At 41.4% G+C, this 62,043-nt stretch overlaps 2 protein-coding genes across 3 annotated transcripts; both read left to right on the top strand.

Moving 5' to 3' along the window:
* Positions 1 to 1,578: 1,578 nt before the first annotated feature.
* Positions 1,579 to 16,971, top strand: LOC308076771 (putative ferric-chelate reductase 1). The gene is made up of 14 exons (XM_080417245.1): positions 1,579 to 1,718; positions 3,156 to 3,253; positions 3,589 to 3,850; positions 5,097 to 5,297; positions 5,712 to 5,813; positions 6,478 to 6,622; positions 6,878 to 6,991; positions 8,047 to 8,162; positions 8,416 to 8,502; positions 8,791 to 8,882; positions 15,064 to 15,122; positions 15,832 to 15,969; positions 16,240 to 16,265; positions 16,541 to 16,971. Exons 1-14 carry the CDS (start codon positions 1,611 to 1,613, stop codon positions 16,628 to 16,630), a joined length of 1,638 nt encoding a protein of 545 aa, XP_080273371.1. The 5' UTR covers positions 1,579 to 1,610; the 3' UTR covers positions 16,631 to 16,971.
* A 1,238-nt stretch (positions 16,972 to 18,209) lies between these two features.
* LOC308077681 (uncharacterized protein) lies at positions 18,210 to 47,529 on the top strand. 2 transcript variants are annotated; one of them, XM_080418538.1, is made up of 10 exons: positions 18,210 to 18,403; positions 19,694 to 19,845; positions 29,817 to 29,946; positions 30,817 to 31,143; positions 32,012 to 32,314; positions 40,241 to 40,419; positions 40,882 to 40,992; positions 42,733 to 42,816; positions 43,097 to 43,190; positions 45,594 to 47,529. In XM_080418538.1, exons 1-9 carry the CDS (start codon positions 18,355 to 18,357, stop codon positions 43,172 to 43,174), a joined length of 1,413 nt encoding a protein of 470 aa, XP_080274664.1. In that variant the 5' UTR covers positions 18,210 to 18,354; the 3' UTR covers positions 43,175 to 43,190; positions 45,594 to 47,529. The 2 variants fall into 2 exon arrangements, with proteins under 2 accessions (XP_080274664.1, XP_080274665.1); XM_080418539.1 differs by lacking the exon at positions 42,733 to 42,816.
* Positions 47,530 to 62,043: the final 14,514 nt, after the last annotated feature.

Genomic DNA, 62,043 nt, shown 5'->3' with positions numbered 1-62,043 from the left:
CACTGGTGGGGAAATGATGAAGAGGAGAAGATGGTTCATGTATGTTGTTTTGTAATAATAATCTAACTCTACAAAGAAATGTGTTACTAGTATTCAAATAATAGTAAGGCCTGAGTCCGATTCTTAAAATGTTTTTCTAAATCCTAACAGTGTTTTTGAAAAAAATAAAAAATAAAAGAAATTCACGATTTTTTCAAAAATAGCAGATCTACAAGCTCGTAGCGCGGCACTCGGTGCCCGCGCTATGAGCTTGTAGATCTGCTATTTTTGAATAGCCAAAGAGATCTAAAGTGACCACAGATGCGTTCCAGGTCTTAATGGGTTAAAAAGTCCAATATTTATTTCTGAGATGTAGTGGAGTAGTACTACTCAAGTAAAGGAAAGTACAGCACTTGAGTAAATGTATAGTTACTTTCCATCAATGTCAACTTACATACAGTATTGGTTCTTCAGACGTATCTTAGGGGTGGTTTCGCAAACCTTTTCATGGGACCCCCAAATCAACATTTAATTATGCCCAACCCAACACTGCACAGAGTAACGGTACACGTGGTCTTGCCTTATTTTGCATAGAATAGACTTTATTTGCCATTTGTACAAATGCATAGGAAATCTTGGAGCTCAGCTCCCAGGGTCAGCAGCATCATTATTTCACTTTAATGTTATGTTGATGTTACTACTGTTGCTGTTGTATAAACTACAAGTTAACTGTAGGTATTGCTACGATATATATAGCCTACACATGGCATCTTCGTATTACTATTGATGTATACAGTAGGTCTACTCCAGGTACCTGCACACATGGCTGTGGCATATTTTTGCTTTATTTAGGGCTATATATTCATTTCCCCCCCTTTATTGTGTTATGCTGATGTTGTTACTGCTGAAGGCGTATTTTTAACTTAGCTTTTATTATTGCTATGATGTTGAAGTTGCACAGTATTTTCTGTGGACATCACACACTTACGTGTCACTGCTTGTACCTGTATGAGCAGTGTCAAGTAAAACCTTGATTCTTGATCATGTTGTTAGATTACATTTTAACCACTTAAATCCTCTAGCTTGTAGATTTGCAATTTTGGGGCTAATGTCAAAATGTTTGCCTCTTTCTTATATTATTTGACAATTTGGCCAATGTTTGACCAGTTTTTATAGCATAGTTTGTTGATTACTTTTGATGCAGTAATGCTCTTTGTTCATGTCTGACGCGACTCCCCCCACCTCTGATCAAAGTTATAGGCACCTGTGCCAAAAACGATGTTCTCCTTATGATTTAGAGGCAAATAGAGACATTTAGATTGTCATTTAGAACCATTTATTTAGTGTTTACAGTATAATAGCATATATGTACAGTACCCCATACTATTAAAATAATCAATTGCTGATTGATTGCTTGATTGATTGATTGATTGATTGATTGATTGATTGATTCATTCATTCATTCATTCATTGTTCATTTTATCTTTTGAGCTTTTCTCTCCTTTCGGTTGGATAACGGAACATTCATTGTCACGTTGCTTCTGTACAAAATAATTTCCTTTGAACCTTAGTTTTACTGTATTGTTGTTCCTCCAGTTGAACTGCAGGCTCAGGATCCATCGTCTCCATTCATGGGCTTCATGTTACAAGCCAGAGAGGAGGGAGGAGACGACATTCCTCTGGGATCCTTCACTGTTGAAGATCACCTGGCTCAGACTCTCACCTGTAACGGAGCACCTGTGAGTGACCAACACATTGTTTACAACCACTTTACTTACAACCACTTTCAACCGGGGCCTCCCTACTTTGGCCTCATTGTTCTTTTAGCTGCGGTGACAGTGACACACCCAGTGGTTCTCAACGTGGGGTTCGGGGACCCCCAGGGGTCTTTGAGGGGTTTCCAGGGGGTCCCCCAGCAAAAAAAGGTTTGACACAATTTGGACACAGTTCTTTCCTTGTACAAAACATTTTTCAGATAGGGGTCTGCGGCCAAATAGATATACATTTAGGGTTCCTTTAAAGGTAGGGTAAGTGATATTTTTGGGTTAAAACAAAAAGTATTTTGTTAAAAGGTTAAAGCACTATATTCTGATAGTAATCATTGCTATAGAGTGTTTGTTCAGTAACAGGAGTCTCCCCGTCTCTCCAGCTCTTTAATAAACAGAAAATACATTTTCCGGTAGGTGTCAAAATCTCAGCCAATCAGGAGAAAGTACCCATTTTGAAGCTTAATTTGTATAGTGTTCTAGTTCCAATTTTGCATGCTCATTTCTTAATGTCATCACTTCCAATTTCACTTGTTTAATCTATATCCTGATTGAGTTCTCTATCCTGATTGGATAAAATTGGAAATGAAAATGCATTTTCTGTTTTATAAAGAGCTGGAGAGACAAGGAGACTCCTTTTACTGAACAAACACTCTATAGCAATGAGTACTATCAGAATATAGAGATATTTAACACTTATTTTAACAAAAGAAAATCACTTACCCTACCTTTAAAATATATATATATTACATTTTTATTCCACAGTTTTGCAGTGACACAACACATAAATACATATGAATATATATTGCATCGCATAAATACATCTACTGGTATGTAGATGTAAATTTACTTCCTTGATAGGAAAATGTTTTAGAACCAGTGCCCTAATACACGTGAACAGGAGAAGAGAATCAACATCAAATGATTGGAGGTGTGTGTTTTGTGGATGGAATGTATTTATATCGACTTACACTGCACAGTGAAACAGGTCTCAAAGTCACTCTTTTAGCACACAAAGTGGATTCTGAACATATGCAAACCCTGAAAAGGAAAGAAGCAAGCACTCATGAGATGAGTTTTCGAAGTACAAATGTACAGGGTGCACGGTTCAGGTGGATAAAGTTCACAGAAAAGAATACCAGCACTCACTTAAGTCATTTGCAAAACCTGACACGAATACTTTTAAATAAAAATGACAACTTCTTGTGTTATTGTCTTATCATCAGAATCCTTTTTGTTAGTGTTTGTTTGCTAAAAAGAGTGACATTGGGTGTTGTTTCAGATACTTTCCTCCCCCTTTTTTTTAGAAAGTAGGTTAATAAATCACAAAAAAATCTTCTGGAATGTATGAATGCTTGCAGACATTTTGGTCACATTTGAATTGTGGAAGTGTCTTGTGTTTTCTTGTAGATGTCTGCAGTATCACACACATCAAAGGTTCAGAAGACGTTGGTACGAGTCACATGGAGAGCAGCAGCCACCGTACGACCCAAACCCATTCAGTTCCGGTAATTACTGTAAAATGTCTTGCTTTTCTGTTTCTAGGATTAATTTGTTATGTATGCCCTTTGTATATATTATTACATATCCTCGCTGTCGAGTTGGAAACCTTGTATGTCCAAAGTAGTTTTTTCATTGATTCAGTATTTATGAAACCCACAGACACACTTAACCACTTTCAACCTATAGCGTCCCTATTTTGGGCATGTTATTATCTGCGAAGAAATACATTAAAATGTGAAAAGGGTTTCAAATCAACAACGACAATTATATGTTAGTATTTTTAATACTAGTGCTACGGTCGTGATATTTCCATACATTCTGTGCCTCTTTTCCTGTATAGTGCGACGTTTGTGCAGAGCTACCGTACGTACTGGGTAGGAGTCAGAAGTCCTTCACTGTCGTACAGTAAAGTCAGTGTGTCAAGTACACCGCCATACAGTAACGTCAGTGTAACTACACCGTCTTACAACAACGACCGTGTAACTACACCGTCTTACAATAATGACAGTGCACTTAATGACGCCTCAACCACAGCTGCGTCCAGTGTTAACGTCAACACCAGCTCCTCCTCTTCAACCAATAAGACAGGACCATTACCCACAGTAAGTCATTTGAAGCAGTGTTTTCCAAACGTAAATACATAGATTAAAAAAGGCTGTGACCCCACCTGGGGTCACAGGCCTTTTTTATTTATTTATTTGTTAGTTTGTTAGCTTGCATGTTTATTTTTTTGTTTGTGTGTTTATTTTTTAGATAGTGAAAATAACCAATCTACAAGCGCACAATGTGATTGATTAATTCATATGTGTTCTTGTACTTTTGGGTCCTGGGGCGACACTAGATTTCTCTTTTGGGTCTGGAACTGAAAAGCTTTTTGAACCCCTGATTTAAAGACAATCAGTGACTGTGAACCTTTATAGAGATACTTTACATCAGTAGGAATAGGGAGTGCATAGAAAATGACTCACATTCAGTGAGCTAAGTCATTGGTTCTCAAAGTGGGATCCGGGGATCCGGGGACCCCCAGGAGTCCCTCTCACTCACTCAACAGTAAACAAACCAACATGCTGTACAGTATAGGTGTATATACAGGGTATCTGCACATTGATTACTTTTGACCATTGCTGCGTCAAAAGTAATCAACAAACTGTTCTATGAAACAATTGTCAAACATTGGCCAAATTGTCAAATATCACCTAGGAGAGAGGCAAAAATCGTTAAAATACTTTAACAATATTTTATCTGTGGAACCAAGTCAAACCAAATGTAATGTCCTGCAATTCCAATTGCGTGTCAGGGTGGGGGGTCCCCGCGTAAAAACCTAAAAAACAAAACACGCACACATAGTGGGCGTAGCCCTGTCACCGCTTGCCTTCGCCGCTGGCCGGCCATCCAAGCCCATAATGTGAGACTACCTTCAAAGGGATAGTTCACCCCAAAAAAAACGTTCTATTGATTAGTCACCCCATGGAGACTTTCATTTCATGGTTATTTTTGTCGCATTCCTAAGCCAATAATTTGATGACCAGCGGTTCCGGCAGGAGACACAAAGGAAACTCTTTGTGTCTCCTACCGGAACCGCTGCCGGTCATCAAATTATTGGCTTAGGAATGCGACAAAAACTAAAAAGTATCCATGAATTCAAGTCTCCATGGGATGACCAATCGATAGGAAATTAAAGTCTTTTTGGGGTGAACTATCCCTTTAAAGTCACAGACCAACATCTTCAGTATCTCTGTTCTTCTTGTGTCCTCCATCAGAACCTCATCTCCAGTATCTCTGTTCTTCTTGTGTCCTCCATCAGAACCTCATCTCCAGTATCTCTGTTCTTCTCTTATCCCCCATCAGGACCTCATCTCCAGTGCAGGCTGTGGAGTCAGTAAGGTGTGTTTCAGCCAGCCTGTGAACTGTGACCCGGCGGTGAGCAGCAGCAGCTGTTACTTCATGTCGGCTCTGGTGAGGTCTACCAGCCAGCCTGCCGTCCAGTTTGAGATGACCGGCCCCTCAGTGGGATACGTGGCCTTCGGGTTCTCTGACGACCAGATGATGGTAAACACAATGTCACTGTTCCAATAACAAGTATGATATATGTAGATAGATAGATTATAATTTTGATTATTATATTACAAACCACTTCAGCCATATCATATATTTCGGCCATTGGAAAATAGCAGATCTAGATCAGCTATTTTCAAAAGATTGTTAATGCATTTTGAACTTGTGAAATGGGACATTCTGCACAGTACTTTTACTTTTGGTACTCTAAGTATATTTTGATGCCGATACTTCCGTCCAAGTGCATTTTGAATACAGGACTTCTACTTCAACAGAGTATATCTACATTGCAGTATTGATACTTTTACTTAAGTAAAACATGTGAGTACTTCTTCCGTCACTGTTGAAGTTAAGTATATATTCATTCACACAAATTCAGTGGTCTATCCTTTCTCCTCTTTTCTCCAGGGTAATGATGACATCTACGTCTGTGTAGTGAACAGCAGTGGAATGGTCGAGGTGCAGCATGCCTTTTCTACAGGAAGACAGAGACCGCGCACTCTTCCTCTGGTACAGAGAAACCTTCACACACTCATGTTAAAGTGTTGAGAACAAATCTGAACAGCCAGGCTGTTCAGATTTTATCTGTATCTCTGCAGGAGTACAGTAGCTGTCTAAAAGAGTGTGTGTGTGTGTGTGTGTGTGTGTGTGTGTGTGTGTGTGTGTGTGTGTGTGTGTGTGTGTGTGTGTGTGTGTGTGTGTGTGTGTGTGTGTGTGTGTGTGTGTGTGTGTGTGTGTGTGTGTGTGTGTGTGTGTGTGTGTGTGTGTGTGTTCACACTTAGGAGACATTTAGCAAAGAGCACTGCAGTGATTCTCAATCAAACAGTTTAACCTCTTTAGTCCTATTTTATACCTCAGCTAAATCTAAAATAACTGATCTACAAGCTCACAAAGATAGGAGCTTCTAGATCTCCTTCTTTTTTAAACTTTTGAAAATTGGGGAAACAATAATTGTGAAGATTTGTGAAGAATTTTTCACATGATGCGATGAGTTAGAGCTTCTATTTGTAACAAATTGTCTCTTCTGGGGATCCGTGGCACAAAATATTTTCTGATGGGGGTCTGTGGTCAAATCCATGTCAACTTGGGGGTCCTTGACATGAAAATGTTTGAGAACCCCTGGCAAAGCTCATTTTGTTTCCAACAACAAAGTATTATTTTCTACCTCCACCAGGGGAACGTTTCAGATGTGAAAGGCTGGATGAAGGACGGGGTGATCAGCTGTTCCTTCACCTCCATGAACCCCATCTCCACTCAGAGGACCACCGGCTTCAATAAACCCTACTATGTGATGATGGTCCATGGACCCAGCCATGACGGTAGGCTAACTGCAGTTATGGAGTCTTTACCATAGAAATGCATGGCATGGAGGCTTTACCATAGAAATGCATGGCATGGAGTCTTTACCATAGAAATGCATGGCAGCTCAAAAACACACTTAATCTTAAGCCCCTTAATCTTTCTATTCATGTTAACCCGTACCAGTTCAACGTCAATTTCACTGTCAATTTGTGAAAAAACACATTTAAGTTGTATCTCCAAATATCTCCAATCCATTGTTCTTCACTGGACAGGTCAGATCCATATCCACACCAGCACCATCATCAGTGACACCAAGGTGGACATTTCACAGCCTCAGCTTGTTGAAAAAACTGTATGGACATATCCCCCCATCCTCAAAGCACATGGTGAGTATACACACTGAGTGACTGAGTGAGTGCCATTCCCTCGCTTGGGTTGTTCTGCTGACGCGTACACACTTCAAGGTGGTCTCCCTCCCTGTCTCTCCAGCTCTTTAGTAAACAGAGAATACAATTTCAGGTCAGGATACCAATTGGAAGTGATGAAACAGAAAACAGAAAAACTAAAAGAGCAGACACATTTTCACCTGGAACACTAGGAATTTGGTCAGCTGTTGCCTTGCTCAGCTGTAAAATTAATTATGTTTTTTTTCACCTGAAGACAGTGCCTCAGTATTTTTTCCCTATAGTCTGCCTCACCACAAGCAGAACTTTGGGTTCCTTTGCTTCTATGCCTATACCTGTTCCACTGAAGAGCACCTGTTTTGAGCCACTGTGATTGAACCCAGGCAGCGCTTCCTTTTCTAAACTATAAATTTGATGCTGGACGCCTGGACCGATCCATTTCATTACATCTGTACTCTCTCTTTTTTAGTGTGTTCTAGTGCAAACCACATTCTGCTCTATACACATCCTGAAGGGTTATGTAATGAGTAATGAGTAATGAATTCCCATCGGAGCAATTATGGTGTGCATATGTTATCATATACTGTGTGATGCATGTTGTTGTGATGCATTTCATGACCCTCAGTCCAGATGTACTGACATCTCCATACTGTATGCATTACATTGTTACAATCTGGGAACCCATTCGGTAAAATAAGAAAAATAATTTGAGATTATGATAATTATGATCTTGTAACATATAGATTGTATAGATATTGATATTATAAATATATTCCTGTAACATATATAAATCATAAATATATTCATGTACCTTTAACATATAGATAATATAAAACACTATCCTATACCACTACCATATAGATATGCATGTACAGTAGCTATGATATTGAACCAAGTAAAGCTAAATTGATTATTGATTACTAAAATTATGTTGATAATTGAATAAAAGTGTATCTGGTGTAATCCAGTGTAATCCAGTGTATTCTGGTGTATTCCAGTGTAATCTGGTGTAATCCAGTTTGTGCTGGTTGTTTCAGGAGCGTTGATGCTGATAGCGTGGATGACCACAGGGACACTGGGGATGCTGGTAGCCAGGTATATGAAGGGCGTGGCCAAGGGTCAGGGCTGCCTGGACAAAGATGTCTGGTTCCTGGTGAGACCTCAGAGTTTTACTGTCACTTCATGCAAAACCCGAGGAATGTAGCATTTCAAATGGTTGTATTATGGAAACCCTCTCCTGTATGTAGCTTGTAGATCAGCTATTTACAGTACTGTTGTGAGACACTTTTTTCTTTATTTGACATTTTGTAACTCATTACGATTATACTGTGTGTGCGCGCGTGTGTGTGTGTGTGTGTGTGTGTGTGTGTGTGTGTGTGTGTGTGTGTGTGCGTGTGTGTGTCCAGGTTCATGTGGGTTTGATGATATTGACCGTGGTAGCCACCTGCATCGCTTTCATCCTCGTGTTCTCTCACCGTCGGGGCTGGAGTGGGGTAAGTGCTTGATGTGAAATATTCACTGATATTCACAGATATATTTTCAGATTGTTTATTCGTCACATTCGTGAGTGTGTAAGGACCTGTACTGTTATTGTTCTTGTAGCGAGACATTGTGAATAAAAAGTTCTGTATATGTCTCTGAGATGTAGTGGAATAGAAGTGTTAAGTGTTGAAAAATGGAAACACTCAAGTAAAGTAAAAATACCTCAACATCGTACTGAATTAAAGTACTTGAGTACTACTACTATGTACTACTTAGTTACTTTCCGCCACTGTTTGCAGGGAGCTCATTCAGTCTTGGGGTGTCTAGTGATGATTCTAAGTTTGATCCAGCCTGCCGTGGCTGTGTTCCGCTGCGCTCCACAACATCACCTGTAAGTATACTCTCTCACTAAAAGGTGCTCTAAGTCAGTGGTTCTCAACCTGTGGGTCGGGACCCCCAGGAGGGTCGCCACCTGATTTTGTGGGGGTCCCCAGATGACAGTGAAAAAAAAATACTAGAAAGAGCACAAGTCTCCGCCAGCAGACCCGTGCTATTTTAATAGCACGGGTCGTCTTGGTAGAACGGGTCGTCTTGGTAGAATGCGCGTGGTTTTTGGTGTTCTGCAGGGGCGACTGAATATGTAGTGTCTGCATCTAAAAAATGTTCTTCTTGAAGCAATGTGTCATATGGGAGTCGTCGTAATTGACTGGTTTGTTCAAATGCTTGTCTGTCTTCTTCATCTTCATTGTCTTGAACAGTTTCAACAGTTGATTGGTGTGTTTGATCTATGTCAGTTTTCTCTAGTGCTACATAATGTATTTGATCAAGGTGGCCAATTGTTACAGTATTAAGACTTCGGCCTTGTTGTGGGATCAATTCAACTCTATAGTCCTCTTCTGTCACTGCGCAAAAAACAAGGTTTCCGGCTATGAAAACAGATGAAAATTAGATGTAAATTCAGTGAAAATTCCTGTATTTACATGAGCTAAACCACTCGGAAAACTCAAAGTTTTCTGAGTCAGTAAAGACTGGTATCGTACCAAATTAAGTATGCGTGACCCCCTGCTGGGGCTGCTGCCAGAAAATCACACCTTCAGCCCTAACCTGGATTTCCACAATTTGGGAGGGGGGAGATCTCCCCCCTCCTCCCTATCTAGAGTAATGCTACTGAGCATGTGCAATAAGCCACCTATGATTGGCTGTGACCTATACTAGGTGGGCAATCATCCCTCCCTTATTTTGGGGGTCACATTGTGAGGGGGGGGGGGGGGGGATGGGGGCTCACAAGGTGACCCCCCTCCTAGGGATCTAGGGGGGTGGTGCCCCCCCTTATTTTATTTATATATATATATATATATATATATATATATATATATATATATATATATATATATATATATTTTTTTTTTTTATTTATTTAGTTATATACACACACACACACACACACACACACACACATATATACATACATGATTCTGAAAACAAATAGGCAACAATCTCAGTCAGGTAAATTGTGTTTATTGATAAATAAAAAAACAGTATACAGTATACTTTGGCTATTCAAAAATAGCAGATCTACAAGCTCATAGTGTGGTACTGAGTGCAGCGCTGTGAGAATGCCCGACTTGCGGTTGGAGTTAGTACAGAGGCCTTGATAGGGTACAACCAAAAAGGTGTATTTATTTTGATTGTTCACCGACAATACAAACAATACATGAACACATGAAGCTCGCCACACAGGTGACATGGTGGTGTCCAGCTCTCATCCTACCACCCTCTGCCCTTCTAACTTGGTCCAGCCCAATTACTCTGGCCACAGGCACAACTTACAGGGACATGTTAAGCTTTCAATAATCACCCAGCATTCCCTATATTGCACTACTCAAACATATTGCTCTCTTATCACACTCATACCCATTACACATTGCACTTGCCCTTCATGATTATAATTCAATAAATACTTAAAATCATTGTGCAAAATTCAACTGTGCAAAACCTCAGTAACAGAGGACCTCAGAACAGAGAGCTGTTACATTTCCTCTCTCCAAGCTCTTCAATCCTCATGGTGCTGGCCAGGCTATGGGAGAATCTCAGTCACAACAGTCCTCTCCTCTCCAAGTTCTTCAATCTTCTGGACTTGAACAGGACACTCTCACACTTTCCCCCTCTCAGGCTATGGGAGGAGGAATGCATATAAATACACATATATTACCCCTCTCCTCAAGACCATGGGGACACTCGCACCTCCCCCCCCCTCTCTCCAAGCTCCTCAATCAACATGGGCTTGGTAGAGGCTCTGGGAAACATCTTCACACACTTGGTTGTAGTTCTCGTTCACTTTAGTTCATAGAGTCAATGTCCATTAAAATAATATTAGGCACGTGCTGCTGGTGAGCGGGGGAACCAGGCAAACTGCCCACTCATCTGTCCTGCTGACATCCAGTAGGCCTATGTGCAATTTGCTCAGATGTGCTCACCCATTGTTCAATGTCATAATTGTGTGGCGATAAAAGCAGCCTGGGCTCTGTGGAGTGGTGGCTCCCCACCCTGGTCTCCTCAGCTCCTTCTCGACACTGCTCTCGACACACGGACTCTCTCCCCATGTGCTGGTCTTTGGCTGCCCGACGAGAGGATTCTTTCTCCATGGGCTGGTCTCTGGCTGCCCATGTCTGGAGTGGACCACAGACCTCCACATCTCGGCACGCTCCTCCAGCCTTCCCTCTGGCTTCGCTGCTGCCATGGCCCCTGGTCAGCTGATGAGCCCACTCTGTCCTCTGGCACCTCCGGCTTGTCTCCCTCCTCTGAACTTCTTAGCATGGCCTTTCTCCATCAGTCTCCAGACATGCAGTCCTGGTGGTCATCAACTGTAAAACATAGAATAGCAATTAAATTATGTATTAAATTACCATTATTACAGGAACACAGAATGTAAAACAAAAAACATCTTACAAACAGTTCCATATAACTTACCCTCAATCTTCTCTGTCGGCTCTTCATTGAGGCATTCATCTTTTTCTTCTGGTCATTATTCTCTGGCTGGTCCAGGCGATGGCTTCTTTTCAGAGACTCAAGTGGGTCCTGCAAGCAGCTAAAATACAAGGAAAATACAATTAGGATCTATTTAGTTGTTTATCTACACAAACAACACAATTCCACATCTACACTGCTCTAAAAGAGAACTTACATGTGACTGCAATTTTAACTGGCCCCTGTAAAAGTCTACGCTGGTGGAAGATGTACTTATATATTTTACTTAAGTAAAAGTAGCATATATTTTCTTACCCGTTATAACGACACGGTCTACGTCAGGGAAAGCAATGCCGACCTGATCCAACATGGGTCATCGCTGCAAGATTATGTGGAGAATTGATACTGAAAATAGAAAAGCAGCATGTTAGTTGATTCCAGTTGACACCAGTTGCAGAGTGCAGACTGCAGCCACCCCCATTTGGAACTCACACCTCCACCCCCGTCCTGTTCAAAGCCTATATCAAACCCCACCTTCCCCCTCCCCCTAATTCAAATCTCCCTTAGTCTTAGCTTAATGTTTTCTTTTTAGCCTTTTTAAGAATTTCTCTCCTGATAAAGTTGTTTGTTTTGTTTTGTTTTGTTGTAAAGCGACTTTGGGTACTAAGAAAAGCGCTATATAAATGTTATGCATTGTTATTATTTAGCTGGGGTAAATTACACAGTGATACAAACAAACAATTCATTACCTTTCTTGTGAATCAAGTCTCAGGGCATTGTTTTCAGAGTTGTGTAAACGGCTCACAGTCTCCTGCAAACAGAATGATTCACAAAGTTAGTTGGGACTATAAAAGCATAAAGGCCTTCTCTCCTTGGGTGGACACACACAGCATGCATGAATCAGTGGAATTCTCAGTCCTTAGTTCTGAAGTAGCCTAAAAACTAAGTAAAACCCAAAGGAAATTTATGTATTAACTCAAAGATAACTAAGGGGAAACTGTAAACTTAATACATGTAACAGAGGGTTTTTTCTTTCAAAAAACAAATAATCTGACAACTCTGCAGACATGTAATTGATAAATGCAAATTCAGTTAGTTTGCAAAAACAAACAAATTTCACAATTACGACATAAAGTGTTCCAGGTTTCCTGCTACAGTAATCCATGGCATATAATATTATGCTCTTGTGATACTAGTGCAATACAATATAATGTATCCTACTAACAATTTATAAATACGTCATGTAGGCTTGAAGCTTACCTTAATTCAAGTATGTTGAGTCAGTCAGCTAGTCAAGTCAACTGATTTTCATCTGGCTGCAGTGGATGGCAGTTAAGATTTCAAAAATGTGATAACCTGATTGGCCAAACTGAGAAGGAAAGTCATTGGTTGTGAATGGCTGTGCTGTAGAGAGACACTGCAGCATTCACATGATAATTAGCAACTTTGGTCAAAGCTGTCTGGAATGGGAAATGTTGTTATACTTTATAACATCTCAGAGGCAACTATTGCACTTTTTACTACAATGTAATTAATTAAAAACTTTAGTTAAGATACTTAGATTTAGATTAAGAGTATACATAAAAAAACATAGATTAACAAATTAAGCCCTACATTATACAAAGCATTGCAATGTGATTTTTTTCAAAAGACCATAGTTAAGATTTAGACAAGTTAAATTACTTTTTAGATTTAGATTATTTAAAAAACATAGATTAACAAAGATATTGAAACAAATATATATTGTTTTGTTCCATTTTTGCAACGTAAACCTGCCAAACCTGTGTTTTATTGCTGATTAAGCTCATTTGGGGAGAGAGAGAGAGAGAGAGAGAGACTCTTTATATGGCAACATTCCAACAGCAATACACATCTTCATGTTCATTAAAGACAAAACTAAGTGAACCCAAAAAAAAGAGGACCCAGCACAGCGAAGGAACCCAAAGTCAACACTCTGCACCAATGTTTTAAACCTGAAAATCTCTTGCTTGATAAAACACCCTCTTCCTGTTAACCTGTCCTCATCACCCCTCATCCCGACATCTACATTACTATTGTATTCTTGGGAACAGATATGGGAAATGTTCTTATTCACTTCTTAGATTATACAAAAAAAAAGATTAACAAATTAAGCCCTTAACAAAAATATTGAAAATTATATTTTAGTTTTGTTCCATTTTTGCTTTGGCAATGGGGAGAGGGAGAGGGAGAGGGGGAGAGAGACCCCCTCTTTAAACAAAGAGTGAATTTGGATGTCAAAGGAAATGGCCAGTCTCCTGCTGGGTCTTTGTCTGGCAGAGGAACGGTAAATCACTGATTTCCAAATGTATATAGACAAATTTCACAGTAAACATTTTCAACTGTAAATTTCCAATGACATACAAAAACACCAGCAAACTGCGGGTTTACTGAGCAACTGCAATTGCCAGAATTTGCCCATTAATGCCTCTTTTCATGCAGTGTGTGTTACTGTTGTAGATGAGTATGCTTTCTTAGCTTTGGCCTTCTGCGCCTTTGCTTGACCAATGTTAGGTGTTCTCAGAGGGACACACACACGCACGGACGGGTGAAAAAACATAAACACACCTATTTATAGGATTTTATTTCGTCATGCGTCCCTCTAGCCAATCAAAGGCATTGGTGTCAACATATTGACACGTGTCACGTGGAGCTTGACCAATGTTAGCTTGGCTAGGAGGGAGGTGAACACACAGCGGGACGAAGCGAAAACATACTCTCCGCCTCCGGCGGAGACAAAAAGGCAAACATGGTGAAAATAGCAGATCGACAAGCTCGCGAGGCTTTGTGAGCTTGTAGATCAGCTATTTTCACAATATTTATCTGTGGAACTATTACAGACTAAAATGTAGTCTAATGTAATGCCTCAACTCCTACAATTCCATGTGCTTGTCAGGGTGGGGGGTCCCCAGTTCAAATATGATAATTTTTGGGGGTCCCCAGTTCAAATATGATTATTTTTGGGGGGTCGCGGCCTGAAAAGGTTGAGAACCACTGCTCTAAGTGAGATTTATTTGTTAAAAATAAATTTTCAATAACTCTATATTCTGATGGCAATCATTGCCATAATAAAGCGTTTGTTCAGTAACTGTCTCTGTCTCTTCAGAACAGAACATACAATTTTCAGGTTGGGATACCAATTTCATCCAGGAGAGAGAACTCATACAGGAGAAACAAGTGAAATTGTTTTTAAAAAACAGAAACAAAACAAAAAAACTGACAATTGAAACTAGAACACTCTTTTTAAGCTGAATTTAAGCTGATAAATTATATTTGTGGGGTTCTCTCTCCTGATTGGATGAAATCGGCAACCTGAACTGAAAATGTATTTTCCGTTTACCAAAGAGCTGGAGAGACAGGGAGACCCCTGTTACTGAACAAACACTCTATAACAATGACTACTATCACACTATAGAGCTTTACCTTGTTAACCAAACAAAACAAAAAGTGTACAAATGATTTTGTTCCATTTGTACACTGCCAGAGTTGACACTCTAATAATTTGCCATGTTATTTGTATGATTGTGTGTGCGTTGTTATATGCTTAATATTTCTTAATATTCATTAAACCTTGCTTTCGTCACCAGGCGGTTTCTGTTTAACTGGTCTCATTCTCTGAATGCAGTAGCAATCAAAGGCTTGGCTGGTAAGGAACTGTTGCTATAAATCATTTATGTGATATCTCTGTATTCCATTTATGTATCTTATCAAGAAGATTAAACTCTTATTAAAACTCTTATCAAGAGAGAGTTAAAACAAGTGAGCAGGGTATGGGGTCAGTCTTATGTTCCCATCAACCCAGTTTAGTCTTGTTTTATTAAGGCCATGACACACTGAAAGTGTCATTGACGTGTTAAAGGCCCACTTCACCCAGTTTCAATCTATCTTCATATAATTGGTCCTCACTAATGCTCATGATAAAATGGGACCATTTTTGTCTACTCGGCCTCGGACTCGGTGTCTCAGAGGAGGGCTGTGGACAGTTCAGAAACCCGCCTACCAGTGACATCATCAATGGGGAATCCAAGCTAATAGAAACTGCAGGCTTTCTATTCCTGGAAAGTTAGCATACTGGAAGCCATAGTTCTCGCATTTAAAAAAAACTGCCTAATGATGATGTCACTGGTAGGCGGGTTTCTGAAGCATCTTGGTCTGTGTCTCTTATGAGACACATTCTAATGTATTATGACTATTAGTGAGGACCCAACTTAAACGATGGATTTATCTATCCATCTATCTATCCATCCATCCATCCATAATCTCTCTCTCTCTCTCTGTCTCTCTCTCTCTGTCTCTCTCTCTCTCTCTCTCTCTCTCTCTCTCTCTCTCTCTCTCTCTCATATTTCATCACACAGTGGCAGCCATATTCACAGGCCTCAAGTGGATGGACGGCACAGAGGACAAATGGTTGATGAAGGTGATGGGCGGGTTCGTGGCCTGGGAGGCTTTATTCTACATCCTGTTTGACCTTCACAACAGGTGGCTGCACAAAGGTAAACAAACTACGGGAACCATGACAACACACACTGTAACGGCAGTAACAACAGGTGCAGACCCATAGAGAGAGAGAGTATTGACATGCTACATCTCGCCGCAAAGCGGGCCGCTATGGACTGTAGTTCCAAACATTGGAACTATCTCATTGAGATAGAACGAGCATTTCCGCATTCCATTCTTACAATGGGAGTCAACGCTAGTGTCGTCACTCTCATACTAGATCACGCTACAGTTCAGCACGTTAAACTCTTCTGTTTCCCTTCTAGATTCAGAAGAAAGTGACTCTGCAAAGGTAAGACCAAAACACAACAGCAGATGATATTAGAATTAGAGCCTCACTGTACAGTAGATCGGTTTGATTTATTTTATGTAATCAATGAGCCTTTCGATAAGCTCCGCCCACCCACCTCGCATGGCGACGTGTTGTGAGCTTTTAGATCGTCTATTTTCACTTTTTTTCAAGTTTTTGAAATTTAGGGGAAATGTTTGGCTAAAATGTATGAAATCAAAACGTTCTATTAACGGTTGCACCCCTAATACTCTTGTAAACTTTTGTGCTCTTTGCAGGACAGCTTTTATTTGATGCTATTGGGAGTGTTTTCTCTCGGGAACCTCACCTTCCTCGTTGCACTGCTGGTCGGAATCGGGATGTCCTGAAAACGACAACCAAGAGGAAAAGAAAAAAGAAAACTACGAAAGCCTTTACAAAACATACCCAAGTGCCAGAACGGTGTTATTTGCACCTTGTTTTATATGTATTTTATATGATTAGCTGCTCGTACCTCAGTTGTATGGACAACTAAATGTTTTAACTCATATTTGATACTGATATAGTATAAAAACTGATCTAGTGTAAAAACACAACATTTTCAATTGGCTTGCCATGGTGTACATACTGTATTTTATCTGTTCTTTATATCGCTGAGTAGCCTACTTGTAGATTATGCTTGTACTGTATATTGATGAACTTTTACATATTTCAAATTTTTAAAATAAATATATTTAATATAATTATTACGTGCGTGTGTGCGTGCGTGTGTGTGCGCACACGCGCGTGTGTGTGTGTCTTATTACTTATAATGGAAGTTAAAACAGGTCCCAGGTCTATCCTGACATTTTGATGCAGGCTTTCCATGTGTTTGACACACATGTTGAGGTTACATTACATTGAAAACACACGTCCCTGCTTCTGCGGAAGCAAGAGACTGATTATAAGACTGATTATAAGTTTGTCAGGAGGAGAGAGGTGAAACAACTAGAACTGACAGAGTATAGGCAATAAGGGAATTTGTTGCATGATTGACTTAATAGTTTAGTTTATTTCAGTCAATTTTGTGGTAACATAGTTAAAATTTAATAGGTAATACAAAAAAATTGTATCTAGGCTGAACTTGAAGCCATAGCTATTATGCCTACCCTTTTACAAAACAAAGGGAAAAAAATGAAAGTCAAAATGGAGAGAAAAAAACAAACACTTTTCTATGCATGTACGTGTTTGCTGTACTGTACAAGTACAATCAATGGTCAATAATTTCCAGAAGCCTTGTATCCCCATATTTCACCTGTGTTCCACGTGTGTGCGAGTGTCGTTTTTAATGAGTGATTAAAACCCTTTGTCAAACGGAAAACTGCTGAGTGGACGCCATCTAGTGTCCATCAGCAGACACTACATGCGATGTCCGACCAGAGGATTTTATTACACCGTGTTACACATGTGTTGATCAGTGGCGGAAAAATTCTTCATCTTTTTACTTATAAGTAAAAGTATCAATACTGCAAAGTAGAAATAATCTGTTACAAGTAAAAGTTTGCTCATCAAAACGTAATTGAGTAACAGTACAAAAGTATTGGCATCAAATGATATGTTTTTTTGGTGCCCAGTTGTCCTGGTGCCCACCTCTCATCCCAAAGATATGGTGCCCAGGTGCCCAGATGCCCTAAGTGTAGTGCCCACATGTCTTGACTTGTATTCTTTACAAGGAACTTCACGGAAAAGTAAGCCCAAAGTCGCTTATAATAAGTGGACATGGCAACACTGCCTGGTTTCTATTGTGAATCAACCAGTGTGATCCGGTCCACAAAGCCCGCCTACGGTATCCGGTCATTTTCATGACCACAAGAAAGCAAGAAGTGTTTCCGTATCCTGTCTCTAGACCCACACCGGATCAGCTGATCCCAGTCTACCACGGCTTGGCTCTGCTCTGGCTCAGACCGAAAGGAAGTGGGCGGGGCTCTATGGGTGGAGGTTTGTTTGTTGTTTTTCTGCCTGAAAATGTTTTGGTTGGGTTTTTGTTTTTTAAAATGAAATTAACTTAGTTTTAAAAACATCAGTCAGTGGAGCTCGTCTCCAGTCTCTGTTACAGCAACAGTTATACAGTACAATGTTCAGTTTGTTCTATGTATTGCTCGTGGTTCCGAGTTATTTTGCTGGTAAGTTTAAGTGACTCATGCATGTCTTTTCATCTACATAAAGATCCAAAATCCATTTATTTCGCTTGCTAATTGTAACGAGTAATTCTGAACTTTCTTAACTAATTATTCTGCAGTCCAAATACATATAATAGAAACATGGATACAGGAGGAGGACGCAACACAGGTCAAACGAGGACAGTTGTTAGCCATGGATCACACGACGGTCGTCTGTCATGACGGTCATGTATGAACTTCAACCTGGTGTTTGTACTTTCTCCGTTTACGGCCCGTACATCTACATAAACGTGCAAATTTCAAATATGAAGTGCTTGCCTCATGGCCACGGATGTTACAATTTTGTACGGGTCCTCAGAAGTTCCCGTATGTTCCGTATTGTTCAATAAAAAGCATTTTAATCCGATCGGTGGCCATTTTCTCATAGAGTTATAATGTATATCAGAGTGCAATACACCTTCCAACCGATAGGGTCGCGTAGTTGAAAGCGTATAAATACGGAGATAATAGCCACCGACCGGATTTAAATGTTTTTTATTGAACAACACGGAAGATATGGATACTTCTGAGGGCCCGTACATAATTGTAACATCCGTGGCCATGGGATAAGCACTTTATATTTGAAATTTGAACGTTTATGTAGATGTACGGACCAAAAAGGGAGAAAGTGCAAACACCAGGTTGAAGTTCATCCATGACTGTCATGATATGACAGTCATGTTCCAGGACTAGTTGAGGAAAAGTACAAAAGTATTCGGATTAAAATGTACTTAAAGTACTGAAAGTAAAAGTACAGATTTTGCAGAATGTCAAATTTCACAAGTTTCCAAATGTATAGGATATAGATGTTTTTTTTTTTCAAATAGCCTAAGAATGCATAGGGCTGAAGTGGTTCATGCATATTTTATAATAATCATCAAAATGTAACTAAGTAACTATTAACTAAAGTTGTCAAATAATTGTAGTGGGGTAAAAAGTAAACACTATTTACCTTTGAGATGTAGTGGAGAAGTAAAAGTATTGACAATTGTAAATACTGAAGAAAGTAAAAACAAAATTATTTAAGTTTAGCACTGGCAGCCCACCCTCGGTGATGAGTGAATGGTGGTGGTGGTGGTGGGGGGGATTTGTGGTAGGTAGGTTATTTTTTTGTTTTTTGTTTATTTCTCCTGAAGAGTACTGTCATCCCCACCCCTGTTATATTCTGGTAGTTTAATCAATCTGTCCTTTTACCTGTTATGTTCCGGTAGTTGAATCGATTATCTGACCTTTGACATGTCTCTTCTTTCTAAGTCTCATATGGAATAAGAAGACTTCCATGCTATGGCGATACTTCTACCACAGAGTGGTCGGACATGGGACATGGCAAACCCCACAATCTGAACATGTTCTTCACTCCAAGTCGACCTGGCAGCCAAAGGATACAAGTGTCTAAAAACGGAGTGGTGAGCAACACTTCTGATTTGTCAGATTCATATCCGATCGGCAACGATTGGCTTTCAAACATTGCGAGAGAATTGTGGGGCCAGCCCTCCTAGTTGTTGTTGCATTTGGTGCACAACCTACGTTTATGAAGACAGATCCTAAGATAATAATAATAATTATTAGACCTTTTCATTTATTTCGGTGCAGGTAAAACAGATAGACTGACGTTTCGGTCTTTCGACCTTCCTCAGAGTCATAGGTGGCAGCAACAAGGTAGACAGTTATATACAGAGGTGAGCATGGGCTGTGCTCTCAATAAACCAATGGTGGATGGCCCTCTGTTTAGTGGTAATTACCTAGTACTGCATGTCACAGTCTCAAGGTTGCGCCTATCAGTAGTGATTAGGCTTAGTTCTGGGCATGTGGACCATTTAGCATATTACAAGATATAGAAAATAGTCTACACATATAATGCCTTGTTAAGGTTGGTTTAGAAACAGTGTACAAGTAGAAAGAGGGGCCAAGCAAAATTAGGCCAATGCAAAAACATTTTGAATACATTTTGACTAAATAATAATTCACAAAAAAGATAATTGACAAAAAAGAGAAAAGGGGAACACTCTCAAGAGTACAGAGCACACAAAAGCAATGTCAGGAAACCAGCAGTTTGTTATTATGTCTCCACCCCGTGATGGGACTGAATTTTTTTCTATTCCCCAGAATTTCAGGGATGCTGGAGAGCCATGATTTGCTGATTTATAATGCCTGGCCATGGCATATTCTGGGTTGTTAGTGCGAATAGCAGTTTTGTGCTCGCTAGAGATGCGCGGATCGCGGTTTTAGCCGCGGTTGCCGCAGTTAACCGCAGTTTGGGTGGATTTGGGTCAATCAAATATAATTATTAATTAATATCGGATAAACCGCGGGTGAAATATTGCGGTAAATAAATTAATGACATCTAATACATCTATCCATAAAATAGCTAAATCTCTGCGTGCTTGTGTCTGTGTGAGTGTGTAGAGCAGCCTCTGTGCGATGCGATCACAAAATGCATTGATTTAGCCTATGGAATGTCGGTGCGTCTTTTTTCTTTTTTTTTAACCGGTGCTGCTGTGCTGCGCTGAAGAGCAGTGCGCTCTGTATGTTGGATGCCGCACAGAGTCTGTATGTTCAGCGCAGCAGAGCATTGCGCTCTGTATGTTCAGCGCAGCACCGGTTTAAAAAAAAGAAAAAAGACGCACCGACATTCCATAGGCTAAATCAATGCATTTTGTGATCTCATCGCACAACTAATACTAAAACTAACGGGGAATACCAGAAAATAATAATATTTTGACATACGGGAAAAACGGTTGATGCGGATATTAAAATTGGATAATATAATTATTGCGGTTGGATAACGGATGGATAATTAATTTGTACATGCGGATTCGGATGACCATGAGAGGCCATCCGCGCATCTCTAGTGCTCGCCTATACAGAGTTTAAGTGGTCTCTTGGTTTGACCAATATATGCCAGTCCACAGGGACACTTGAGCATATATGCCACATGGGTTGAGTTACAATTTATAAATGAGGATATTTTGTATTTTTTACCTGTACGTGGATGGGTAAAGAATTTAGCATTAGATGAATTAGAGCATTGGGCGCAGTTGCCACATTTATAGAAACCCTGTGGGGGATTAGGGAGCCAAGTGGGGGGGGAGGGTGTATTCATGTCCGAGTGGACAAGACGGTCTCTGAGGGAGCGTCTGAAAGAAAAGAGAGGAGGATCATTACACATGTTAACAAGTTTGGGATCACTTTTTAAAACGTGCCAATGTTTTAGGAAAGCATTCTTAATTAGCCCTGCCGCTGGAGAATATTGTGTTGAGAAACAGAGCCGAGTGGGTGTCTGTTTAGGTTTTTTTATTAGTAGGGACGTTCTGTCTGTATGTAGGGCTCTGTTATATGCTGCGTCTAGGTCCACTGGATTATAACCTCTTTCTGTGAAGCGGTTAGTGAGCTCTGTAGCTTTTGATTCAAAGTCTGTGGTGGAGCTGCAGTTGCGCCTAAGGCGCAGATATTGGCCAATAGGAATATTCCGAATGAGTTGTTTAGAATGGTTGCTATTCGCTCTTAGTAAAGTATTCCTACTGAGTGGTTTACGGTAGATAGTGGTGTCAAACAAACCATCAGTACTTTTAAAGATGGTGAGGTCTAGAAAATGTATTTCATTATTGTTAAACTCCAAGGTAAAAGTGAAGTACCTAGTGGTGGAGTTTACATACAGGAGGAACGCTTGCAGCTCATCTACGGTGCCCTTCCAGATCAAGAGCACATCATCAATGTACCGGCGCCAAAGAGCTATTTTAGGGAGAAATGTGTTATTTACAGGATTGTGTATAAATCGTTCTTCCCAGAAACCCATAACCAGACAGGCATATGACGGGGCAAAAGCACTGTACCCATAGCAGTCCCCTGGCATTGCAAATAAAAATTACCAGCAGAGTACTTGAAGAAGTTGTTAGACAAAATAATCTCAGCGACTTCAGTCAAGAAAGCTGAGGGGGGCATGATGTGTGCCGGGCGTGTATCTAAATAGTGGGAGATGGCTTCTAAACCCACATCATGCGGTATGCATGTATACAGACTCGTTACATCGAGTGAAGCTAAGATGGTATCAGCATGTTCACATTTCAAATTATGAACCAGATTCAGAACGTCAGTGGTGTCCCCAAGATATGAAGGCAAATTTAACACATGTTTTCTCAAAAAATGATCAACATATTGAGACAAGGGCTCAGTGAGACTGCCTATGGAGGACACAATGGGGCGGAGGGGGGGGGGGGGTTCTCTAGGGTTTTGTGAATTTTAGGAACACCATAAATTACTGGGCACACAGGGTGATCTTTGATCAAAAATGTCTTTTCCTTGTCTGTGATAAAGCCTCTCTTAAGAGACGCATCAATAAAACCATCAATCTTAGTTTTGACTTTTGCAGTGGGGTTTGAGGGTAGAGGGGTGTATTGGTTGGTGTCAGCGAGCTGACCTAAAATACCCAAGTTGTATTTATCCAAACTCATGACTACTACTGCGCCACCTTTATCGGCTGGGCGTATAATGATGTCATTTCTTACTTCAAGGTCATGTATGGCTTCCGTTTCAGTTTTGGTCATGTTGGGTTTACCTTTAATTTTTAGGCACATTTTAGCCAGGTCATGTTCTACCAATTGACCAAAAGTTAAAATGGAAGGACTAAGATTATATGTGGGAAGGAAAGATGACTTCTTTTTAAAAGGGGTGGGTTCTCTGACAATCTCAGGTACAGATTCATTTACATTGGGATTACAGCTACTGACACTATTGCTATAAAAAGCATTAGGTCTGGAGAAGAAATGTTTCAAGTGTAATATACGGAGAAACTTAAAGGTATCTACCTTGAGAGTAAAATGGTCAACAGTGTTTGTAGGAGCAAAGGTGAGTCCTTTACTAAGAACAGTCTTTTCTTGATCTGTGAGGCTGTGGTCGGATAGATTGATCACAGTCTCCTGTTGCGTGGAGAGCGTGCGCGTGCCCCTGTCTAGGCAGAATCTGAATGGGAACTCAGTCAAACAGAATAGACAAAATAAGGCACAGACAAATTCACAGTTTTAGAAGAATTGGTGATATATTTCTGATATCAAAAAGGAGCCTCAAACTTACAATTCAGCAGGACAAGAAATGTATGGAACAGCCAGCAGTATGAACTCAAGGAACACACTGAAAGGTTACAGGTTTTATACAAGTGACTTCAAACAGTTCTCACAGCACCTCCTGGCCCACATGGACACCAATCACTCGGCTCATCCTCAGATTTGTTAATTTGTCACCTTAGCATGTGAAGTGAAACAAAAGAATGCAAATGTCTCTGTTAGGAGACAGGGTGTCTAGCAGGCAACCATTCCTAAAGCAGGGTGGAGCCCCAAGCAGAAGAACATCTTCATTTCAAATGTTAATGTTCAAATATCCTTGACATTTCCCCCATTTTAACATTTAAAATACCTTTACACAACATAACTCATAGCAACATATCGCAGGAATAGGCGAAAAACCCATATTCAACGTCACAGGAAAATTCCTATCCAGCCCAGCTCAATTAGCCACGACCACCCTTCCGGCCAACGACATGTAGAAGTTCATCAAAACAAAAATGCATAGGGAAAAAGTCCATTCATGAACAGAAAAATTAACAAAATACAGTTACAGATCACAAAAGAAAATAAAAACACATAAGCTCCAAAAATGGGTCCCCTAGTCCATTGTTCCAGCCAACTCTTGCAGTAGGGAAAAAGCAATTGTAGAGCAAAACTTCGCAATCATCGAAAAGGTCAGGTCCAGCCAGTGAATGTCCCGTTGGCCATCCAATAAACGCTGTAGAACACACCAGCACTGGTTCACGGTCGTCCACGTCCGCGGCGCTCTGTGCCTTCCTCTGTGAAGAGTGGATCCACATTCTTGGGGGAGAACGCAGGTAGCTGTTTGGAGTCCAACACGAACATCCAGACCACAGGCAGAAATGGACACTTCACACCTAACCCATCTGCTCCACCTGCAAGGAAAGAGAAAACAATGTTTTTAAAAAACCCACATATGGTTGAACACAATATAGAAAATTATTTCACTTCCTAGAAAAAAACACTTAACGTGCAAAAGCAAACCACCGATACTATACCACACAAGTTGCCAAACCAGTATTCAGTACGTCCAATCTCCTTCTCTCAGAGCAAGCACTCCAACGGACCTTAAAAGAAAACTTAAAATAGCATTGTTAACATCACTCAACTAACCCTATCACCTTAAATTCTTACTACTTGTAAAACAAGCCAAAAATGTTCTGCAGGTATAATAAACTGCACTGGGACCATATGTAGTGATGCAGCCCTGGCCATGCTTTATATTACTAAGAGAGAAGAAACCATTAGATAAAAACAAACATTTAATAGAAATCTAAGTTTAAACAGAAACTGCACAATTCACTCAACTGTTACAAAATTAAAACATACTTACCCCCACAGCTTGGACGCCCAGAAAGTTTCACTCTTCCTCGTACCAAAGAAATTACAACACAATACTTTCCGACGCGCATGCCAATAGTTTAGGAATTAGTATATTAGTAATTAGTTGTTAGTCACAGAAGGACACAAGATAAACACTCATAACATAGCAATATGAATTCACATCAAAATAACAGTCAGCCTCCCACGCATTAAATTCTGCAACCCTAAAGGAAACTGGGGACATTATAAAACAATCAACACATCATATATACATAACCTTTTCCTTATGTTCAAAACCTGGAGAAGAACACTTTAAGCAAGATATTAAGACAAGGAAAAACATCTCAATTTAGTACGGTCAATCTTTGCTCGTGAGGCGTCCCTCAGAGAGCAAAAACTCTTAAAATGGCTTACAAGGCGTCAACGTCGCATTCTCTCGCAAAATGACCAGGCTGATGACAGTTCCAACATAACCACTCATCTAATGTGGTCACATCAGCCGGACCACCATTATCTGGAGCATAGAATTCCAATTGAGCCATTAGCAGTCTATCACCCGTGGCTTTTGACTTTTTCAGTTGAAGAATTTCTTCTTCTCGTATTATCGTGTCCGCGTGCAGACAGTATTTCTTCACATCATTCAATCTGGCACTTTGCCATGCAATGCAATGTCTCACAAAGACTGCTCGCACCTCAGGGAGGAGCCCATCCACCAGAGTCTGAATGAACTGTCTTTCCCATGACGAATCTACTGCAATGTCAACAGGCTGTGCATTACCGCTGTGTGAATTAAAAACAGGCAATTTCCTAGCGAAATAATCATCAAATGTTTCATTTGGCTTCTGCACACATGAGTAGACCGTTGTCATGTTAATTACTGGTTTAAATGTATCCTCAAATGCAGTGGCTAGGGCAGCTAACTGTGTCTGATAAGGAGACGCTCCATCAGCTGACCAGGTCGCGTTCGAATTCCACGTCACAGGTTTTACTTCCCCCCAAAGGAGACCTAATTTAGTAATACACACGTGCTCTAGTTCTGCAGAAGTCGGACTACATTGGGCTGTCATTTTCTTAAAAGCAGTGGCAAATGTTACACCATTGCTCCTTGGGTCTGGCAGTGAACTTACTATTGCCTGAAGTTCTGCTATTTTCCAAGGCCTATAAACCCTCTGGATACCCCCCTGGCCATCCGGGCATTCCAACATTGGAAGAAGCATGTTGCTTCCAACCAGTGACAACTGCGGCTGGTATGATAAGCCAGATCTGGAAATGCTTGAATATTGACCAAGAGGTGCTACAGATCCTGGAAAAACATGGCTTCTTTCTAGCAGGCCACTTGTGGCCACGGATTTAGATGGGAATCTAGAACTCTCTTGAATTTGGTCCATTATATTACTATATGATGGGGGCGCCAACAGCTGAGACTCAGCGGCAGCGCCGGGTGTCGGCAGCTTCTCTGGAAATGCTGGAGTAGGCACCAGTGGGGCTCCCAGCTGTGAGCCCTGACTGTGAGAGGGGGTTACTGTCACTAGACAATCAACTTTGTGCATCTTTGTCCCCACCCCCCTTCGAGAGTTGGCCGTCTCCTCCCATAGCTTTAACCCATCGAGCTGTTTATTCCATTTAGCATTTAATTTAGCACAAGCAGACCCTTTGCTTTTATCAATTTTTTCTCCAAACTCTTTTGCCATCTTTTTCCTCAAAGATCGGAGCACAGGCTGTTTAAAGCTTCCATGTTCAGGAAAACCATAATTTTTATGCCATTTTGGCAGAAATGCAACCCCTTTAACTCCAAATTTGTCATGCACAATCCTTGCAGGACCCTGATATTCCTTCTTATATGCAAGTATTGCCCCCATGTTAAATTTAAAGCTCTCAATATGCAATTTAATATTATTACTACTATTATTATTATGGTACGCACTCAACCTGGGCGATATTATTTATATAATGTCTTATTTAATTAATGCTGTTCAATTTACTATAGTAAGTATTAAAACTCAAAGTATTAAAACTCAAATAATTCTGCCAAAATATATGTATAAATCAAGGCAATCTCTATTACAGACAACAAAAGGGACTTTCTTCTTGCAGGTTTCGTTCATAAATGGGAGGCAATTGAAAAATTCCTCCTCTAACAGACATAAACCAAGCCTCAAGAAAAATTAAAAGAACACTGTGTTGCTGAAAAGAACTTCCAAAATATCACAAAGTATAAAGACAAATGTACTTTGACTCACAAACAAACAAACAACAACTCATTCACTCAGCGCTTTTCTTGCTTTGTTAGCAAAAGGACCTTAGGCAAGGATAAACCTCCCTTTCTATAGTAGCTACTGAAGGCAAGACTTACGTCCCCCTTAGACCATTCAACTTGTATAGATGCAGCAAAATTAATGAATAATTCCCTGATCTACTTACTTGATTAGCAGCAGGTAAAAGAATAAAAACGAACAGACAGCATCACCACAAACAAAAACACCAGGAGACTGAACAACGTCAGTCTGACTACAAAAAGGCAAAACGCTGAATCAACCTACCTAATGAAAATGCTTACACTACAACAGTCAGAACTTCTCCACAACCTAAACCTCTCTATCAATATGAAGCGATATACTATATCCTTCAGTCTGAATGTCTATTAACACTAAACAGTACAAACAAAGACATCACCAACACACTCCAAAACCACTGAACCACAGTCTGCCTTATACCAGCTACCCAAACAGATTTCACCAGAACTTACCGCTTGTGCTTGACTGAACAGTAAAAGATTGTCCTTACCCCCCACTGTACAGTCAAACACCGCGCCGCAGCAAAATCCAAGCCCAATAGCAACGGCAAAGGACCTCCAAATGTCTAGGCAGAATCTGAATGGGAACTCAGTCAAACAGAATAGACAAAATAAGGCACAGACAAATTCACAGTTTTAGAAGAATTGGTGATATATTTCTGATATCAAAAAGGAGCCTCAAACTTACAATTCAGCAGGACAAGAAATGTATGGAACAGCCAGCAGTATGAACTCAAGGAACACACTGAAAGGTTACAGGTTTTATACAAGTGACTTCAAACAGTTCTCACAGCACCTCCTGGCCCACATGGACACCAATCACTCGGCTCATCCTCAGATTTGTTAATTTGTCACCTTAGCATGTGAAGTGAAACAAAAGAATGCAAATGTCTCTGTTAGGAGACAGGGTGTCTAGCAGGCAACCATTCCTAAAGCAGGGTGGAGCCCCAAGCAGAAGAACATCTTCATTTCAAATGTTAATGTTCAAATATCCTTGACACCCCTCCTCGTTTTGCGTGTTGAGAACGGGCGTGTGGAAAAGGAGGTTTGGAAGACCTTTTATGGGCATCGGTTACGTCACTGGCAGCGTCGGAGGAGGATTCCCTCTCGCTGGCTGTCGAGAGCAGGTCTTTCATGTTTTTGGCAGGGGGGCGCCGTTGGCTCTTGAAGGCTTTTCTTTTGCCATGCCAGTCGTATATGGTTCCCACCTCGTAGTCTTTGATGTCACGCTTGTATTTGTCCATCTTGTAGGCTTGAAGGTCTTTCACAAACTCCGACACGGTGGTAGTGATGTTATTCGTTATATCATTGTAGGTGTCCGGGTCCACTTTGGCTTTAATTTCATTCTCAATGTTTGTAATGTTTGCTATCACTTTATCTCTCTCTGCTTTGTTTTTTTGAATAACTAAAAGCATAAGGTCCATTGAACATTTGTTCAGAATCTGTTCCCATTGCTGTACAAAATGTATGTCATCCATCCCAAAGGACGGGGTTTTGTGTAAGCGGAGTCCGCGAGGAATCCGCTTTTCACGCCAATACTCTGAGAGTGTAATAGAATGCCAGAGGAATCTGGCTTCAGTCTTTTTTGCATCTTCAAGGTCTCTTGTGAGAGTAGGTGTACATGACACTGTTGGTTGAATAAAATCTTTAAAAAGAGACTGTGGAAGAATAATACTTGCACCTTGTTCTTCAGTAAAGTGCAACTGCGCCCAATGCTCTAATTCATCTAATGCTAAATTCTTTACCCATCCACGTACAGGTAAAAAATACAAAATATCCTCATTTATAAATTGTAACTCAACCCATGTGGTATATATGCTCAAGTGTCCCTGTGGACTGGCATATATTGGTCAAACCAAGAGACCACTTAAACTCCGTATAGGCGAGCACAAAACTGCTATTCGCACTAACAACCCAGAATATGCCATGGCCAGGCATTATAAATCAGCAAATCATGGCTCTCCAGCATCCCTGAAATTCTGGGGAATAGAAAAAATTTCAGTCCCATCACGGGGTGGAGACATAATTAACAAACTGCTTCGCAGAGAAGCATTATGGATCCATAACCTTGACACCCTAGAACCCAATGGTCTAAATGAAGAACTGAGCCTTTCATGCTTTCTATAGACGGTCCCTGAGGTTTCCTGACATTGCTTTTGTGTGCTCTGTACTCTTGAGAGTGTTCCCCTTTTCTCTTTTTTGTCAATTATCTTTCTTGTGAATTATTATTTAGTCAAAATGTATTCAAAATGTTTTTGCATTGGCCTAATTTTGCTTGGCCCCTCTTTCTACTTGTACACTGTTTCTAAACCAACCTTAACAAGGCATTATATGTGTAGACTATTTTCTATATCTTGTAATATGCTAAATGGTCCACATGCCCAGAACTAAGCCTAATCACTACTGATACGCGCAACCTTGAGACTGTGACATGCAGTACTAGGTAATTACCACTAAACAGAGGGCCATCCACCATTGGTTTATTGAGAGCACAGCCCATGCTCACCTCTGTATATAACTGTCTACCTTGTTGCTGCCACCTATGACTCCCCCCCCCCCCCCCCCCCCCCCCTAAGATCTGACTTGAATTAGAACTGATTACAAGAACAGAATATCACATTTCATTTAATCTCTGACTATGTATGTATTTATTCATGTGTTTGTGTTGTGCCCCCTGCAGGTGTTGGACCCACACTACGTGTTCTCTGATGATATTTTCACCGTACGCAAGGTGACTGAGAAAGACGCCGGAGAGTTTTCGTTCCTGTTGGACGGCGTCTTGACCGACGTCCTGACATTGGTGGTCAGAGGTGAGACTGCTGGACACCTCAATCCAGGGATATAACTAAAAACAGAAACAGAATTACAAAAACTAGAATAATAAAACAACATTTTAGTTAACTGAAATAAAAATGAAAACGAGGCTTTACGCAAAAACAGTAACTAACTGAAACTGTAGTGTGAGCTTACAAAACTGACGAAAACTAAATGAAATAAGAGAAAAGGCCCTTAACTCTCTCAGTGCCAGACCCCGAGTTATCCCGAGTTTTAGGGTTATACCCTCAGTGCCAGAACGAGAAAAAAAAGTGTTCAGAACCCAAGATATCATTATCTGAAGATTTGCAGCTCCATCCACTCTTTGTTTAACCTATAACTGAAAAAGGCTGTATCTCGCTTCCTAAGCACTTTTTTTTTACTTTGAAAAAAAAAAAAAAAAAGTTGGCAAAGTTTGCAATCATTTTTTTTTTTTCATTGGCACTGAGAGAGTTAATGGCCCTTACTTTGTCAATATTTCATACATACAAGGTCATCTAACTGTGCCAGTTTTACATTTTTGTTATAGAGGGCAATTATAATGTATTAAGGCATATAAGGCTTATAAGCCAAGGATCCTTTTAAGCCCTTTTGTCAAAAAGTGCCACTAATAGTACATCTACAATCTGATGAGACACTTTATAAACATTTGATATTTACCACTTCCGTACAGTCCATACAGTTACTTGCATCAGTGGAATGCAGGTAAGGACTCAAATTGTAAATATTAATTACCAATATTTGGAATCAAGTTAAATTAATTTACCTCAAACTCTGCTGCCTTTCATATTTTGTGTACCAATCACGTTTTTCCCCCTCTCGGTGTGTGTGTGTGTGTGTGTGTGTGTGTGTGTGTGTGTGTCTAGATTGTACAAATAAAGTGGAAGTAGAAGTAGTTTATGGAGACACCTACAACTTCTCCGTGCGCTCAGGTGCGTACAGCCTGGAATTCACCCCACAATGGCACTCAGATGAGCCAGCGGTGCTACTGTGGAATCGCACCGGCACACTCCCACAAGCCGCTGGGGGACGCAGGGGCAACCGAAAAGCCGCTGGGGAACGCAGGGGAAGGCTGGTGGACAAAGAAAACAACAAGTGGATGATAGAGCGCATCACGCATGAACACAGTGGCTACTACACCTTCAGGGACAAGAAGCTGGATTTTCTCTACAGAAGACAGATGATAGTTAAAGGTTAGGATGCAATAACAAATAACGGTCCTTTTATTCATATTTTGTTAGAGTGTGATGAATTGACCAGTGGTTCTCAAGGACCCCCTAAATTAATTTGTGTTTGGCCACGGACCCCCATCTGTAAATATTGGTGCCAGGGACCCCCATACAAGATTTGTGTTTGTTGTTTAAAAACATATTCAAAATGTTACCATTTGTTTTCAAGATGTGAAATAATCGTACAAAATAAATAGTGTAAGGAACTTAAACCATTAAGGAAAGCATCTGTGTCATTTTTAGATTAATAGATTTCGTTGGCTATTCAAAAGTAGCAGATCTACAAGCTCGTAGCGCGGCACCGAGTGCCACGCTACGAGCTTGTAGATCTGCTATTTTAGAAAAATCGTGAAGATTTGTGCAAATTTTTTAATATATATATATGTTTTTTCTTTAAAGCAAACATTTTAACTCAAATCTATGCTTCTGGGGGATCCCTGGAACAACATATTTTGACATTTATTTTGACAACATATTTTCAGCCAAATACATATCTTTTTGGGGGTCCTTGACATGAAAAAAGTTTGAGAGCCACTTATATTATAATATTTTTTTCAAAAATGTTTTAGGAATCCCCAGAAACAAAGATTTGAGTTAAAAATGTTCGCTTTAAAATATATATATATTCAAAGATTTGCCCTCTGTGCCGCGCTATGAGCTTGTATATCTGCTATTTTTAAATAGCCAAAGAAATCTTAAAATGACACAGATGCGTTCCCGACTTCCCGGTCTTAACGGGTTAATTCTCTGAGATTCTTGCTTTTCATCTTGACTTTTCTTCCACAGTGAAATGGGTAAATTTTACGCATAATCTCTTCTGTCTCGTATACAGCGCTGCACCTATATTTTGACAAATTTCAGGGCGAGGAGTTTGAAATCAGATTTGAAGTGGACCCTAACGTGTTGGACATGAGCTACACCCCAACTGGAGGCTGGGAGGTGCCGTTGATGAAGGACGGCTGGCTGGTGGATGAATGGGAGAGGGTTTTCGATGGCAGAATGTCGAGGCACACCACAACCAGACTGCTGCAGGTCAGGATCAAGGACGTCCAGCCGTCTGACGCCGGTCACTTTGAGATCAGTGACCAGCAGGGCCGCCTGGCTCTGCGGGTGCAGCTGGACGTCGAAGGTGATGGTGAGTGATGCTGCTACACATCATGGCCTTATAGGTGGCTTAGGCTCAGTGGGCAGTGGTTCTCAGCTTTTTTGCATTGTTTAATACGTTTTAAAAAACTTTCCAAAATAGCTGTTTGTCCTACGTACATGATGTCTGGCTTAAAGGGATAGTTCACCCAAAAAATCTATTATCAATTATTCACCCCATGGAGACTTGAATTCATGGATATTTTTAGTTTTTGTCTCATTCATAAGCCAATAATTTGATGACCAGCGGACCGGTAGGCAGCGGTTACGGTAGGAGATACAAAGGAAACTCTTAGTGTCTCCTACCGGAACTGCTGCCGGTCATCAAATTATTGGCTTAGGAATGCGACAAAAACTAAAAAATATCCATGAATTCAAGTCTCCATGGGGTGACTAATCGATAGGAAAAAAAGGCATTTTGGGGGTGAACTATGCCTTTAAGTGGCTAACATCATGTCCCTCACACTTGGCTCTTCTTCCATGTTATTTAGACAGATAGGTTAATTGTTTAGGTAGTTTCAGTGTACAGATTATTGTCTCCGCCGTAGGTGGAGAATATGTTTTCGCTTCGTCTCGCCGTGTGTGAGCAAACATTGTTAGCCAAGCTAACATTGGTCAAGCTCCACGTGACACGTGTCAATATGTTGACACCAATGCCTTTGATTGGCTAGAGGGACGCATGACGAAATAAAATTCTATAAATAGGTGTGTCACTTCAAAAAGCATCTACTTTTTGAAGTGAGGTAAGACAGGATCAATCAGTCTTGATTGGAACAGTACCTTCCAGTCCAAATCACCCGTCCGTGCGTGTGTGTGTCCCTCTGAGAACACCTAACATTGGTCAAGCAAAGGCGCAGAAGGCCAAAGCTAAGAAAGCATACTCATCTACAACAGGGACATCAGGCAGTCTCCTCCACAGTTGCCCCTGTCAGCCTCACAGCTGAAGAGCTGGAGGAGGAACAGCAGAAGGTTCAAGAAGAAGAAGAATCGTATCCAGAAGGCTTTCCGTCGTACGTCGCTCGTTCCTCTGGGCAGAGACAGAATCTACAAACAATACTGTTTTTTCCCTTCCACCTGTGCTCTGTTTGTGGAGGATGATTACTTTGGGCTGACGGAGGACATGCTGGAACCCCACCCTGCATCTCTACAGGATGAACAGATGGAGGATGAAGGACAGCAGGACACACAGATGGACACCATACATAGCCCCACCTGTATCCCTGCCAGTTGCCTGCCAGTCATACGCCCCAACCAATGGGCCTTCTACAGCTCGGAGGAGGAGGTGGAGCAGCTGATGGAGGCATTGAACCTGCAAGGTCACAGAGAGAGCAGCCTCAAGGAGACGCTACACCAGGAGAAAGACAGAATCACACAGATACTGAACAACACTGCTGCTGTCAAATATAATTATAAAACCAAGGCCCCAGAATCCCTTGCTACAGCTGAGAGTTTCGTGGAGAGCCGACTCAGAGATATGCTGTTGGACATTGAGGAAAGAATCTACGAAGGAAATCTGGAAACGCTGAAGATAACGGAGAGAGAGACATGGAGATCAGCATTGGAGAGAGGACAATATGAACTACTGGCTGCTGATGGCAGAAAGAACGGAGAGATGAATGGTGGAGAGGAGATGGAGGTGGATGACTCTCAGCCAGTGAACAGTACCGTCCACTGCCTTGCTCATGCCCTGTTTCAGATAGAACAGGAAATCGAACGCAGGTTCCTCCAAGTTCCTCTAGGCGGCGAGGAGTCCAAGAAAGACAAGAAGAACGGTAAAAACAGGAAGAAAAAATGACGACCCGTCCAGTGACAGTGACTGTAATACTTATAATCGGCTGATTGTTTAGAACCGGGCTCAAGAGCCACTGAGAGGCCTAGCTGGTTTGTACGGCCAGCCAGTTGTCCTGGTACTCTGTGTAGGGCAATATGTTCCTCGAGCGTCGCTGATTACACTGGATTGCCTGATGAGCTATTCCTGGTCGATGTTGTTCACTCTGGAAGGGTTAAGACTGGGTCTAATGCCGATGATGAGATTAGATCAACCCTGACATACGGCTTGTTTTATAACACTGAGGGTGGCTCCTGACATCACGGCGGTGATGTCAGGTGGTGTCCGGCATTCCCACATATGGAGCTGGCTATGTCTGTCATGCCCAAACCGGGGACTATGATGTCAGTCCTGGATGGTTCCGGTTATCTCCGTATATGGGGTTTCTAGAAGGAGTGTTCTGATGTCAGAGCTAGGTAGGTTTTAGGAATCTCCTTTCCTAGCTATTCTATACTGTCAGACTTTGTCTCCATTTATGGGGATAGGCGAGTATGCCCCGAATGTTCGTAACAGCCGCCCCACGGGTTTCCCGTGGAAACACGTAAAATATTTTCAAGAACATTCCTGGCATACGCCGCCCCACGGATTTCCGGTGGAAATACGTAAACATTCCAGGATGTTCCCTAGCATCCGCTTCCTTCTCTTATTCCTCCCCCCCCTTTTTTTTCTTTCTCCCTTTTCCCACACCTCCTTTCCTCCTTTCGGTCTGCCATCTCGATCTGCCATCTCGATCTGCCATTTCTGCCGGACTTGGAGGTTTTATAGGTAACACCTCAAGAAATGTTTCCAGAACTGGTCGGCGAGGGTTTGGCTGTGTCTCCATCTTCTTCTGCTCATCATTTCTGACTCATCATACAGTACTTGCGGTAGAGATGCGTCCCGCCGCCCCATGAGGAGGATATTTTGTCCCGCCGCCCCATGAGGAGGATATTTTGCCGCCCCGTACAGGAACCCATCGGTGGTATGCATGATCTTGGTGACAGGTTGTGATCCGTCGTTGGTCGTTGGTTGATTGTCACGGCTCTCGACCTGCGGTTGGTTGTCTCTCGACCTGCGGTTGTCTCTAGACCTGCGGGTGCTCATCCTCTCCAGGCCCCTGTCCTTCCTTCGTCCATTCTCGAGATTGTACGTCATGGAGAATGTCCAAATGGGTTTGGTTGCATTGTGAGCATTTCTTGAGTAGGTCGCAATGGTGAGGTCTTCCACATTTCCAGCACCTCCCTGCTTCGATGATCCAGCGCTGTTTCTGATCCTTTGTTAACTGCTTGAACCCAGCACAGTAGTTCAGCGTGTGCTTCTCCTGTGTACAGTATGGACAATATGCTCTGTTATTCCTGCTTTCGTTCCACCTCTGAGCCTGTGCAGGTTTTGGGTTTGTAGTATTCATCATTATGTTACAGGTCTCTTATACGGCTGGGTAGCTCTCTGTGGACTTCGGATCCTATGTGTCCGAGCAGTGTTGCGTGGACTGCGTACCTCCGGTTGCCGAACGGCCCGTCGGGGGCTAGGGACGCGTGGCGTCCTGTGCCGGTTGCGCTGTGGGCTCTGCTCCTGGTGACCACCTATCTGTGCTCCTTTACATCTCATCCTCATTTCAAACAAGAGCCATTCTGCCAGGTCCGGCAGAAAGGGGGTCCGAATCCGGTTCTTGTGTGCGGACTTCTGGAATATTACCCTTAGATCATACGGCAGCCGATCTAACAGTTGCATGACATAGGTTGCACATCTCAGCTCCTCTCTTCCTTCTCTCCCGGATCTTGATAACAGAGCCACCAGGCCTCGGACTTTCAGAGTAAATGTTCGGAATGCCTCTATGTCTCCATTCCGAATGGTGGGTCCCTGTATGAGCTCAGCGATGCCCTGCATTGCCACTTGCTGAGGCTGCCCGAACTGTTCCGCGAGGGCTGCCATAGTCTTTGAGTAGGGGTGTGATGAGTCTGCGTGAGACTCCGCCACTAAGTAGGCGTCTTCAAGCTTCAGATGGTCGCATAGAATGCGGAACTTGAATCGTTCTCCTGTGTTGGGAGGGAAGGCATCCTTCAAGGCCCCTTTTAACCTTGCGAACTCTCTAGGGTTCGGAGAGGCAAACACCGGTATGATGGGTACTGGTCCCCGATAGAGCGTCTCCCCTGGAGGGCCATGTCGCCGCTCAACTGGGGTTCTCGACCGGTGCCTCCTTGCCGAACCCCGATTGGTCGAAGAAGAACTTTGCCTGGAACGGGTCTCCCTACGGAGCTGCCGTTCAGGCCTCGAGTGTCGTCTCTTGCGTGCCGAACTCTGATCGGTCGCTGATGAGCTCTGCCTTGAACGGGTCGCCCTATGGGACCGTCGTTCAGGCCTCGAGCGGCGTCTCCGGCGTGCCGAACCCTGATCGGTCGCGGAGGAACTGGAATTCTGCCTGGAACGGGTCTCCCTACGGAGCTGCCGTTCAGGCCTCGAGCGGCGTCTCCGGCGTGCCGAACCCTGATCGGTTGCGGAGGAACTGGAACCCTGCCTGGAACGGGTCTCCCTACGGAGCTGCCGTTCAGGCCTCGAGCGGCGTCTCCGGCGTGCCGAACCCTGATCGGTCGCGGAGGAACTGGAACTCTGCCTGGAACGGGTCTCCCTACGGAGCTGCCGTTCAGGCCTCGAGCGGCGTCTCCGGCGTGCCGAACCCTGATCGGTTGCGGAGGAACTGGAACCCTGCCTGGAACGGGTCTCCCGAGGGGACGGCCGCTCAAGCCAGGTGATGTGCTTCGTGATCTGAGCTGGGGGTCCCTGCGTGCTGGGACCGGCCTGCGGCTCCGGTGGGGGGTTGATGGGTCCCTGTGTGTCGGGACCAGTCCGGAGTCCCTGTGAGGAACCATTAGTTGGCACTGGACTGCTGGTGTCTGTCCCATTCCTCATTCCTCCTGACAGTCCTTGGCTCGCTCGGGACTGCTGTTGAATCCGCTGCTGGAGCGCTCTCTGTGTTCCTTCACGTCGGAGGCCCCCCACCAGCTCCTCCACGTAGGCATCTACTGCCGTGGTGGGTGCCAGTACCCCCTCCATCGGGTCGCATGCTGCCTGATCTCTCATTGAGGTCCGAACGGCAGGATCGGAGTCCTCTCGCCGCCCCTGGTGTCTCCTTTTCCTTGTGACTTTTGGCATGTTTCCCCTACAGTCCCCTACAGTAAGTCTTGAATCCGGCTATCCGGTTCGAAGGACCATTGTAATACTTATAATCGGCTGATTGTTTAGAACCGGGCTCAAGAGCCACTGAGAGGCCTAGCTGGTTTGTACGGCCAGCCAGTTGTCCTGGTACTCTGTGTAGGGCAATATGTTCCTCGAGCGTCGCTGATTACACTGGATTGCCTGATGAGCTATTCCTGATTGGGTCGATGTTGTTCACTCTGGAAGGGTTAAGACTGGGTCTAATGCCGATGATGAGATTAGATCAACCCTGACATACGGCTTGTTTTATAACACTGAGGGTGGCTCCTGACATCACGGCGGTGATGTCAGGTGGTGTCCGGCATTCCCACATATGGAGCTGGCTATGTCTGTCATGCCCAAACCGGGGACTATGATGTCAGTCCTGGATGGTTCCGGTTATCTCCGTATATGGGGTTTCTAGAAGGAGTGTTCTGATGTCAGAGCTAGGTAGGTTTTAGGAATCTCCTTTCCTAGCTATTCTATACTGTCAGACTTTGTCTCCATTTATGGGGATAGGCGAGTATGCCCCGAATGTTCGTAACAGTGACAATGGCAGTGCCAGTGGTAAGATGGTTTTGGAACGTTGGAGAGAATCTCTGCAGTCCTGCTCCAGTCTTTCCCAAGTGTTTGTCCATCTGTCCACTTTGGAAAAGAGCATCATTTGGGCAAAGTCTCTCCTCAACGCTCGCTGTAAACTGTGCAGACGGAAAGGAGACGCAGAGACTATGTTACTGTGTGACGGATGTGACCGAGGACATCATTTGCAGTGTTTGAGACCCAGACTGAAGTCTGTCCCGGAAGGAGACTGGTTCTGTCCAAGCTGTCGTCCCAAGCAGCGCTCTGTCCGTCCCGTGTCTGTTTTCGCTTCGTCCCGCCGTGTGTGAGCATGGCCCCTAGCCAAGCTAACACTGGTCAAGCTCCACGTGACACGTGTCAATATGTTGACACCAATGCCTTTGATTGGCTAGAGGGACGCATGACGAAATACAATTCTATAAATAGGTGTGTCACTTCAAAAAGCCGTTTACGTTTCTTGAAGTGAGGTAAGACAGGATCAATCAGTCTTGATTGGAACGGTACCTTCCAGTCCAAATCACCCGTCCGTGCGTGTGTGTGTCCCTCTGAGAACACCTAACATTGGTCAAGCAAAGGCGCAGAAGGCCAAAGCTAAGAAAGCATACTCATCTACAACAGGGACATCAGGCAGTCTCCTCCACAGTTGCCCCTGTGAAGGAGGAGGACTCCTCCTCTTCCTCCGATTCGTCCTCCTCCTCAGAGGAAGAATCGTCAGCTGAGGAAGAGGAGCCAGTGAGAAGTTGCCCCCGTCCTCCAAGTTGGTCAAACGGGGACCTAAAGATCAACAGGTGCCATCCAGAAACAGCAGCTCTGCTGGAAAGAACTCTTCATTGGTCAGTTTTACGTGACATCACAATATGTAATATAAATATATAAATAGGAGGCTGAGATCACACAATGTAACTCCCATTATGCAAACTAAAGAATCAGCAAATGAGCATCTGAAACCTGATGAAGACGCAAAGGCGCAGAAGGCCAAAGGCCAAAAACAGAGAGAAGGAATGCAATTAAACAGAGCTAAGAAACATAGAGAAAGAATGAAATTAATCAGAGACAAAGAATCGCTAAATGATAAAAGACGAAGACTAGCCATGAATGCTGACAATATGACACAGCAAAGATTGCTACAATCTCTGGAAGAAAAAGTAGAAGAGTCTGTAGAGAACATCGAAAGGAAAAAAAGGAAGTGGTCAAAGTATTCAAGTAATGAAAGAGAACATCAACAAGCACATAACACCAGTAAGAAGAGACGGTACAGATCACAAGAACTAGAAGTTGATGAAGCTGCTCTCGCATTCTTAAAGATGATGTCAGATAGTGGACCCAATTATGTCTGTGGTTCCTGTGAACGAATGCTCTACAGAGAATCAGTGGCAGAGTTTAAACCTGGAAAGTATACAGGAACGATAGATATTGTAAGTCTCCTAGACAAAGACCCAACTGCAATCAAGCAAAACAACACTTGGATGTGCCACACGTGTCATCGGTCCATTAAACTTGGGAAACTCCCTACACAGGCTTGGGCTAACAACTTATTACTCGACCCCATACCCCGAGAACTGCAGGACTTGCACCCGTTAGAAGAAAGGTTGATAAGTCAACGTATTGCCTTCATGAAACTTGTTGGCTTGCCAAGAGGCAGACAAAAGGCAATCCATGGTAATGCAGTCAATGTGCCATCTAACCTAGACCTAACCTAACCTAGAACATTTTATTAAGAATAAAGTGAGAATAAATATTTCTTTAACATTCACCTTTTAAGAAAGAACTTTTTGTTTAACTAAAAGATATATATTTTACCCTACTGTATCTCATTAGTTATTGCTATGATAATATAATTGCTATATATCAGATGCGTCATAGTATATACATTTTTGTAATACAGTAATACATTTCTGACAATTAATATTATTGTCTGTTCACCTGCCAGAGGTTGTATCTCATTACTTATTGTATCTCATTACTTATTGTTATGATAATATAATTGCTATGATATAGTAACATGCTCTATTTTACGTAAATTAGAACATTCCTAGACAACTATGGTTAAAGATAGGGTAGGTGATTTCATTTGATTAAAATAGCACGGGTCTGCTGGCGGAGACTTGTGCTCCGAGGAGCACATTTTCTAGTTATTTTTGATAGTATATTGTTTAGACTGATGCTAGGTTCTTGGTTTACCTGTGATCCTTACTGAGGCACTACACTGTCTCTCTGCATTTGATGTATTATGTTTACCTTGCTTGTTGTAAATCGCTCTGCATAAGAGCGTCTGATAAAGGCCTTAAGTGTAAATTGTATTGCTCTCATAACATTGTCATCTTCTTGTTGTTCTTACAGACTCATATATTTCTCATGATAGCATTTCCATCACCGTTGCCATTGCCGTGGTCCTACATGTATCATTGGTGCTGGTGGTCGTCTGTGCGTGTGTGTGGAAGTACAAGAAGAAAAGCAGACAGAACAACGCTATTCCTCTCAATGAATTAGCAGCAGCAGAAGCTGTATCTTTAACTGATGTAAGTACCAAGAAAACCCCCAAAATATAACGAAACCGTTGTCTCCATGGGGTGACTAATCGATAGGGGAAAAGTCATTTTGGGGTGAACTATCCCTTTAATCGAATATTCTAGAAGCAGGGGACGAAAAAGTATATATTTTTTAATAATGGACTAAATTGATTAGTCTGATTAACCACATAACCCTGTGCTACACTTTGTTATACAACTTTGACGTACACAAATAACGAAAATAGCCAATCTACAAGCTCACAGCGTCTTATTTTCACAATTGTATTTTTAAAAAGTAAAATCTTTCATTTAATCGTAATCAAAGAAAAAGTTTGAAATAATGATGATATTGATTAGAAGTCATATCGCCCAGCCTTACAGGCTCCTGTCCCTCCAGCCTATGGGATGTAAGCTCTGCTTAGCTCTGTGTTTTCATGTCATTTCAACATTACATCCTTGGTTCAATTCCAGGACACCGCTCAACCTTCCACTTCAGCTCATCCTAGTTCATCTCATGGACCAACTTACCCTTCTGCCCCACTGTCCCCCAACGAGCCTGGATCCTCTCGCCACCACCCATTGGTAGGTGCTTTAACCCATTAACTCTTTCACTGACAGACTTATTTCAGACTGTGTCGTCCCAGTGCCAGGAAAAAGGTGCATTTTTCCTCTGTTTGTTTTTTAACATTGAAGTGAATGGAGCAGCAATTTTTTGGATAGCGTTATCTCCTAGTTCCTTTGAGATAAAAAAAATAATATTCATATTTTCGTCATTCCGTCATTGGCCATGATAGCCATAGAGCCATCGGACGGGAATTCCCGTCCGGGGCAGTCAAAGAGTTAAGACCGGGAACGCATCTCTGGAAACGCAAATCGTGGAACATTTTAGCAAATCTTTGAATATATAGATATTTAAAGCGAACATTTTTAACTCGGATCTCTGCTTCTGTGGGGTCCCTGGAACAACATATTTTGAGATGGGGGTCCACGGCCAAATACATATCATTTTGGTGGTCCTAGACATGGAAAAGTTGGAGCACCACTGATATAGCAACATACTAGTGATGCGCGGGTCGGGTTTTTTCATGACCCGCCCCGCCCCGCCCCGCCACGGAACCGAACCCGCCTCAACCCGCGACCCGCCTCAGTGTATAAATCAACGACTCAACCCGCCCCGCGACCCGCGATGAAAAAAAAAGATAATCATGAGTGAGTGTGAGTGAACTGCTGCGCGACACCGTAGCCTACATCGCACATCAGTATAAACAAATTAAGATGTTTTGGCCTTTACATCTAGCAACCTTAATATGCAAAACCTACAGCTTGTGTTTAGTTTTGTTAATGTTATACATGAATGATCATGGCGCAAGGGAGGTTACTTGCCTTAGTTGCCTGGCTGCCTGCAATGTGTCACCAACTTTCGCCACTAACACTTTATCCATTGCAGACAGACAGTCACTGTGCTTGCTTGCATAATATCTACGACCCATACGAGTTCTGGTTTTAACGGGTTTTATTATCGTCAAGTGGGTCCGGCTTGGTTCATATTCTATCACTTCGGGACCCCGGTTCTGTTTATCATTACACCCAAGCGAACCACCCGTACGCAGCGCTGATTAGGAGGAGATGCAGCCGTGTAAAGCTTAATTTGTGCTTCGCCGTATGGTGGTGTTGTACGAAGAATAGGCTGATCTATCGGATAACTGCAGCGCTGTGAGACACAGCAGCACCACACTGACATTGTCAGATCATGATAAAAACTTTAAATAATTATGATGGGTTTTAATGGTAGTTTTATCCAAATATTAATAATAGGCTTAAATGTGATTTTTATTTGCGTGTGAGAGTGGTGTTGATGACCCGCAACACCCGCAACCCGCATAATTGCCTCTGAAATTCTGACTCGACCCACCCGCGCCGCGGGTTGACCCGCGGGACCCGCGGGTCAACCCGCGCATCACTACAACATACTGTTAGGATTTCAATTTTGTTTTAGATATGTATTTGGCCGCGGACCCCCATCTCAAAGTTTTTTGTTCCAGGGACCCCCAGAAGCAAAGATTTTAGTTACAAATGTTCCCTTTAAAAATATATATTGAAAAGATGTGCACACATTTTCAGGTGCGACACCGAGTGCCGCACTATGAGCTTGTATATCTGCTATTTTTGAATAGCCGAAGAAATTGAATAACAGCATCATTTGATCCACTGACCACCAACCACTGGTACTGTTGGGCTTTATAAATAATCATTTTGTCCACCTCAAAGTTTTCATTTATACCCTGACTTATGAGGATTGATTAGGATCGTTTCATCTTACAGGGCATGTATGTTCCTGAAAGTTCATCACATGGACCAACCCCACTCTACCCCAAAAAGCCTGGACCCACGGACTACCAACCACTGGTGGGTGCTTATACACCATCATCGATCCACCTAAAATGTCTTTGTCCAGTGCTCTTGAAATAGCGTCAGGGAAACTTGTTCAATGCCATTTTGATTATGCCTGCACTTGTGTTGGAAATGAGCTTTCTGGCTTTTTGGTGTTTTATCCTTTGGACAGATAATGTACACATATGTGTATATGGTCATGCATATGCTTTTCTTGGTCAATAAAATGAATTAATTAATCGATCTATCTATCAATCAGTCAATCAATACTGATAAGGATTGTTTGATCTTCCAGTTCCAGGCTCCTGGTCCAGTACAGTCCAGTTCAGCGTCTGGTCTTCCAGTCTTCATCCATCCAACAACCCACTTCTAGTGTTACTCAACCACTGGTAGGTGGACTGTCATTGTGTCTTCTAGCAGTGGTGGAAAAAGTACTCACATTATTTACTCAAGTAAAAGTATCAATACTGCAATGTAGAAATACTCTGTTACAAGTAAACGTCTGGAATTTAAAAAAAATCTTGAGTAAAAGTACAGAAGTATTGGTATAAAAATATACTTAAAATACCAAAAGTAAAAGTTCTCAATATGCAAAAGTTTTCAAATGTATAAAAATCTTTTGAAAATAGCAGATCTACAAGCTCACAATGCCTCACATCACGACGCATTGTGAGCTTGTAGATCTGCTATTTTCAAATGGCCGAAATGTATATAGAGCGTGCCAAAAATCCTGAAGGGGGCGTCAACAAGTGTCTTTTGGCAGCTGCGGAAGTCTTTGAGGGGTAAAAACCAGGTTGACTTAACATTGCCCAATGCCACGCCCCCCCGTGGTGACGACACGTTGGCACGCTCTATAGAGACACACGGCCGGAAGCGGAAGGCCTACAAATCCACGCCCACTTTTGACACTCGGGGTCCGTTAGAACGATGAACTGCAGCTCTCAATGCAATCTCTATGAGAGGCATTGTAAAATACCGTCATTTCACTGGTTAACTACTGAGGCTGTAGCGATTTTTTTTGTGTTCTAATAATCTGTCCCATTTGTTTAATTTGTCCTTTTTAATGTCCCCTATCTTTCATCTCGATATACTACCCACAATATACTATAACATACTCCATCAGTATGTCAAACCGCTAGCATCGGAGATCCAGAGTTTAAGTGGTCGCATGGTATATACGCCACGGACGCATCCCTTGAGGTTTTCAATACCCAGAAAACTGGCGAAATTGGCCGTTTTCAATAGGTTTTGGTCATTATCTCTGGAACAGAAGGTCCAATATGCTCAGTTCAAAGCTTGTTGGATGCGTGACTTTGAGGACATTAAGCACGCAATGACACATTTTCGTTTTTTTTTAGGGGAGGCGAGATCTTAGTTGGGCAGGCGACCGCCTCTCCTGCCTCTACAGTGGGTACGCCACTGGTCGGTGCTCGGCGCTCATAAAGACAGTGATGTCACTGAAATGCCCGTCTGCTGTCTACCCTCTGCTGTGTTAACATTATGGGTAACTCGTTAAAGTGGCAAATTAAATGTGAAACACATCAACTATTAAGAAAACAAGAAGATATGTTGACAAAGACACTCCATACATTTGGAAACATATTTTTATTTAAATCAATATCGTCTTCAGTTAATGTAGGATAATTTTAAAAGTAGGCTAATTCTCATATCCTCTCATAGGGAATGCATTGGCAGCTGCAGTTCATCGTTCTAACGGACCTCGAGTAGCGGCGCTGTCTCAAAAGTGGGCGTGAAATTTGTAGTCCCCGTGTGTCTCTATAGGGCTGAAGTGGTAAATGTATGTTTTTGTAATGATAATCAAAATGTGCAAAGTAACTAGTAACTAAAGTTTTCAAATAATTGTAGTGGAGTAAAGGTACAATATTTGTCTTTGAGATGTAGTGGAGTAGAAGTAAAAGTACTGAAAATTGGAAATACTCCAGTAATTTTTTTTTACTGAAGTATAGCACTTGAGTAAATGTACTTAGTTACTTTACACCACTGTCGTCTAGTGTTACTCAACCACTGGTAGGTCGACTGACTCTTTCCACAATATTATCATCATTCCACCATTTATTTAGCCCAGTAATAGGCCTGAACAATTGTGACATTTTACTTGACGAATAATTGTGATTAACGATTTCATTGGGTTTCTGTTGTTGAACATTATGAATAAAAAAATACATTTCTGTTTGGCTTTTAGGGCTTTGTAAACAAAAGTTGCACAGGGCAGATATGACAGATAACACATTTTAATAACTTTCAAACTTTTTTAAAAAGCGACGCGTTTTGAGGTTGTTGATCTGCTATTTCCACTATTTTTGATAATGAACATGGTAATGATTTTGACGATTTGGCAAAAATGTTATGGCGATAATGCAGGGGTCTTCAACAGGGGGTCCGGGACCCCTAGGGGGTCCTCAGAGTTACTACAGGGGGTCCGCCAAATCTTTGTGTGAAATGATTTAGTTTTTTTTACATTAACCACTTGAACCCTAGTATCCCTTTTCTTAGGAGAACTTTAGCCAAAAATAGCAGATCTACAAGCAGATCTACAAGCTCACAACGCCTCGCAGCACGAGGCGTTGTGAGCTTGTAGATCTGCTATTTTTAGCAAAGGTGTAGGTTTAGAGGGGGAAAAAGAGCAGACCAAGTAAAAAAAAAAAGTTTAATCTGAAACACAATTTTATGCAATCTAGAGGGGGTCCCTGCTTCCATCTCTTTCTCAGCTAGGGGGTCCTTGGCCTGAAAACGTTGAAGACCCCTGCTTTAATGTGTTATTTTCTTTACAGGTGTCACCTATGCTGTGCCTTTGAATTCTGACCTCTGGACTGTGACCTTTCAACCTCAGCTTTATCGTCACATAACAGGTTTACGGGTGTAAAAAGAAAGCGGGTGAAATTCATCGTCGTACAAACTGCCATGATTTGTTTTTTTTACAAAACCAAATGATAGAGGTTGAAAGAAGAACTAGGAAAGCATGTCAGCAATGTCAAATATTCCTGATATATAAATATGGTGCATGCTTAGAATAGTGTGGGCCCGGACGGCTGGCGTTCACATAAAGGTCTAGCTACCGAGATCTCTGTCATTAAAACAACCACAAACAGTGGTGGTGAGTGGTCAGACTGTGAAAGCACTGCTCATGAGAGCTGCATCGGAGAAATTCAGTACATAAGGTGACATATTCTTCCCTTGATCACACAGACATACTAAATTCAATTTACTTCAAAAACTGCCACTGAGGTGAATCAAGTTTAAAATGTCTACTAGAGAATGGTAATAGCTTCCTACAACAGGAAAAATCATAGAATAAACCTCCTTTCACCTTACACGAGTTCGAATCCCGATCCCGATGACCTTTTCTGCGTGTCACTCCCCATCTCTCTCTCTCCCCCATTTCCTGTCAGTCTACTGTATACTATCAAATAAAGGCAGGAAAAGCCATAAAACATCGTAAAAAAAAAAAAGAATAGTGTGAATAGTTTAAAGATATAAAAACATGTCATAGTCCATTGTGCATTTAGTCTCATGTGCAGGTAAGACCTCGATTATCAGACACCCTGCTATCTGCTGCTAAACAGTCCCCACCCCCCTTCTCCTACATCGGTGACCTTTTAACCTCTCCTTACTGCCCAGGCCCCTCAGGTCTGCTGTCTTGGGGCTACTAGCTGTCCATCACGACTAAACCCAAGATAAATAGGAAACCAAAGACACGCCATCTTCGGTTTACTTCCTGTATCTGTGTGACGTAGGCGGTCACCTTTTTAGGAGACCGGAAGCAGGTTGGAGTCCATTAATTCCAATGGGAGAGTGAACGTGAACACAGCTTCTGAACGATTCTTTAGCTCCATGGTCACTGAACACAATATTGGACCCATTCTTCACAAGCCACGTAATTCTCCCAACATTCTGACACTAAAATGGAAGAGGAAATAAATTAGAAAATCTACTTTGTTATTGACCTTTCTCTGTCCCAATAGTAGGGTTACCATACGTCCTCTTTTACCCGGACATGTCCTCTTTTGGGGGGCTGTCCGGCCTGTCCGGGTAGGGTTTTATAAAATCCTTCAAATGTCCGGGGTTTTGAGCGTTTGGGTAGCGTGTACTGTATCTGTGTATCAGTAGGGGGGGACGTATCTTAGCAACAATGAAAGCGCATGCACGCGTGCTTAATTTTGTTTTTATTTGTATTTTATCTTATTTGTTTATGTCTGTTTCTGGTGTTACTTTTATACAGCTTTGGCCTTGACTTGGCCAGGTCTCACTTTCAAAAGAGGTCGGGAACCTTAAGGTGCCTCTCCTGGTCAAATAAAGCTTACATATATACACATTCACAAGCATTTGAATCCTCCTGATACGGTTGATTTGGTTGTTTTTTATTGTTTTTAATAACTGTCAATGTGGTTTGTTTCTGGTTTTTAAATCTTAAACTGCCAGAGTTTTCTTTTTTTTACCCTCACAGTCTTTTCTAAGCTAGTACTTAGAATGTTTTTTATTTTTTTGTCCGTTTATTTTTTAACATTGAAGTGAATGGAGCAGCAACTTTTTGGAAAATGTTGTCTCCTGGTTATTTGTGACAAACGGAAAACCCCCCCAAAAAATCTTTTTTGTAAAAAATATATTTTTTTAACGTTTTTGGCAGGCAATAGCTAAATTCTCAAAAACGTTTATAAACGTTTTTGGCAGGTAATGAGTTGTTAATAAAGGTTTGTTTGCGTTTTATTACTAATTGTCTATTTGTGCCTCTGAGTTGTATGTATCATTGTTTATATTGTTCTGCACTTTGATCAACAAGTTGTTTTTAAATGTGCTTTATAAATATATTAGATTTGATGCACCAGGTCACAGTGGGAACTAAATGATTATTATTTCACTTTCTTTGTTATTGCTGCAGTGCTATAATGTTGAGAAAGTAAAAACAAAAGAATTGAGCTCTTGGTAAATACTATAGTAATGTTAGGAACTATACAGTAATGTTTGGAACTATAATGTTTGGAACTATACAGTAATGTACAGTGGTGGACAGTATACTAAGTACATTTACTTGAGTAGGCCTACTGTACTTAAGTACATTTTTGGACTATCTGTACTTTATTTGAGTATTACATTTTTTGTATACTCCACTACATTTCAAAAGCAAATGTTTTACTTTTCACTCCACTACTGTATCTACACTGGACAATGACCCCAAATTGACATGTATTTGGCTGGGGACCCCTATGGAAGTCCATAGGTCCAAAAATAACACTAACACACACACACACACACACACACACACACACACACTCTAAATATATACACATAGATACCCATGCAGGGTCAAGCCGTGCCTATACTGATGCTGCGCTGAGAGGGCTTTCAGACTGAATAATGGAGTGAAGCTAAATGAAATTTCAGGCTGAGTGTTAAAGGTTCACATATTTCCATCGAATGTTCACATATTTTTGCCCAATATTTGCCTATTGCTGCTGTATATTGACCTGTTAAGACATGGCCAGAATAAGGCTAAGAAACAGAAGATCTCCTTTTTGGAGAGCAGCTGATCCAAGTAGTTCACAAACAGGTACTGAACACAACGTCACACAACATTAACACACCTGCTAGACACAACGTGACACAACACTTATTACACTTAGTGCAGAGTGGTTACCAAACTCACGTTCAGATGACAACATTTTAAATATCATTTCAAAAGATTTCAAAATATATATATATTTTTTTTGATAATTAACAATTGATTTGAGCTAAAAGGTTTTATTCCTTGATTTGTTTCCCTGCAGCTGGTTTGTACCTCGCTGTTCCTCGCTCTAAGTACATTTACTCAAGTACTGTACTTAAGTATAATTTCGAGGTACTTTTAGAATTTTTAGAATACTTTTACTTCTACTCCACTACATCTCAGAGGCATCTCAATATTGCACTTTTGCTCCACTACAATTATTTGAAAACTTTAGTTACTACTTACTTTGCAGATATAAATGATTACATTATAAAATATACATTAACCACTTTAGCCCTATTTAATACCTAGGCTATTTGAAAACATTTTAGTACTTTTACTTTTGGTACTTTAAGTACTTTTGATACCAATACTTTTGTACTTTCACTCAAGTAAATCTTTAATTCCGGACTTTTACTTTGCAGTATTGATACTTTTACTTAAGTAAAACATTTGAGTACTTTTTCCACCACTGCAGAACAGTCGTTGTGAAAGAGATGAACATACAAAGGCCTCAATATGAAAGAGATTCCGGAACACTGTTGAAAAAGAAGGTCCCTGAGGTGAACAGAGGATGATGCTGAGAGTTGGTAAATGAAGAGGGCGAAAACACACATTGGTTCAAATGAAATTATTTTCTTTTATAGAATATAAATCTCCTACTACCTCAGGGAGGAGATTTGAGTCTTGGTCAAAGATTCATCAAGACCAAGACTCAAACCTCCCACCCTTCAACTTTATTCTTTATTCTTGTGCCACCAGGCTGATGAGATGTTTTAAAATTTAGATCATACTTGAGGTTGGAGGGAAAGGTGGCCGCGGGTCAAAAGATGAAGATCCACAGCAAACATCACTGAATCTACTAGATACACCTGATGATCAGGGTCCATTAAGGTACAACTGAGATTTTATTCTACAACCAGCCGACTTTGTCCAAGGACGCAGCTGGTGGAATATTGTCCTCAACATAGAAGGTAAATCAGTGAGTAATCTCCATTCTGATGTAGAAGTGATATCTTGTTCTTGTTGTTTGTCTGGCTGGGTCATACCAAAGACATAGGGCACCCAGTGCTTCCCTTCTTGCCACTCAGCATCAAGGGGGTAAAATGGGGGTAAAATCCCCAAATCAATGTGTATTTGGCCACAGATCCCCATCTGAAAATATTTTGTGCCAGTGCCAGTGAAGATTATTCCATATTTTTAGCCGATCGACAAGCTACATTTGACACATTCACGTTTTTTTATATTTCAAATATAGTTTGAAAGTAAGAGTGTTGTTTTAACTCAAACCTTGAGAGCATCAAACATCAAAGACAAGTGTCCAGAAGTAGATTTGAACCCAGGTTTGTCATTTCACTGGCATCTACACTAAACAGTTCTCTAAAGCACCAGGTCCACTAGGGGGCAGCAGACACGCAGCTACTTGGTCAGATACCAAGCTCATGGAAGCAACAAAATTGGTAATCAACTCAACAACAAGGTGTCAATCAACTCTAGTCAACATAGCAGGTTCTGACAGAGGGTGGGACTAACAAAGCAGGAAGTGAGACAGTCAGAGAGAGAAACAGGTGAAAACAAACATATACATTAAATAATCTGGTAAATGTCACCAAATTAAGAGCCAGGGATTAATATCAGTGTGCATACAGTATATCAGCGTGTGTGTGTGTGTGTGTGTGTGTGTGTGTGTGTGTGTGTGTGTGTGTGTGTGTGTGTGTGTGTGTGTGTGTGTGTGTGTGTGTGTGTGTGTGTGTGTGTGTGTGTGTGTGTGTGTGTGTGTGTGTGCGTGCGTGCGTGCGTGCGTGCGTGCGTGTGTGTGTGTGTGTGTGTGTGTTTGGAGCTGGGCTTTCACTCAGTATTTCTGCATAACCAGCTGACATTAATAATAACTACAAGATGGACTGGCTGGTCAACTAACACACTAGGCTGGAGGAGAAGAGAGTGTGTGAGACATTTCAACACGTTTCTGAGTGAGCATGGACGCTATCTGAGAACTGTAATGATGACAGGGACATTTAGGACGTTATAGCCTTGAAGGCTGTGATACATTTCACCGCCACAGGAGGGCATAAGAGTGATCTATGGCTGTGTATGCTATATGGAATACATGGAATGTATGTAATATCACAGCCATTCTAGGGCTAGGAACTTTAATAGTGTTGTGGTGTTTTGGATAGTGTGCTTCAGGACCTGCTACCAAAGCTGTTGCAGTAGAGGTGATCACTGAGTTCTCCAACAGACACACAGACAGACAGAAGGGTGGGGCTGGGTTCTCCAGCACACAGAGTGAAAATATCTGAATAAGCTCACAACTTGTCACGATGAGACACATTTGTGAGCTTGTAGATCGACTATTTCCACTAGTAATTAACAAATGATAATAATAATAATGTAAAATGATTAAATATGGCCTATTATGGCCGTAGTATATTATTTAATTTGATTGTTGGTGTCAGTTATTTCTGTGTATATTTAAGTTATTTGTCATTATGCAATTTCTGTCTGAAAAGCCTAAAAGCTAAATGGAAATTTATGTTATGTTACTTATATGTTCAAAGGAAAAATACAATTACATGAATTGTATTGTCTTTTTCCTTTGAACATTGGCATACAGTATATAAATTACATTTCTGTTTAGCTTTCAGGCTTGATCAACAAAAATCGTTATGGCAAATAACTTACAAAGAAATGACTGACACTGACTCTTACCAATTGTTCAATTATTTGTATGACAAGGAATTGTCAAGTGAAATGTCATGATCGTGACACTGATCTAGGATCTGATACTTATACTCCATTATTGGTTGATTGTAACAGTTGTAAACACCAGCGGTGGAAAAGGTACTCAAATTATTTACTAAAGTAAAAGTATCAATACCACAACTTAGATGTATGTTTTGTAATAATAATCAAAATCTACTAAGTAACTAGTAACTAAACTTGTCAAATAATTGTAGTGGAGTAAAAGTATAATAGTTTCCTCTGAGATGTAGTGGAGTAGAAGTTAAAGTACTGAAAATTGGACATACTCCAGTAAAGTAAAAGAAATACCTTAAAATTGTACTTAAGTGCAGTACTTGAGTACATGTACTTAGTTACTTTACACCACTGGTTACACTCAACTGTTTCTCTCTCCCCCCCCCCCCCCCCCCCCCCCCGCGACTCAGGTTGAAGAGTGCATCGCTGTCTGATGTCTGGCTGACATCTCACAGTGGACGTCTTGTCTTCTCACCTCCTCAAGCTGAACCCAGACAAGACTGAGCTTCTCTTCTTCTCAGGTAAGTCCTGCTCCATGCAGGATCTCATTATTTCCATAGACAACTCCCTGGTGGCTTCTGTTCCAACGGCCAAGAGCCTTGGTGTTGTCCTGGACAGTCAGCTCTCATTCAGAGCCTTGGTGTTGTCCTGTTCAGTCAGCGCTCATTCATTCAGAAAATACATGGGCAACTGGCAGCCCCCACCTTCACTTAATGCAGCCCGCAGGTTAATATCGGAATACTGATATATTATTGATTTCAGCTGTTACAGTTCCAAACATGCAAACATGACCCGCTTTATTAGTAGCTTAATGACTAGTGTAAAATCCATTGTCTATTTTTGCTACTTTTGTGTGTCATAGAATGGCTAAGTACGGCATTAATTTGCGAAAAAAAAAAGTTAGAATACGGAGATAAGAGGTGTCTGCCCAACAGTATTAGACTAGGCAGGATTTCAGAAAATGTGCTTATTTAAAGTGCTGAAGGCAAATCGTGTTAATTTATGACACACATGTTTTTTAGGGGTATTAAGGTGTGCTGATTCCAAATCTGCTGTGTGTCAAGCTCAAAAATGGCCGCTAAGCCCTCAAAATTGACCATTTAAAGATGGCGGCCGCCACTATGCTGTAATATATTACAAAGCATCTTTTTGACTAAACAAGGTAGAAACTTGATTTTTTTTTTTAAATAGGTATTCAGATTTTTTCAGGTTTTTCATTAGATATTTTGATTTGAAATCAAGTGTGAGGAAACTGCTTAAAACTCATATATTGTGAAAATTGTCATTTATTGGTGAATATTGTTCCAACCAACTTTATCCGCTCCAAAGAGAAACGACTGTCCACAATACAATTGTGTACACACACACACACACACACACACACACACACACACACACACACACACACACACACACACACACACACACACACACACACACACACACACACACACACACACACACACACACACACACACACACACACACACACACATAAATACCAGAATAGCGTCTGCAGTGAGTAGATGGACATTGTCATATAACCTGAGGACAGACATAGTTTCTCAGACATCAGCTTTGCTAGGAATGACATCAGGCAATGAAGATGATGAGTACACACACAATGAGTGCACAAAAACTAGACCAGGAGACCTGGATGTGCCAGACCCCTAGTGGTTAAATACTAAAGGTGACGTCGAGGTGACGTCATGCGACATCTGAATGGCTGGGTAGGAAAAGAGGGACAGACCGACCAACAAAGCCTCATGTAGGCCGACCCCCTGGGTCTGGCAAAAAGAATGGAGAAAGACGACTCTGATGAAGGCAGGATAGTTGTGTCATTGAAACAGCATGGTGTGTTTCAAGATGGTGGAGACACATTGAAAAACATGATCAACAAGGATGTAGTCACATCTGAGATTCAGGAATCTCTGCTTAATGCAGAAGAACTTGGACAAGCACAAATGAAAGTATTTGTCGAGAAACGTCTATATGAGCCTCCAGATAGTGACCAGCACCTGGCTCTGAAATCACCTATTCGAAAGAATAAGGCCAAGACATTTGCCTCTTTATATGAAGTTGAGCAACTTTCCAAGGGCAAACAAAACACTATCAAAGTGGATAGGAACATTCTACAAAGGCTCATTACAGCTTACAGAGCAGGGCGCCAGGTAAACCTTGAAAACATCCTTACACATGAACTCATGACCATCCCACTATCTTTGGCGACAACTTATGGTAGTCTACATTCCACAAAAAAATCTGTGCTAGTAAACATACTGACAGAACAAGTCCAAACCCCTGCAAAAGTTACACTTGATGATTCCAGCTGCCTGCTCATTGATGGCCAAGCACTCGTGATGGCACTAGGAAAGCAACCTGGCATTAGAACATTTGGTGAATATGCCAACATGTTTGCTGGAGCTGTTCTTAAAATGGGAGAAAACTGCCAGAGGATTGATGTAGTCTTTGACAGGTATCAAGAGCTAACGATCAAAGCAGGCACAAGGATTAAACGCAAGCAGCGCCACCGACCAATACGTCGTAAAATAGAGAACGAGTCCGTTCCTCTTCCACCAGACTGGTCTAGCTTCATGGCACTTGAGGAAAATAAAGCAGACCTTGCTCTATTGCTTTCAAACCATCTGATTAAACACAGCCCAAATAATCTAACCATCATTGTATCAGGGGGGTTTGCCGAAGTGACCACTGTCAAGTCATCGGATCCAGATCTTGAAGTCTCTCTTCCAGTACATGAAATTCGCACGTTGCTTTCTGCTGATCAAGTTGACACACTACTTGCCTTCCATGCTGTCACTGGCTGTGACAGCGTGTCTCAGTTCAGTGGCCACAGTAAGAAAACAGCCCTGCAGGTGTTCCAGCAACATCACACAGATCTCATTGGGCTTGGAAAAGGCCCTCTCACAGTAGACATAGCGAGGTCAACAGAGAAATTCATCTGTAAGATATACGGTGTGCCTGAAGTTGATACATGCAATGAAGCAAGAGTCAAGTTGTTTTGTATAGGTCGTGCACAAGAGACTCTGCCACCAACCTCAGATGCAGCAAAGTTTCACATCATGCGTTCCCACTATCAAGCTCTTGTCTGGAACCAAGCTCACTTGCCACATCCTGATCTTCCTCCAGTGACCGAAATGGGATGGATGCACCTGAATGGTCAGTTGGTGCCACGGCTGCTTTCTCTGCCACCTATGCCAAAAGCATGCAGGGAGATCACGTCATGCAGTTGCACAAAGGGATGTCTCAGCCAACGCTGTGGCTGCAGGAAAGTACGTATGGAGTGCATTGAAGCGTGTAATTGCAAGAAACTTGGCAACACCTGCCAGAACACTGAGGATGACTGGGACTAAGTCCATGTGTCTGCTGCCTGCAAATACAAGTCAGAAACACAAATTAAGGCAATTGTACATCTTAAAGCAATTATTCATTAACAACCCAAAAAAAAGGAAAAGAAAAAAACATTATTCATTACCAAAGAGGCCAATTTTCACAATATAAATTATATAAAAGTGGTTCCTTCACAATTGATCTTATATCAGAATATTTCATTGTATTCCCCATATATGTAAACATAAAAAAGCACATTTCAGTCTATTTTCTACCTTGTTTAATCAAACATATAGTGTTTTATTATGTTTCAGCATAGTGGTGGCCGCCATCTTTAAATGGTCCATTTTGAGGGCTTAGCGGCCATTTTTGAGCTTGACACACAGCAGATTTGGATTCAGCACACCTTAATACCCCTAAAAAACATGTGTGTCATAAATTAACACGATTTGCCTTCGGGGTTAAGATTTTTGGAAAACTGAATGTGGCCCTCTGGAGTGAGTGTGGAAATATAGTGGCCCTCTCCATCATCAAAGTTGCATCACCCCTGATTCAGAACCCTGGTGTTGTCCTAGACAGTCAGATCTCATTCATTCAGAACCTTGGTGTTGTCCTAGACAGTCAGATCTCATTCATTCAGAACCCTGGTGTTGTCCTAGACAGTCAGATCTCATTCATTCAGAACCCTGGTGTTGTCCTGGACAGTCAGATCTCATTCAAGGCACACATTGCAGCAGCCACTCGATCCTGTAGGTTTACACTCTTTAACAGGGCTTTTCAACCTTTTTCAGGCCAAGGACCCCTTAGCTGCAGTGGTGGGAAAAGTACTCAAATGTTTTACTTAAAGGTAGGGTAAGTGATATTTTAACTATATTTTGATAGTAATCATTGCTATAGAGTGTTTGTTCAGTGACAGGAGTCTCCCCGTCTCTCCAGCTCTTTAATAAACATAAAATACATTTTCAGGTAGGTGACAGCCAATCAGGAGAAAGTACCCATTTATCAGCTTCATTTTATTTGTCACCACTTCCAATTTCACTTTAATATGGATCCTGTCTGAGTTCTTTATTCTAATAAAATATAATTTATTCTGATAAAATTGGAAATTAAACTGAAACTGACCTGAAAATGCATTTTCTGTTTAATAAAAAGCTGGAGAGACAAGGAGACTCCTGTTACTGAACAAACACTCTATAGCAATGAGTACTATCAGACTATAGAGCTATTTAACATTTATTTTAACCAAAGAAAATCAGAACAACAGAACACTGACTATAATTTAATGTGAGTTGTTAACTTCTTTGAACACAGGGTACTTTAGAGGTGCAATCTGAATCAGTCATAAAGCCGTTCTTGACCCCCCACCCCACGGGACACCCACCCCACGGGACCCCCCCAGCCTACGAGCCCCAGTGTGACCACTCTGGCTGCACTGTCTATAGTATACATGGGCAACTGGCGTCCCGGGGGCCATTGAAATTAAATAAAGATGTTACTTTTCAGGATTTCAATTCAAAAATAGCAAAAAAAAAACATCACGATTCCAATTCAAAAGTAGCAAAAATAGCCGATCTACAATCTTGTAGATCGGCTATTTTTGCAACTTTTGTGTGACATAGAATGGCGAAGTACGGCATTCATTTACACATTTAGATAGAGATAAGAGGTGCATCTGCCCAACAGTATATGCAATGTGGCCCTCTGGAGTGACTGTAGAAATATAGTGGCCCTCTCCATCATCAAAGTTGCCCACCCCTGGTCTATAGCTACACCGCTGTTGCTGATCTAGGATCTGATCATTATTCTATTGTTGTAAAAGAGCAACAGTGAAATGAATGTATTATAAATATCACTGTGTGCATTGGTTTGTGACCTATGACCTTTGTGTTTGACCTCAGTGTGGATCCATCGTTGAGGGAGTGGATCAGGATCCTGATGCAGAGAACTCCACCTTCTATAGACCATGCACACCCTGGTTTAATGCTACCAGAGGGTAAGAATGTAACCCTAACACCACAAGAATATACCCTAACACCACCCTATATAACACCACCCTATATAACACCACACCCTGCCAGAATGTTACCAGAGGGCAATGGTGTAAACTAAATACATTTTACTCAAGCACTGTACTTAAGTACAATTTTGAAGTATTTGTACGTATATCCAATTTTCAGTACTTTTATTTCTACTCCACTACATCTCAGAGGCAGATATTGTACTTTTACTCCTCTACAATTATTTGAAAACTTGAGTTACTAGTTACTTTGTAGATTTAGATCATTATTACAAAACATACATTAACCACTTCAGCCCTATATACATTTTGGCCATTTGAAAATAGCAGATCTACAAGCTCACAATGCGTTGCATGTAGATTGGCTATTTTCAAATATTTATTATTTATACATTTTAAAACTTGTGAAATGGGACATTCTGCATAATGAATACTTTCTACTTTTGGTACTTAAATACATTTTGATACCAATACTTATGTACTTTTACTCAAGTAAATATTACATTCCGTACTATTACTTGTAACAGAGTATTTCTACATTGCAGTATTGATACTTATCAAAGGCCAAGACAACACAATGTTAATGTTATTTTAGTTGTATGGTTAATTGGAAATTGTATTAATTAATGTATTATTGATTTTGTTTTTTTGTAATAATGATCTGCTCTCCTCCCAACACACGCACACACACACACACACACACACACACACACACACACACACACACACACACACACACACACACACACACACACACACACACACACACACACACACACACTACAAAAAAGGACCACGATGGAGATCCTTTACAGATGACAGATGTTTATTCATTATGCATTTGTGTCAATAAAGTTGTCTTGAAATCAAAACCCATCTTTTCATGGTTTTTGATGACATAGGGTTAGTAGTTAGGTTCATGTTCATGTTTTTTTTGACAGTTATTATGTTACAGTATGTTGGGATACTATGTAGTGTCCTATGACATCGATCATATATCATATATCACAACATAATATATCACAACGTGACGCGTTGTGATATTAAGTAAGATATCTGAGTACTAGTATGACATGAGCTTTTTACTATATTGATGGTTATATTGAACATAGCATAGTATGGCATGAGGTTTTTATGTTGTAACGAAGACATTGAATAGAAGTGGTTGGCATCAATTTAATGTACATTTCAAGCCAATAATGTAGTTGATAACTATTTGGCTCAGCTTCATTAATGTGATATGCTGCATGCCATGAGAAACTAAACACCATTAATAAATCTAATATTAATATGAAAAGATTTAAACATTTGAATATTTGTATCTTTTGACCTGCCATCTCTGCCTTCAATGTCAAGTATCACCTAAAATATTTATTTCATGTGAAAGGCCTGGTGGCGGGAAGGTACAGCACAGGATTCATATGCATAAGGTTGGGGGTTTGAATCCTGGCTGTAGCCGTTCTAGTTTTTGTGTTCATAAGAAGAGGAGGATGGATTTAGCCCGCCTTCCTCAGGTTGTAGAGGGAGGGGCTTAAATAAATAAAATAAAAAACATTTAAAAGAAAGCTTTTTCTTACTCAACTCTCTGCCTCCTTTCATCTCTGGCATCTTGATTCGTGGCTGTGGGAATCTCGTTCATGTCGAGGTGTCGCTCGCTGATGTTTTGTCTGTCATTTCTCTCACCATGGTCCGAGGCTTCTCTTTTACAATCTTCTCGGATTTTCCCATTGTCGCTGTTACTATCTTTCGGGTTTTCTTTTACCATCTTTCGGGGTTTCTCTTTTACCATCTTTCGGTATTTCTCTTTCACCGTCTTTCTGACTTTCTCTTTCATCATCTGTGAGATTTGAACTCACAGTCTTTGCACTACGAGGCGTTTATCTTAACCACTCTACCACAGTGGTTCATACTTAATTTGTTCTCTTGCTTGTTAAGTGAAGGATTAGAGGTATAGGTACAAGAGCCAAATACAAACTTCGAAAAATGTCATTGCTGGATTTGAACCAACAACCTTCTGTTTGTAAGTCCTGTATCTTCACCACTGCATACCTAACCCATTCTCTTGCGCGACTTTCATTGAAAGTTTAGATAAAGGTGCAAGAGTCAGGTAAAGGTTCAAAAAGTGTCCTAGTTGAATTTGAACTGGGAACCTTCTGGTTACAAGTCCTGTATCTAAACCACTGCACCGCCATGGCTCATACTTAACCCATCCTCTTCCGTGGCCTTCATTGAAAGTTTAGATAAAGGTGCAAGAGTCAGGTAAAAGTTCGAAAAATGTCCTGGTTGCTATTGAACTGGGAACCTTCTGGTTATGAGTCCTGTACTTAACCGCTGCACCACAGTGGTTCTTACCTGCTTTGTTCACTTGCGTGGTATTCACTGAAAGATTAGATAGGTAAAGCCCCAGGGAAAAGTTGGAAATGATGACCTTGCTGGTTTTAAACTCGGGATCTTCGGCATGCAAGGCCTGTATCTTAACCATTGTTCCACCATGGTTCATGCTTTCTTAGGTCTCTTGCATGTTTTTTACTGAAAGATTAGATAAAGGTGCGATAGTCAGGTAAAAGTTGGAAAAATGTCTTGATTCGATTTGAACTGGGAACCTTCTGGTTGCAAGCCCTGTATCTTAACCACTGCAAAGGTTCTTACTTGTTCTGTTAACTTGCGTGGTATTCATTGAAAGATTAGATAAAGGTAAAAGCGCCAGAAAAAAAACCTGCTGGCTGGATTTAAACTGGGAACCTTCTAGTTGCAAGCCTTGTATTTAAACCACTGCACTACAGTGGCTCTTGCCTATACTGTTCACTTGCGTGATTTTCAGGCAAACATGATCACAGTAAGATGAACATTTTAAAGTTTGAATGGGGTTTCTAGGTGTAAGTATGTACACCTACTAGTAGCCTGCCAAAGTTTGCACTTTTTTCCCTAATATCTAATATCTACGCAGTGATATTAGTCTGGAATCTCTGTGGTCCCTCACAACTTCGGAGGGAGAGAAGTCCAGTCTGGATCCAGGCTATCGTCAATGGCAATGGACATTTAAATAGTCCAAGAGCTTAGCTCCCAAATACAAAGGAATCGTTCAGTTTGTGATAAAAGCATGAAATTTGGTACACTTATAGCTGAAGGCATTCCAAAAAGAATTGGATATGGAGCCATCATAAATTTTCAACATGGCGCCCATGGCAGCCATTTTTCAAAATGGCCACCAGCATCAACTGTTTTCTTATGAATGATGGATATAGTATGATATTTCAGACTTATTTACTATACATAGTACTTGGTAAATGTCTTTTGGATAATAGAAAATTGTCATCGAATATTCAAGATGGCCGCCATTTTTCAAGATGGCAGCCGTTACTTGTATGATATGGGTGATCTCGGTGTCAAATCCAGTGGCGTAACTGAGGGGCAGCAAGTGATGCGGTGCGGGGAGGCCACCAGCAGGGGGGGCCCCGCCTACACTGATACAAATATTTTTTGCTGCGCACGCGTGCATGTACGTGGGCCTCACGTGAAACTCCCGCGGGGAGGCCCCGCGATTCTGCGTTACGCCACTGGTCAAATCAGTCATTTTTTATGATGCAGAATTCAAATTTGGAACTTTGGAATTGGCCAGAAGCTTCCTTCTACCTCACAACTGAATATGACCACTGTTTCTTTCAAGATGGCAGCCGTATAGCCGAAATAAAAATTATAATGGCAAGAAAAGAGGCCTGAGAAAGCACGCGCACTACCATTGTTCCATGCATTGACGGGTTGTGACACTGTGTCAAGCTTTGCTGGCCATGGGAAAAAGACTGCGTGGGCTGTACAGTATGGACTGTGTTTCCTGAGCTTACACATGCCCTGTTGAAATTGTCTTCAGCACCAAATGACATACCACAGGAGGTAATGACCACAATTGAGAGGTTTATTTTCTTACTCTATGACCGAACCAGCACATGCACAGAAATAGATACGGCAAGGAGGAAGTTATTTGCAAAGAGGCACAATGTACAATCAATCCCTCCGACCAAGGCTGCCCTAGAAGAGCATGTCAAGAGAGCAGTATACCAAGGAGGCCACGTGTGGGGTCAAGTGCTGGTGTCAACACCAGAACTACCTTCACCGTGCAAATGGGGCTGGTCAAAGACATCTGAGGGGGACTATGAACCCTTCTGGACATGCCTACCAGATGCAGGCCAGTCCAGTTATGAACTTGTCTCTTGCAAATGTAAGAAGGGTTGTGTTGGGCAGTGCAAGTGCAAAAAAGCTCAGTTACAGTGCACAGCTCTCTGTTTCTGTGAAGGCGAGTGTGAATGGTCTTCCCTGTGATAGACCCTAGGTTTAGCCTCACTTAATATGAGTCTTGTGAGATAGATGGAAGCTTCTTAGAAAGTTCCTAATTCAACTCTTGCATCAAGAAAAATGTATAATTCGACAAAGAGATCATCCATATCTAACTAGTCTGAAAAAATGGCAGCCATTTTGAATTTTCAATGAAAATGTTCAACTATCCAAAAAACACATTACCAAGTACATATGGTAAATAAATTCAACAAATTGTGTCTGTAATATCATATTATATCCATCACTCATTAGAAAACAGTTGTTGCTGGTGGCCATTTAGAAAAATGGCTGCCATGGGCGCCATGTTGAAAATTCATGACGACTCCATATCTAAATCTTTTGGGAATGCCTTTAGCTATAAGTGTACCAAATTTCATGCTTTTATCACAAACTGAACGATTCCTTTGTATTTGGGAGCTATAAGCTCTTGGACTTCAAGTGACGGCTAACATCTTGAAAAATGGCGGCCATCTTGAATATTCGATGACAATTTTCTATTATCCAAAAGACATTTACCAAGTACTATGTATAGTAAATAAGTCTGAAATATCATATTATATCCATCATTCATAAGAAAACAGTCGTTGCTGGCGGCCATTTTGAAAAATGGCTGTCATGGGCGCCATGTTGAAAATTCATGATGGCTCCATATCCAATTCTTTTTGGAATGCCTTTGGCTATAAGTGTACCAAATTTCATGCTTTTATCACAAATTGAACGATTGTTTTGGTTATCTGCTGCACTAAAAGGGAAAAACCTTTAACTTTGAAAACCAGCAAGGACATCTTATACAATCTTTCGATGAACACCGCACAAGTGAATAAAATATCTACGATCCACTGCGGTGCAATGGTTTAGATATAGGACTTGTAACCTGATGGTTCCTGGTTCAAACCCAGTCAGGACATCTTCCCAACTTTTACCTGACTCTTGAACCTTTATCTAATCTTTCAGTGAAGAACATGCAAGAGAGCTGAGACAGTATGAACTATGGTGGAGCAGTGGTGAAGATACAAGCCTTTCACACAGAAGGTCCTGAGTTCAAAACCAGCCAAGACATCTTTCC

Source organism: Gymnoscopelus braueri (genome assembly GCF_963280865.1).
Source record: "Gymnoscopelus braueri genome assembly, chromosome: 21".
NCBI classification, from domain to species: domain Eukaryota; kingdom Metazoa; phylum Chordata; class Actinopteri; order Myctophiformes; family Myctophidae; genus Gymnoscopelus; species Gymnoscopelus braueri.
The sequence above is the reverse complement of the archived record's forward strand: the minus strand, read 5'-3'. Positions and strand labels throughout refer to the sequence as shown.

Bases quoted from the DNA above. Each gene is read 5' to 3' on its own strand.
- LOC308076771 (XM_080417245.1), top strand. From the start codon at position 1,611: ATGGGCTTCATGTTACAAGCCAGAGAGGAGGGAGGAGACGACATTCCT. The intron at 8,883-15,063 runs GTAAGTATACTC...TTTCGTCACCAG, and splicing joins TGCGCTCCACAACATCACCT to GCGGTTTCTGTTTAACTGGT. The intron at 15,123-15,831 runs GTAAGGAACTGT...TTCATCACACAG, and splicing joins AGCAATCAAAGGCTTGGCTG to TGGCAGCCATATTCACAGGC.
- LOC308077681 (XM_080418538.1), top strand. From the start codon at position 18,355: ATGTTCAGTTTGTTCTATGTATTGCTCGTGGTTCCGAGTTATTTTGCT. The intron at 18,404-19,693 runs GTAAGTTTAAGT...CTTCTTTCTAAG, and splicing joins GGTTCCGAGTTATTTTGCTG to TCTCATATGGAATAAGAAGA. The intron at 32,315-40,240 runs GTGAGTGATGCT...TTGTTCTTACAG, and splicing joins GCTGGACGTCGAAGGTGATG to ACTCATATATTTCTCATGAT.